The 72,089-nt window shown below is 35.4% G+C and overlaps 1 pseudogene; it reads left to right on the forward strand.

The window, feature by feature from the left end:
• The first annotated feature begins 35,265 nt into the window (after window positions 1–35,265).
• LOC112392599 (non-histone chromosomal protein HMG-14 pseudogene) lies at window positions 35,266–35,567 on the forward strand (annotated as a pseudogene).
• The last annotated feature ends 36,522 nt before the right edge of the window (window positions 35,568–72,089 follow it).

Raw genomic sequence — 72,089 nt, forward strand, 5'->3', positions numbered from 1 at the left:
TCTTGACATTGTCCCAGATGTCTCTTAAACTATCCTCATTTAATTATTTTTTTTTTTTTGATGTTCTCACATAATGATTTCCACTATTCTGTTTTCCAGGTCAGGTATGTATTCTTTATCATCTAATCTGCTGTTAATTCCTTCTAGTGTATTTTTCATTTCAGTTACTATATTCTTCAGCTCTGGTTTTTAAAAAGAACTTTTTTCTCTTTCTTTGCTCAAGTTCCCACTGTGCTCTTCTAGTGTTTTCTCAAGTTCTGTTAACATTTTTATTACTATTGCTTTGAACTCTTTATCAGGTAAATTATTTATCTCTGTTTCACCAGGGGTTTTGCATGTGGCTTTATCTTCTTTTATTTGAAACATACTCCTCTGTCATCTCAAATTATTTGACTGTTTATCTCTATGAAATTAGGGAAAACAATTACCTGTCTCCATCTTGAAGGCATGTCCTTGTGTGGGAGTGTCCCTATGCAGTTGGTGTGTGCCTAGTGGCTTTGGTGGGAGAGCTGGACCTGAAGTGAGCTCAGGCTGTCTTCTCCTGGGGTGTGCTAGCAGATGCTGTCTTGCGGGAAGGTAGAGCTGGAATCAGAAGGGCTAGCACCAGAGCCAAGTGTAAGCTGTGATTTCTCTTAGGCTCAATGGTGGTCACAGCTCTGTGGGAGGCTGTAGGCTGGGCCTGAAGGTCTGGAGTAGGAGCCCTGAGGGAGTTGGGCTTCTCCCAGCATGATGGGAGTCTCCTCCCTGGTTGGGAGCATGGCCCAGGCTGTGGGCTTGGAGCAATACTTCTGAGCTGGCTCCACTCCTTCCCCTGGTGTGCATGCCCCCTTGGTTATAGGTGGGCTTAGAGCTGTTAGAATTGTAGTTGCACTTCTGAGCTGGCTTTGCTTTTCCCAAGTGCATGGGCACCACAGCAATGGTGGTCTCCAACTTAGAGGTTAGCAGTGCAGGAGCAGGAGGGGCTGGAGTAGGAGTCCAGTGAGGGCAGGGGAGTGCACTGGTCCCAGCAAGCCACCCAGAGCACAAGGCACTTTTCAATTTCCTGCCTCTGTGCTGGGACTAGGAGCAAGTAAGTATGTGTACAAGCTCCTCAAAAGTGGAGTCTCAGTTTCCTACAGCCCTCCAGTAAGATGTACTGGTTTTCAAACCAGCTAAAGGGCTCAGCCTTCCCAGTGTCAGGCCCCAGGGCTGCAGTGCCTAACACAGGGCTTGGACCCATTGCTCCTTAGGGAGGATCCCCAAGCCTGTGATAAACCCCTTCTCTTCTCGGTCACCTGTTACGGGTGTGGGTCCTGACTAGAATCGCTTCTCCTCCCTTCCTACCAGACTCTGTGTGGTTCTTTCTTTACAGGCTTGGTTGTAGATGAGACATTTGGCTAGTCCTCTGGTCATTCTCTGCAAGAGTTGATCTATATATGTAGTGTAGTTTTGATGTGTTTCTGGTGGGAAGTGAGCTCAGGGTCTTCCTATTCTGACATCTTGATCCTGCCTCCATTTTTCATTTTTTAAAATAAACGATTTAGTTCTCCTTATACATATTTTTAAATTGGGGAAGATTTTATATTCAGATACGTATGCCATTTTCTACATTGTGCTTTCAAAGGGATAAGATTCTTGTTACTGATCTTTCTTCACTGATTTAAAATTTTCCCTCAGACCCTAAATTGGTTACGAAAATAAAATCATTATTTACTTACCTAAACCAACCAATGGTTTAGGTAATTATGCTATTTTTCTCTTTTTATTTTATGCTGTTAAACCATATGATTTGCAGAGCAAACAATGCTAAAGATTTTCAGGAGAGAAGTATGCTTTGTGCCTAATGAAGAAAAATTCAGTGAGGTGCGCTCGTGAAATGCAAATATTTTGAGAAAAGAAATAGTGGTATTTTGTTCCCTGACTGTACCTAATGGGTTACAGTGAACAAACTCTTCTGTATTAATCTACTCTCTCCAAGTCATTCTTGATCTATTTTGCTAACATACAAGTGCTGCCATTTGAGATTTTATATCCATCACTTTATAATATTTGGAAAACAACATAATTCTTTAAGTATCAATAAATATTTTTTTGAGGAAGAATAATCCTCTCTTATTTATGCTCCAGAGAAAAAGCAGGGGTTAACTGTATTCTAAAACATTTCTATGAGTCATGAAACAACCTGATAACCTTGAAGCCTTAAAAGGGGATAAATAAAACGAACCTAATATCTTTAAAGTATGACCTCTTCATCACCAGCCATTATTTATCAAGAGCAGCAGTGACAGCTGAACAAGTGCATAAAAAACAAAATGTGAAAATGGTTTCTGAGAAATACTCTGCAAACATGTTAGAAATAGACAGGTACAGATGAAAGTATAAATCTAGTCATTAATTGGAAGAAAATAACCTGACAATATTGTAAGAGTAACTAGTTCGCAAATTTATGCTCTTCAGAATCTGAGATAGATCAGAGAAAAGCATTAGGGGCAAGAAATCTCTGTCCACAGATTTTCTAGAGGGTACAAAGAAACATTTGAAATCTGTAAAATGCATGCATTATTGGATTCACTATTTTATTTCCACTCTGGGTTTTCAGAATTTTCCACTTATCATTACATTCTAATCCACTGTTTCTTATACTTCAGAAATATGCTTATCACTTCTAAAGGAAAAAAAATCATGAACCCATAGTATTGACATAAAATATTTATATTACAATGGTACTTACAATAGTACTTAAAATGGTAGAAAAATAAAATCAGATATAAGACCTTTATGCTTATATCTCTTACAAAATTATACAGTCAAACAACTGTACAAGTTAAAGATAAACTATAAAAACAATAAAATTCAAATTAACAGTATCAGTTTTGTTTGACAAATAATGTTTTGCTAAAATTGCCTTTCAAGATGTGAAAGTAGCTTTTAGGCACTGGCTCTTCCAAACTGTCATAAAAACTTCACTTTCAAACTGTACTAAGATTTTTGTAGGTAGAGCAGTGACACCATTTATTGTTCTGGTTTGAATTGTGTTATTGTGTCCACTCTTTTTTTCCCCCTCATTAGCTTTTGACATAGAGGTACTATTGCCAACTCAGTCACATAATAAACACAAATGTAGTCACTCAAATACAGTGATATCTGGTTTTAGGCAGGCAGATGGTCTAATATATACTAAAAATACTTTTTTAGGGTTTTATTATTGAATACTCAAAGATATCTAAAAATATGCTTGGAAAGTCTCAGAGAGCCTCAGAACTCAGTGGAAGAATATCAACTCAGTTATAAACAAAGTAATGAAAAAAAAATACTTTAAGAAACTACAACCTTTTGGACTAAATACACATCAGTAGACAATGTCACAAAAAATAAAACAAATAAAATATAAAAACAAACAGAATTCTCCAAACATAGAGTATCAAAACAAAAGAGAAATTTAGGGGAAAATAGTCTGAAAGAATGAGGAATCAGAATGTATAAAAATAAAACTATGAAACTGTAGATACAATGCAAGTCCTTTTATTTTCTTCCCTTGGAGAAAGGAAAATAAAGGGTAGTGTTCATTTCAGGAATAAGGCTGGAAGGAAGATGGAGTCAAATTGAAGGTGGGCTCTGGTTAGAACCTAATGCAGAATAACTAGAGCTCAAAGAAGAGTATTCTAGTCAATTCAGAATCCAAAACAAATTAAAGTGGGAAGAAAAGGTCAAATATGTTCAAAACTATTTTTTGGAGATTTAGTTTTGTTTGGCAGCCAAGTCTTTGTCTTTGATGTGAATTGACTTCTATCTAAACTTGGGATGATTTTCATTCTCTATTATTTTCTTATTTTTAGCACCACAAAGCAGACTGCTTTCCCCATTTTTGCCAACAGAAAAGGTGCTGCCTTGCAGGAGAGAAGAAAGGACCTTAACTATATGATCTTCCTGCAGAGAAGTATGAGTACAGTGGAAATAGAGCCTTCATGGTGTTCTGCAGGAGGGTTATCTCCGTAGTAGCCCACATTGGTGTTTTTCATCTGTGGCTACTGAAATGCTAATTCAGTTGTGTTTAACACAGAAATTTTGTAGTAACATCAGCATTACTATATTTCAACTGGAATCTTTTTTTATGACTACTCCAAATGTGATTATTAGGTTGAATTTGAATTAATATTACACTTTAAAGCAAATTCAATTGTCAAACATTTCACTGGACAATTCTACTTCCAAATTGCATTTAAATTGAAGTAAAATGTAAAGCAATAATGGAAACTTGTGAGATATATATATATCTGTCTTATATTTGCTAAATGTGCAAACTTCTAAAAATAGATTCTTTCCTTACCTGTGTCAATAAACTTCCTGTTTGTGATAATAAAAACAATAACCATAATAATAGGGTATAACTGTAATACTTGTGTTCCCTCCCTATGTGTTTGCGTAAATATATTTAACATAGATGTTATCTACGTCCTTTGAGTTCTCCTGATTCCCATGAACAATATATCACAAGTAGTTTTCATTTTGCTCTATAGCATTTTAACCATAACTAAAACCAACTTCTATCACTAAGTTTTATTATAAAATATTAGATTATCAGAGAGGACAAAAAATATTGAAAAGCTAAACAGAAACACAAAATCTAACCAGTCAGATATCATTATTGTTAACATTTTTATTTACAATTTTTAGACTTTCCTTTTCCTAAAGATATGTGTATATGAGCATACTTGTAAAAATTTCACTGGTTCCCCTAAAATATTCCCTAGATTCTCACTGATAAATGCCCATGGTATCCTTTTGAAAGCACCCATGATGCTCTGCCTGAGAACTTTCTTTCTTCCCCAAGGAGTAGTCCTTAGCCAATAATGATGGGAATTAAAAGATGAAGAACTCAGCTTTCTTGAAATTCAGGGGTGGGGGGTAACTCTAAGGTATTGTGGTGGCCTACTCCTACGAGACGTGGACTCCTCTAAAGGGGAACAAAGGCTGTGGAGAATTTTCCATTAGCCTGACAAAGCTCACTGAGCCTCTTCTCACCCAATCCTCTATCCTTCCCCTCCTTTTGCATAGACCTGCACTGTGGTCTGAGCACTCTTCCTTCTAATTCCTCCTCCTCCCCTTTATTCCTCACAGCTGTCTCCCTAATCTCTTTTATATCAAATCCTATCTTGGCTGCTTTTCAAAAAATCAAAAACAAAGGTAGTGCCAGGAGAAGTTAGTGGAAATAAGAGGTAAGATGGAGTTTTGAGAGGGGCCAACTGATTATCCTATGAGCAAAGAGGATGCCACTGGCATAGCAAGGAAACCATTAAACTATAATCTACAGATGCCACCAGGGCACTTTGGACTCCAGGCGAAAAAAGGAGTCACCGTCTTGGCCACAGTAATAGATGCTCATAAGCAGGAGGTGGCAGAGCTGCTTTTATAAAACTGGGGCAGGTAGAAATATTTATGAAACCTGGGTGATCCATATGTGCTCCTCAGTAATCTCATGCCTATTTTAAGTATGAATGAACATTTGTAGCAACCATGGCTTGCCAAGGGCTCAGGCCCTCAGGAATGAAGTTTTGGGTCACAGAACAAGGTTAGTCATCCAAATCTGCCAAGATAATAGCTGAGAGTGAGGGGATCTTAGAATGGAGAGTGGAGGAGAGGATGAATATGACTTATGGTCCTAAGACAAACTGCAGTGGCAGGTGCTGTAGCTGGCATCATCAGTCCCTCTCTTCTAAGCTTCCCTTCGAGAAGAGAGGGCCATGACAACTATGGTGAAGCCATTCTTTGAACTTTCACTGAGAATTGGATCTGTGCAGCACAATGAATGGATTGCAGAAAATACTTTTTTCAGATCTTATGCTGCAGGGGTCATAGTTGACCAACAGTTTTGACTGCCACCTTTCTGGACCCAACACTGCATTTATGCTGCAGCCACACTTTCCTAGGGCTGCTGTAAGCGAATGACTGAGGATGGTGGGTTACTAATGCCAGCCCCCTTTGTAGTATCTGGGACATCTCTAATGAGCACTCCCAATTAACTGAAACTCAGAATTGCACTGCTGTTTGAGACTCTTCTGGTCAAATTCTCTTTCCTTTCCCTTTTCCTTTTATAGGTATCATACCTACATTGTATTCCAAATTTTTCCCTGCCTATTCTTTCTTCCTCGCTTTTATCCTTCACAGGAATTCCTCCAATAAATTTACTGCTCATCTTAATCTCAACTTCTCAGAAAAACCACAAGTGTGTTCCACACTCTCTCTCATGGGTTCCCAGGAGGAACTGAGACTAGTTGTCCACAATTATTAACTTTGCACATTAACATGTTTTGAATTCTTTCCATTCCATATTTCATATCCTGTTCTTCTATCAGTCTGTCCTGAGATTAAATTAACGTGATGGTTTTTAGATAAATCCACAGTGTTTGATACGCCTGTCAAGAGGTGGATCCTAAATCCTCTCCCCTTGAGGGTAAGCTTGGAATTAATCACACAGGTTTGATGAAGAGAATGTAACAGAAATGATGGTATGTTCTGCTAACAGCCATCAAGAAAGTAAGGCCTCCTGCTAAGAGCTATGTGTGTGAGACCTTTTGGAAGTGGTCCTCTCAGTTATGTCCTCAGATGATGGGCTGACCTCCTGACTGCAACCTCAGGAGAGACCCTGAATCAAAACTGCCCAACTAAGCTACCTCTGTATTCTTGACTCTCAGCAATCGTGTGAGATAATAAATGTTTGTTGTTTAAGATGCTATGTTTTCAGGTAATCTGTTACACAACGAATAAGTAATACACCCTTAAATTTACATAATACTCAAATCATTTTCTAAGAATTGGTTTCTGGAGGAATACACACATCCACACACACTCACACACAGAAGTATATGTATGTTTCTCATATAAATAAGCCGTTTAGTAACAGGAGTTTATCTTTAACTCTCATATTTTGAGGTATTTCAAAAAACATCTATGTATATAGCATCATTATTAGTCACTCCATAGTATATTATCTGAAAGTGTGTTTAAGCATGCTCTTTTTTATGAGAAACTGAAGATGTTTCCCATTTTTAGCTTCTTATCTACTTATAAAAAATGAATATACTAGTTGATAACCACTGATTGAAAATGTAAAACACTTAGATCACTGTGCCTTATTCTGTGACATAATTCATAATTATAGTCATCTTGCCACTATAATTAGAGCAAAGGACAGATGGTAAAGGTTTAAAATGATGTGTTTATTAAAACTATGTAGGCTGCCAAATAATTTATCACCATCACAAGTGCTCCATTGAGACAGGGTCGATGAACTTTGAAGATGGATAGAATTAACTCTAGTGTCTAAATAGAAAAGTGTACATTAACTGTTAAAGGGGCAACAAACAATGCTATGGCCAACTGTTACTTGAAGTTTTAGCTTTATCTTAAATCTGATAAAACTTTCTAAGTAGTCATAGGGTATTTGTTATATTTTCCACAAGAGTAATAAAAGAAAATTATAGATTAATATAAACAAAACAAAAACAAAAAAATAGTAATAAAAGATAAATTAATAATGTAGATAATATTCTGGATATATGTAAATTTCTCCCATTATGTTTGGCTCCTCTGCTTGAAAGTAGATTACAAATAATCTTAAACTCAAAGGAATTTTATTATGAGATTATTGGAGAAGCTCCTGGAAACTAAGGAGAGGAATTCACTAGACATAGAAGACAACTGAAGACAAGGACTCCAGTGCCATCAGTTTTTTAATTTCTTGACTTATGTTTTCTAAATGTAGGTAGGCTTACTCTACTTGTTCATCTATAATATTTCTAAGCAACAATAAAACAAAAATAACAACAAAACTCATCAACTCAGTAACCAGTTACTGAGTATGTACTAAGTGCCAGGCATTCTATGTTATTCTATGTAATCCTCACAGGAGCCCAAAGAGGGAAGTACTTTTATTATCACCAATTTACACAGTTGAAAGACGAGCCACATAGGTTAATAGCTAACCTGTAGTTACATATCTACTAACTTGACTTTCTGAGTACCAAGTTCAAATTCATGAGGAATGTCCTCCTTGCCTAGGCGTGGATCCTATCCCCACACCTAACCCAGTCAACTGTAGCTGGAGGATTGGACAACATTGTGCTCAAATGGCATTTCCTCTTGAAACAAGAAGGATAGTGGGAGCAGTGGAGGCCTTTGCTAGAAATAAAAAAAGTGCATGGTGGTGTATGGAGGAGCATATAAAACTGAGAAAATATGAACAAATACCAAATTTTTGCTTGATTTGAAAGAGTGAATAATGGCAACATTTTTTAGTTTTCAATGAGAATTAGTACATAAAAAGAGCACTGAGTCATTAACAAAAGAATTATGCCCTTAACGAAGAACTACAATGACAGTAAGTTTAATTTTAGAATGTTTTAAAATGAATGCTTTAAAATCAGGAGGTATTCTTTGCTATAGATCAATTTTAAATTATATTTTACGGTGGGAGGGCACAATTCTCTGTACTATTAAACATCCTTGAGGGTTACATTTGATGCTGGATAGAGCACCTGTACAAGGATTCAATGTGAATTTATAGCTTGGTAGAAAGTTCAGGAAGGATTATAGAGAGAGGTGAGTAAAGCATATTATCCTTTTTATGTCCACTTACATAAATGCCTATCCTCAAGAAGACTTTCTAAAGTGGTGTGAGTTGTGTGTCAATACAGCCATGTGCTCTCCCATTATTTCCCTAGTATCTAAGAGCCTTTAAAATTGTTAGCCCAGGTTAGGATTATATTTTGACCACCAACAGAAAAAAAACTGGTGATCAACAAAGTTTGATATTACATGGGAAACTGAAAATTGTTCCAGATTGTTTATCTGTTTAGTATTTTCCTGATGTCTTTTTTCCCTTGATGATGGCTAAGTATGTAATGGAATTTAGTAATAGTGTAGATAGAGTTCATATATATATTGTACAGATTTAGTTAACCTGGCTATGATTATTATTTTTTAAGATAGGAGAAAAATCCTAACAATCTAGACATAGCCAAGATAATCCAAAATTGAAAAAAAAGAAAATGAATTCAATTTTTTAAAATAAAGGGAATTCAATTTGAAAAACATAATAACAAGATTTAAAAAGTTTATTTTTTTTCTTTTTCAGTCTTTCTTCTTGTTTTGGGGACCAAAAGTTGAAAGCTGTATACTGTAGAACTAGTACTCATATCCAAACCTGTGTAACTGCAATACATTTATTTTATTTACAATAAAAACAGAATATGAATCTAACTCAAATATGACCGAAAAAATTATTTTTTAAGTACCAGAGTGTACATTGTATATAGTAATTTATCTGATGTCTGGTTGAGTCAATTTTAAGCTATGAGTGTGTGTAAAGATTAGAACTTTGTCTTCTCAGTTTCCTCCAGGTACTCCTGAAATTGCACCCAAGGTAACACTACCTTTCTTCCCTGTGATTTTCATCCTTCCACTGTAAATTCTTGTTATTTGGGTCTAGATTGCTACCTCATTCCTTTTTATTATTACAGTATTAATTATCTATTGCTGCATTACAAATTACACCAAAATTTAGCAGCTTCAAACAACAAAATCTCACACTTTCTATGTGTCAGGAATCTGGCATTACCCCCCTGATTCAGGGTCTCAGGAGGCTGCAATCAAAGTTTTGTCTTGGACCAAATTCACCTCAAGGTTCTACTGGATTAGGATCCCCTTTCAAATACAAGCTCATTCAGTATTTGTCATCAGGATTTCATTGTTTGCAGGCTGTTGACTGAAATCCTCAGTTGTTTGCAGGCACTGGCCAGAGGCCACCCTTGGTTCCTTGTTAGTGGCTCTCCATATCAGAGCAAGCATTTGAGAAGAATGAGAGAAAGAATACCAGGAATATGAAAGTCAAAGTATTTTATAACTGAATATTAGAGGTGACATCCCATTACTTTTGCAGTATTCTATTCATCAGAAGCAAATCACTAGGTCCAACACACATTCAAACTATATTACACAGCTATAGTAATCAAAAGAGTGTGGTACTGGATAAAAACAGACACATAGAACAAAGAAACAGAACTGAAAGTCCATAAATAAACCTATGCTTATATGGTCAATTAATTTATGGCAAAGAAACCCAGAACACATAATGGGAAAAAGATAGCTTCTTTTATAAATGGTGTTGGGAAAACTGGATAGCCATATGCAAGGTAGTGAAACTGAATCCCTATCTTACACCATACACAGAAATCAACTCAAAATCGTTTAAAGACTTGAATGTAAGACTTGAAACCAAAGAATTCCTAGAAGGAAACACAGTCAGTATACTCATTGAGATTGATCTTTGACCTCAAAGGCAAAGGCAACAAAATGAAACACAAACAAGCGGGACTGCATCACATTAAAAAGCTCCTGTATGGCAAACGAAACCATGAACAAAGTGAAAAGGCAACCTGTGGAATGAGAGAAAATACTTGCAAATCATATATCTGATAAGGGGTTAATTTCTAAATTATATAAAGAACTCATAAACTCAGTAGATACAAAACAAACAATCCAATTTAAAAAATGGGCAGAGGAACTGAATAGATATTTTTCCCAAGAAGACATATTTTTCCAAAGAAGCCAACAGGTACATGAGAAGGTGCTCAATATCACAAAATATTGGGGAAATGAAAATCAAAACCACAATGAGATGTCACATCACACCTGTAAGAATGGCTATTATCAAAAAGATAAGAAATAGGAATTGGTAAGGTTGTGGAGAAAAGGCAACACTTATGCACAGTGGTACACTGGTGGGAATGTAAATTTGTGCAGCCATTATGGAAAACAGTGTGGAGGTTTCTCAAAAAATTAACAAAGAACTACCATAATACTGAACAATTCCACTTCTGGAACTTCTGAGTATTTATCCAAAATAAGTGAAATCATGATCTTGAAGAGATCTGTACCCCCATGTAAACTGCAGCATTATTTACAATAGCCAAGACATGGAAACAACCTAAGTGTCCACTGACAGATGAATGGATAACGGAAATATGGTTACACATAAAACAGAATATTATTCAGTCACTAAAAAGAAGGAAATCCTTCCATTTGTGACAACATGGATAGACATTAGGGGTATTATGCTTAGTGAAATAAGTAAAAAAAAAAAAAAAAAACCAAACAAATACTATATGACATCATGTGAAATCTAAAAAAACAAAAAAACAAACAAAAAAACCCCAAAATAGAACTCATAGATACAAAGAACAGATTGGTAGCTGCCAGAGGCAGAGGGTGGGAGTGAGCAAAATAGGTGAAGTTGGGATACAAACTTCTACTTATAAGATAAATAAATGATACAAACTTCCACTTATAAGATAAATAAATACTGGGGATGTACATACAGCATGATCTCTATAGTTAACAATACTGTATTGTACATTTGAAAGTTACTAGGAGAGTAAATCTTAAAAGTGCTCATCATACACATGCACAAAAAATTTGTAACTATGTGTGGTGATGAATTTTAACTAACTTTATTGTAGTAATCATTTTGCAGTATACCTATATATCAAATAATTACATTGTACATCTAAAACTAACACAATGTCAATTATATCTCAATTTTAAAAAAAAATTTTTAAATTGCCAGAGTTCATTTATATTCCTTACCATGTTTAATTTTAAGAGCTTACATAACTATAATTATTAAGAACAGGAAACTAATATTCATATATTATTATTAAATAAAGTACAGACCATACTCAAATATCATGAATTTTTCATCTACTCTCCTTATCTGTCCTGAGATCCTATCAAGGATCCTGTATTGAATTTATTTTTTCTCATCCTACAAAAAAGTGAAGCTGTCCTGAGCCACCCAAATGTCCTAAAAGTATAGAAACAATAATATCATGTAATTAATAAGCAACAGAAAAGTTTCAGTAAGATTCCATATACAATTTATGATGAGAAAGAAAAAGAACAAGGAGCAGAATAACATCCCAAAGTGCAATAAAAAATATACCAGAAAAATCTGTTCATAGATCAGATGAAAACAATAATCTAATATTTCAAAATGATAAAAACTAATGTAAAAATAATAGATATTATGAAAGAACATAAATCAATTTAGAAATAAAGTGATTAGAGTAAAAGAAGATTTGATGAGATAACCTCATAAAATAAAAATTCATTTTATAAACTGAAACTAAATTAGAAGGAATGTAGTAGTAAATTAATATTCAAAGATATTCCCATAATTCCTTATTGAAGAATCTATAAACTTCAGGCAAACAAAACCAAAATGGAGACACTGACGTAAAAAGGAATGATGAACATCAAATGTATTTTTACCTGTTTACCTTAGAGTAAATTATTGCTATAAGGAAGACAGTTCAGCATGGAATACTGTATCCTCTGCCAACGGCATATATGCTAAATTTGTTAGAATTGAAGAAAGAAGGGGGAGCATATATATGTATGAAATGGTATAATAAGCCTATTACTTCAATTCAGATCAGAATAATGTTGAAAGAATGTAATAGGGCAGAACAACTCTGACTCCATATTGGATCTGTTTCTTTTACTTTAAAGTTTGCATTCTACTGCATTTGCTACAAGTTAATCACTACAGTGATGTTACCTATAGCTTAAAGTATACATAATGGCCCATCTCTTGGAACCCTGCTTCCCATGCCTGAATGTTAAGCTAAAATACTGTTAAGCTAAAATACCTCTGTTTAGCTCACAGGAAACATCCTGACAAGGCCCACCTATGAATGGCTGCAAGAAAGAAGAAATTAACACATCCCCTCCTGAGCCTGGCCAGGACCAGGAAATATTTGCAATAACTTATAGCCTTTTAAAAATTTTTATTTATTTATTTATCTATTTATTAACTTTACCTCCTCACCTCCCCCTTTGTTCTATAAAAGAAACTACCATCTGCACCCAGGCGGATGGCTCTTTGGGACACGAGTCCACCATCGTATTGGTCTGCTGGCTTTCCAGCAGTTGCCCCAACAACTTGTCTCTCAATTTATTGGCCTGCTAGGCAGCAAGCAGTATAAGCTTGGACTTGGTAACAAGAAGAGTTTACTAGCTCATTTCAATGTATTAATTCATATTAGGGAGCTACAAAAATAGAGAGAAAAGAGGGATTTAAGGATGTTATATTAAATTTTTAGTCTCAAATTAACAAGTGGATCAAAAATAAAACCCTACCTAAAAAACAATATATATACACAACCTTCCTCAAAAGGAGAAAATTAAACAATATTGCATAAGTGACCAAGTATAAAAATGTAAGTTGGCTTAAGTCACCTAATAAAAAAGATCTTCTGATTGGTGATCGTTTAACAAAGCTAATTCAACATTCTGCCATTTATAAGAGGCTCGCTTAAAGACAGAAGTGCTAAAACCTTAGAGGATTACATTAATATTAAAAAGTTATACAGGAGAAATGCAAACTAAGAGAAAGAGGAAGTCATAATACTAATATCTAATATGACAAAAAATCAGACAAAAAGTATTAAAAAACAAAGAGGGAAGGGACATGATATAATCTTAAAGACTACGTTCACAATGACAATATATTTTTTAGTATTTATAAACCCACTAACATACCAATAATATTCTTAAAGCAGAAAACAAATCATGGAAGCAAAAACAGGAACACATTAATGACAGGATATATTCTTTCAAACCAAGATCAAGCAAGTCAAAAATTTTTATAGTAAGCTTGTAGAAGACCTAAAAACAAAGCAGAATTAGATTTATAGATATGTAACTGATCTTGAAAATAGATAATATAGCCTATTTTTTTTTAACATCTTTATTGGGGTACAATTGCTTTACAATGGTGTGTTAGTTTCTGCTCTATAACAAAGTGAATCAGTTATATATACACATATGTTCCCATATGTCCTCCCTCTTGCGTCTCCCTCCCTCCCACTCTCCCCATCCCACCCCTCCAGGCTGTCACAAAGCACCGAGCTAATATCCCTGTGCCATGCAGCTGCTTCTCACTAGCTATCTACCTTACTACGTTTGTTAGTGTGTGTATGTCCATGACTCTCTCTTGCCCTGTCAAAGCTCACCCTTCCCCCTCCAATATAGCCTATTTTTAAGAGTATATGGCACATTCAAGAAAATGGACCATATTTTAAGCTATAATAACAGCTTTGTACTATGTTACTTTACCTAAGCTGGAACCACAGTGCCCTTTCCTGGATGGTTTTGGGTTAGGATTAGGCACAAGAAAAATATTCCAAGAGGTGGAATAAGGACTTGAAACAGCAGCCATGCTTTCACTCAGGTCAGCATAGCTCAAGTACAAGTCTGGGATGTGCTGGCTCACTTTGTTGCATTTGGGTAGCAGCTGGGTTATTAACTCTTCCAATTCACACTGGTTATGCTACTTCTTTTAGTTCTGCTAACTCCTGGACCAGTTTGTGTACAGGACTTTGGCAAAGTGCATCACCATCTCTGCAGTTTACCTTCATCATCAAATTTAGAGGCCTAGAAGCAGTGAGAGACTTACGCAGGTTCTGCACAGAGACTGATGTAAGTTCTAGTTCATTCTTAAGTTTCTGGCTCATCCTCATGAGTTTCACTGTGCACCTACACTCACCTACTCCAATTCCATGTTCCCTTCCAGACTTCAGACCCACCACTGAACTCAGGGATCCAGACTTACAACACCTGCTTAACCAGCCCCCACCATTACTTAAGTTCTAATTTACATAACAAATCCCTTTTATCACTCTTAGTGGTTCTATGCTAGATTTCATTTTCCAAAAATGACCTTAACAATATTTCTCATCCCAGATGCCCTGTCAGGATCTTGTTACTGGAGTCTATCTCCCCCTCTTAATACTGGGAGAGGTCTTTGCTATTGCCTCAACTAATAAAACAGGATGGAAGTGACTCCTGAGACTTCTGAGGTTAGGTCAGAGAAAGTGATAGATCTTCTGCTGACTCTCTGTTAGCATGTTTGATATTGAAATCCAGCCACCATGCTGTGAGGAAGTCTAGGCCACAGAGAGAAACCCACATGAGAAGAATCAAGACCCCCTATCCCTCAGTCCAAGCTGTATTCTCAGCCCTATCCTGCACCAACTTGCCAACCATGTTAGTGACTCACCTTGAAAGTACACCCTTCAGTTCTCAGTTGAGCAACCCCAAATAAGGCTGAATGCAACAGAGATGTACTTTCCCTACCGAGCCCTGCCCGAATTGCAGAATTCATGAGAAAAGTAAATGATTATAGTTGTTTTAAGCCACTAAGTTTTAGGGTAGTTTGTTGCACAGAATAGATGATGAGAACGTCATTTGCTCTTGCTCTAACAAATCAGCCTACAATTCTTTTATCTATTTTATGTCATGGTTGAATAATCATATAATTCCAGTAAGCATTAGATCTTTCTGCTCCTCACCAAAAGATATATTAATAGACAAAACGAAAATGCTCAATAGCAAAGATCCCACGGTTTAGGCAGCAAGGCATATTAGTCAATTTGTACCTTACTTCTCTCCCCACTGCCCTTATTACTGGGTCCTCTTAGTATCCCTAGGAGACTGGGAGGGATTTGATGAACTTAGGTCTTCTCTGGAGTCAGTTTGCAGGGAGGAAATGTCAGCCAGCACTTGGTCCTTCTAATAGATATAGTAGTAGTCTCCTAAGCAGACAAACTGGAGTTGTCAATATTTTCATCTCACCCAATTATCAGTCAAAGGGGTTTCTGTCATGTCTCTTAGTAACAGCTTTGCAGGAGTTAGAAGCCCTCTTATGAGAACCAAATTTATTAATTAGAGGTCTAACGATATATTTCTACTTAGAAGTAATATGGAAAAAAATAAGGAAATATTTCAGAATGTATGTTGACCATTTCCTACAAAATAACAAAGATTGTAATGCTAAATACACAAATGATTCAGTGGTTAAAATTACTGTTTTCTTTGGTAATGTTATTATATCTATTTTTAGCAGGCAGCACTTTAGATAATATGAGCTATGAGAATCAAGAAAGATTCAAAATATAGTCACATACGATTTATTTCCAGTAAAACTTGAGACACTGCCATAATTAATTGTTCGGTTAGATCATCTCAATTTTGAAGGTAGCAAAAAGAAAGGTTGGGACCTTTTTATGTTTTAATTCTCTTTCCATAGTTTATTTTCCACTATCCATTTGAACTTCCCCCAAACAAGTCCCTACTGGTATATTAGATATATTAGTCTTTAAATAGTATCAAATGAATAATATTGTTTTCTAAATCAAAACACATTATTTATGCTGTTATCATTTTTTTATGTTAAGTCACTAGAAAAATTTAGCTTTTCCTAAACAGGGTTTGGGATTCACAGAAATTTTGCTGGAAGAATCAGAAGGTTAGTCAATACTTTATTCATCTCAACTCATGAGACTTTAATTTAGTTAAAATTTTTTTCTCCTTATTTTTTCCCCTTAGTCAGGAATTAGAATTTCTGAGAAGTCTTTCTACTCAGATCCTGAAAAAACTTCCCTAATGGTACAGTACTGAGTTGTCTCACTGTTAATTCAAAGCAGGTCCTGGGCATGTTGCTTGAGTTGAAGGTTGTGGTTGGAAATCATTCCATGGATGTTTCTAAATGCTTCCACTGTATATTGCATAACACAGGCAGAATTTTTGTGGAGGCTGAGGCCAAGAGGCAAGGGACACCCTGTTACCAACTTCAGACTCTAGATACTCATATGTCTCTCTTTGTATTTATACATGATACATAATTATGATTAAAAAAATTCTATAGGTTGTCTTTCTGGAAGGTAAAGTTTCACAATTTTCTTCCCTTATAGAGAGAACAGAACTGTTATTGGAAGATTTTTTATGTCACACTGTAATAAGTGGTAGAGGACAGAATGGAATGTAAATATAAATAGGACATAGATTGGCTTTTGAGAAATTCACAGCCAAATGAGGGAGAAAGACACACAGCCTGGTATATTATGAGAGGAGTTCAAATAGAGAACAGAACTTGCTCTATGGAAGAAGGAAAAATCAGGAATTAAGTAAAAGGACCTTTAGGGAAGGCTCTCAGAGAAGAAAGAGGAGAGGAATTATTCCATTATAAAAGAAAAAAACCCGCTGAACTATAAAAAAAACCTATAAAGTATATTTAAAGGGTAAGTGGCTGAAGTTAGGTTGTAGCATATGGATATATAAGACAAACTGATCTTATACCCACTTTGAAATTTAAGTGAGTCCAGTGATTTTCTTGATTTGTGTCTTATGCATTAAAATCTCAACATCTTATTTTAGGAAACAGGTCTTTAGTTTTCTCTCAACAGCTTCACAGGCCTCTCTATTTTTCTAGTGTTCAGTTCTGTGATTCCCTGTATTTCAAACTTAGTTCTGTCAAGTGTTATTTCCTCCACTTATGCTGCACCATATATCTTTAATTGACATATTTTATAGGCACAAGAATAAATCAGTGGCTGTGTTCCCCTTGCAGACTCCAAAAGGTATTGTTTACCACAATGAATACACTGTTATCCTGTCAACAACTCCCACGTCTGCATTGTCTGGAGGAAGAGTATAGAGGGGAGTGAACATAACCTCAGTGGCAGTAAATCAGGATTCAGTGTACAGAAAACACCCCTTAAAGGGACCAAACATTTATATTCTGACACAGAATTAGAAATTAAACTGAAACAGAAAAAGTGATTTGGGTAAAACATTTCACCAAAGAGCAATTTCACTAATGGCAGAAGGTAAGGTGACAAAAGTTCATCAATTAGTAATAATAGTGCATTATTGTGAATTAGCTTCCCCAACAGCTCCATGAATCTTTATGCAGAATCTTTATTCACTTTGTTTATACACACTACAAAATCCTAATGGTAGGAATCTATTTTAGGATTGGGATCAAAGTTAAAATAGTGGCACAACTGATTTGACATATTCACATGATTGGTTTTGTCAGAAATGTGTCTGGTAACTTACTAGACCAATTGTCTCATTGTCATTTTCAGTAAACCGGATGACAGAGCCTGTCAGTGAAATATTTTTCCCAGCATGCAGAAGTATCACCAGCTGCTCCAATGTGAACTATTTTTATTGTAGGGAGCAGAAATGTTTACCCTACTTTTTATATACTGAAAGGTGAACTGTATGATCATAATATATTTCCAGTAATCAAGAATTTTGAGACCATGAGAAAATACAATGGAATATAAGGTTATAATATGGATATTTATTAAAAAAATAGAGGTGATAAGTCAGATCAGGATCACCCAGTTATGCAAATGAGCAAGAGAAGCGTGGATAATAACATCAGACTGACAAGATATAGTATAAAGAACACTGGGTCCCATGTTTTGAAAGAACTGGTCTACTATATAAGTTACAATTACTGAATACAATCAACTTTTCCACATTCTGGGTTTAGTAATCCCAATCATGTAAATATTTATCATTGTCCTTTTATATTTGAAAATAACTTTAAACATTCATTATTATCTTCATGAACTTCTTGTCATCTTACTTCTCCAGTAGAGGAACTAATTTGCTTGTTAAACTTTTTGTGATCCAGAGAAGTTTACTGACTTCCTCAAGATTGCATGGGAAAGAAGGTATACAGATGCAAATGAGCATGTGAAAAGATAGTCCACTTCATATGTTATTATTAAATTCCAAATTAAAACAACAGGATACCACTACATACCTATTAAAGTAGCTAAAATTTAAAACACTGACAGTACTAAATGCAGGTCAGGTAAATTTTTTTTCTAGGTAATTTTTCCACATACTTATCATATATTCAAGTAGACTTTTATACTGAAAAAGATTCTCAATTACTGCTACTGGAGAATGAGAAGTGTTTAATCTATCACTTCAATTCCCTCTATCATGTTTTTACATACCTTTATTTCTGTAAACACTAAACTTCACTCTCGATTTCACTGGATCCATTCTTACTTTTCATGTGTAGTTACTTAGAGTAGGTAAGATCAATGTCACTGAGATTTTAGTTAACTTGAATTAACCTCAAATGTTGCTCAAAACGTTTGAAGTGTATCAATTTTTTTCCTGTATTTAATAAATCAGCAGGTAAGTAGGATACTGCTAGATGAGACTGGCTGATGAATAATAGTTGTTAACATGTTGATGTGTAATGGGGGAAAATATTCCTGTTAAGTATACATGTACGCCAAACATGGATAACAATCACCTTGATTTTCCACTAGCATATTCTGAGACTGTAAAGCCAAAGGTCCTGAAACTTGGATTTCATTTTATTCTCAGGCTACTTTTAATCTTACTATTGTACATTAACCTCTGAAATGCACCACACATGCAATTAATGAACATATTGCAAGTTCCTTATGTCATCCTATGCAATAGGAAGAGACAATCAACAATAGCTTGCTCCTAAGGATGTAAATCTGGCCTTTTACACGAACGAGTTCACATGGTGTCCTAAAGGTGCCTAGTCTGATTTGCTTATTCTCTAACTGCTGATTCCAGTTAGATACAATCATGAACTAAACCATAGCTATTTTGCTGCTCAGCAGTCTAGCTTTACAAAATCAAGCTGTCTTCTTTCTACATCCTTGAACAAATGGAACTATCATGGCTTGTGAACTGAATTTCAGTAATCTATGTGGTGGTGATGACATTTCAAACAAAATCTTACAATTTTTGAAACATAAGTCACATCCTTAAAGGAAAAGCCACAAATAAATTTACAAGGTACATTTAGCATAAGGGAATAAGAAATGAAAACCCGTTCCAAACATTTCATATTTCAGCTTTATTTTCTAATGCATTAAATTTCAAATTTGTTATTATTCAAATATGAGATAATCTATATTTTCATATATTTCTATTAAAGACATTGTGTGATTTATTAAGACAAAAACTCAAGTTACCATAAAGCATATAGCTAAGGAAAAGAACTTTCAATATTTTTTGCACAAAAAGTTGAATGTCTCAGAAACTTCTTTTGAATAGTATTAAGAGTAAGAAAAAGCCTCATGTTCTGCTTAAAATTCTAACTTGGAAATAGAGTTGCTGTTGTCTTGATGTTCTTTGCTCTTGATTTGGACAACCTTTTGTTATTTTCTTGAGTCAACTAATTGTAGCTAAAATTCTATACTGATTGTGGATATATGTTCCAGGCCAAAGGAACACATCAGATCCTTGAGGGCTAATGATCAGTAGAGGAAGCTTGTAGCAGGGTCAACAGTCTATAATACGCCCACATCCTGGTTGCTGTGTCTACTGCGTCTATCACCTGCTGATCTGCCATAATGAAATCTATCATACTTGGTAATTTGCTTTCTCCTGGAAGCATTTCATGTTCTGTTACACTCATAATTTTCCCATAAGGGGACTGATACAAACTTAGTTGTCAATATGATGGGCATATGCTTTTATCTATCCTTTCTGCCTCCAAAAATGTATATTACAAATCTTTTCTAGACATGTCTTTGCTATTGAATATCTTTGATAATGAGAGGCTTGGTATTGTTGGGGCCTAGCCGTGATTCCCAAGAAGGCTGCAAATAATTTTCACTTTAATAAAATATTCATTATTTAGTTGATTTTATTACATAGCATAGTATAATGTTTCTTGCATGAAAAATCTTGTGACTAAGTGTAATTCTAAGACATATCAAACAATAAGATCAAAAGTCCCTTCCAAAACACACACAAACACACACACACACACACACACACACACACACACACACACACTTCTTGGTCTAGACCGGCTCAAGCACTTGGAAAATAACATGTAGGAGAGAAATTACATGTAGGAGAGAAACTTCTGAGTAGAGAAACACATGAAATGCTTGGGGAGTTAAGTATGTCTTAAGTGACCAACACAGCAAAAAATCCCAGTCAAAGACCTAGGTCTCAAGTTGTATCTTTCCTAGGGAATAACTGCTTCTTATTTTTCACATCTATTTTTTGAGGAAAAAACACACTCTTCTTAAAATTTCCTCATAAAGCAGAATCTTTACTGATAAAAAACTAAAGCCAGACCTCAGCTTTGCCACAATCAAACAGATAATTATAACTAAACTAGTCCATGATTTACCACAAAATACTTAATTCTACTTCCAGAGTTTAATGGTACATTTTTTTTCTAACTCAGCTACTAAAATAGAAACCTCATAAACTTGAAGTCCAACTGCATTTCAAAGTACATATTTTATTTTTAATAAACACATGAATATATGTCTTGTAAAAGTCTTAATTACTATCAATACAGCTGAAGTTTCCTATGACAACCTACCCCTAAATCCAGTTCCCCTCTCCATATTAAATTTAGATTAAAAAATTTAACAATAAACCAGAAGGTATGGTAGTAATTTTGAGAAAAAAAATACACTCTGTGGAACTATGCAAGTGTGAATTCAAAGCCTGTTTTTATATTCCTAAGCTATGTTTTCTAGGGCAAATCTCTTAGGTTCTCTGGGTTTCAGTGTCCTTAAATGTAAAATGCAGGGTAGTTATGAATTTTTAGAGATAATGTGTTATGTGCCTGTTATGTACTAGCTGCTAAATAAATAGTTGTTAAATTATTAAAGAAACCACAAACACAAAAGTATTAAAAATACCAAGACATAGTGAAAAATCAGATTCTAACCTGAAGGCAAAGATACACAAGGTTAGTAAGTTTATTTAGACATTCTCAACACCAAGAAACTAGAGATGAGTTTTCCTGATGCCATATCTACAGAATAAGTTCCGGAGGTGGTAGATCAAATTCCTCCAAGATACATGTGTACTCACTCCAACAAAGAACCTCTGGAGCGAAAGCCAGGAACAATGTGAAAAAAAACAAAAACACTTTGTACTAAAACCAAAACAAAAGTCAAAAAAAACCAAAATCTTACTTAAATTTTGAGTCAGTAACAAAATAGGACTTCTAGTCTTAAACTATCATTTCAGAAAAAAAGGGAATCAAAATTCTAAACTTTATGTATTTAGTAAACTTAAGTTAATCCTATACAGTAAGTCCCCTACATACGAACCTTCAAGTTGCGAACTTTCAAAGATGCGAACGTTCATTCACATGTCCAATCATGTAAGTTAGTTCACGTGTATGGCATTCATTGTCACGTGTGTGCCTCCCCTACAAGTGGTTGTACTTTTGTGTACTCTACCGAACAGTACTGTGTAGAGTACAGTAGCACAGTTTCTTTATTTCAAGCCCAGGATGTCCGGAGGCAAGCATAAAAGCAGCGGTGATGTAGCTGGTATGCTAAGAAGTGCCATCTGTTGTACTGTACTACTGTACTTTTCAAGGTACTGCAGTGTGAGATTAAAAATTTTTTTTTATTTTTTATGTTTTTTTTTTAATGTATTATTAATACATAAAAGTATTATAAACCTATTACAGTACAGTACTATATAGTCGATTGTGTTAGTTGGGTATCTAGGTTAACTTTGTTGGACTTATGAATGTGCTCTTGGAATGGAACTCATCCGTGTGTAAGGGCCTTACTAAACTGAATGCTTTATTTTAAAAATATTTTTGCTAGGGGAAATTTGATAATAAAACACATCCCAAAAGATGTTTAAAGAAGGTCACATAAACCTCCCTGAATGTAGGATGCTAACCTTGTGGCTCAAGTGTCAAAACAATGAATGTGTCTATGGGCCAGGTTTGTATGATATCCTATGAGAGCACCATCTGAGAGCTGGCATTTCTTTTTTTTTTGTGGTACACAGGCCTCTCACTGTTATGGCCTCTCCCGTTGCGGAGCACAGGCTCCGGACGTGCAGGCTCAGCGGCCATGGCTCACGGGCCCAGCCTCTCCGCGGCATGTGGGATCCTCCCGGACAGGGGCACGAACCCATGTCCCCTGCATCGGCAGGCTCACTCTCAACACTGCGCCACCAGGGAAGCCCAAGCTGGCATTTCTGATAGTACCAAATACGTGAATAGTCATTCTACATTTGTAATATTAAGGACATTGTAAAACAACTGCTTCAACTTTGTAGCTTGTATGTTTGCAAATGGAAAGAATATAACGTTAGTTGTTTTGAGAGGAGGCTGGATTGGGGGGACATGAAAGAGAGGAGGAATGATTTCAATGTCTATATAAAAATCATTGATGGGAATAAAAGGACTTACGTGGAGAATCCTTTGTCTTTCAAATGTAACATGATAGATTTTATAAAATCAAATTGAGAAACAGGCAAGCTTTCAATTCTGAAGGGAAAGAAGAAGAGCCTATGTATGAAATGAATAAATGTTTTAAAGAGTAGAAAGAATAAATTGGGTGTTGGATGAATAAATGTTTGACTCCTTTGAAAGAACTGGTTAATTTCTATGAAAAAGTAAACAACATGAAAGAGTAACAGCCTGGTAGAAAGTAGCTGGAATGAGAAGCACATATTTGTCATGACTCAGATATTATGTAGATTTTTAAATGTACAGTGTAATTTTAATCCCATGTGCACAAGAATTATAATATATTCTCCTACTTTCCTGAATCCACCTTAAATTAGCATGAAGTTTAAAACATATTAAATGAGTAGCACAATCATATCTTAAGGGGCTGTTCATATTACTGGGCCATTGGCTCATCAGTTGAAATCTCTTTATTTTACATATTCCTTTAATATAACCAAAAATTAGAAGAAATGAATAACAATTATGTTCTCATTTTCCTCTCAATTTAAGACCGACACTTAACCTATAATGATAGGCATTGTACCAAAATCTTATATAATCAGAGATGGGAAAGCTTCAGAATGCTTATCAGTTTGAATGTTGATTTGAACAAATATTGCAATGTTTTTTATGAAATGTTATCAAAATAATTAAAAACACATGCACTTCCAATGTAGAACTTAAAACCAACAGGAAAGTTTAACTTAATTTTTTCTTCTTTTACTGACAGACTGTAAGAGTTCGGTAAAAATAGATTTTTTTCAATGTTATGCTAATGTATTTATGAGTCTATTTTAAATAAAAAAGATAAAAAGTATGAAAAAATATTTATAAAAGGGGAACTAGAAAGCTTATTAAGTATTTATGGAGGTCTTATAATAATAGATAAGTATTTTAAGGTTTAATTAAACATGATGCCATCCTCTATTTTTTATCAGTGCTATGTTTATGTGGAATAAGAATGAACCTATATATAAACAGGTTTCTTTATCTAGGTCTTTCCCACATGCTCCAAATATTTTAAGAAGTCTTTTTCCCCATTAATTAGATTTTATTATATAATCACCATAGTATTTTTAAAACTTTTATGAAACCAACAAGGTTTGGATAGGAACCACTGCACTGACTACTGAGATTTATAGGATATTGATATTTTCTGGCACTCTTTAGGGAGCATACTGAAATTCCTCCAAGCCCTCAAATAACACATCATCCAGGCTATTAGCAGATTTTTTTTTTTTCAGTTTTGTTTGTATTTTCAGGAAAGATTAGGAGTGGCATGATGTTTTGGAAAAAGCATGAGCCAAAGTATTGATGTGCTAGTTGGAAGTGCAAATAGAAATTTGGGATTGGTTATCCCCTATCTCAGCTTAGATTTTACTTAACTGTTGCTGTTATTTATTTATTTTGGAGGCAGAAGCAATTCTATGCACCACCTCGGAGGCCAGAAGGAACAGCTGGCATTTGCTATTCTTGAAAGAGGTGCCAAGGATAGAAATACGCTGCTAACTGGCAGCGTAAATGACTTTGAAATCTGTCTCAGCAGCTGTCACTGCGATGGGCACAGTACAAATACGCAAAACGTTGCTCTTCGCTGCCAAGGCCTTCTGCACTTTTGGCAGTGTATCCTCAACAGTTCTGAGTGTGGTGTGGCTGCCTTCAAGGTAGCAGGGCTGTGTGGGTCAATGTGTAGAAAGATACTGGATCTTTCATTTCATGGCATGCTTGCCCAAGGCAAACAAAGGGAAGGCATGGCTATCTTTGTCTCACTGACTTCATGTTTGCCCTTTAATTTGATTTTGTTTTCTGGTCAAGTAAATTTTAAGAAATCTGCTGGTGGTTTTGAGAATTTTGTGGTCCTTAAGAAAACATGATGTGAAGGAGGAAAGCCAAGTTCTTAGGTACAAGATCCACCAGGTGGCTCAGTTGTCTAAAGGTAATTTCACATTTATTGCTTCCTCTCTATCTGCAATATAACTTTAACAATATATTTTGTGAGCTTTAAAGACCATCAAGTGGGAGAATGTAAATGACTTAATTTTTAGATCCTATTTTTTAAGAACATTTGCAATATATCTATAGATGATTAGTATATAATTTGGCAAATATGGTAAGGAAAAGGTAGATAATAACAATCCCACTATATAAACAAAAGATTAAATTTCAATAGATTAGGGGGCATTTAGTTTGCCCAAGTGGTAACTGCTGTAAACAAACATTTTACACCACCTACCACTTTAAATGGAAGATAACAATGGTTTGTCAAATACAAGCTGCAACTTTTTAACATGTACCTGGGCATGAAGCTGAGCACTTAGTAGAAGCCTTATTGCAAGCTTGACTCTCTGATATGATGGCCTTCCCTCCACCTCTCAATCTATTCTTGCCCCAATTTCCCTTTCCAGTTGCATCCTTCTCCAGAAAAACTGTCTTCGTTTCTACTGTCTCATAGTCATTGCACCTTCCTACCTCCTGGCCTTTGCTGTCCGTCACTTGTATCACCTTTCCCTTTTCCATCTAGACCTATCAAACTGGATACCCTTTTTCTAAGTCCTACTTAAATACCAGTAGCTGGTGGAAGCCTGAGTAAGATAATGTAATATACATTTACTGTGGCTTTACACTTGAATAGGACACATTTTTAAGTGCATTATATGAGGTGTTGAGACATTTATATTAAACAGAAATGATTTGGCCTTGACTTTAAACAGCACACTGTTTAGGGAAATATCATCTGGAGGCAGACAATGAGAGAAAATGAGAAAGACTTTGGGAGACAAGCTATTTACAACTGTGACGAGAGATCAACAACTGTGACCAGGAGAAAGAAGAAAAAAAAGGAGGACTGGACAAAAGCAGAAACTGAAAGGTGATACAAGCCCTCAAGGTCTTGGCCACCCCAGTGGGGGCTCTGGAGAGGGTGTGGCATTGTAATCTCATGTTGGCTGTGCCTTCATACCACTGCCTCACCCATTCATCTGGGGAGGGCACAGCATTCATCCTGCTGAACTTCTGCAACTGAGGCAGATTCTGAGGAGCTGACAGAAATCCTTTACAATTAATTTTTCTTGTGTATTCTTTGATAGCAAGGCAGTAGAGTGATATATCACAAGATCTTCTGATTTAAAAAAAAATTATATAAGTAATAAAACTAAGTGCTATCAAGCACTTATATCTTAGTTCATTGGCAACATTGTTTTTTCTTCTAATTGGTATAACATTATTTGTCACACTTTACAATATTTTTAAATAGAATTTATTTTTAGAGCAGTTTTAGCTTTATATCAAAATTGAGTGGAAAGTACAGAGTTCTCTCTCTCTCTCTCTCTCTCTCACACACACACACACACACACACACACACACACACAGCCTCTCTCACTATTAACATCCAGAACCAAAGTGGTACATTTGTTACAATCCATGAATTTACATTGACACATCACCACCCAGAGTCCATAGGCTACATTAAGGTTCACTTGGTATTGTAATTTCTATGGGTTTGAATACATTTATAATGATATGTGCCTACCTCTACAGTATCACACAGAACTGTTTCACTACTCTAAAATTCCTGTGCTTTACCTATCCATCCCTTCCTCTCCTCTAATCCCCTTGGCAACCACTGTTCTCTTTGCTGTATCTATAGTTTAGCCTTTTCTAGAATGTCATCTAGTTGGAATCACATAATACATAGGTTTTTCAGGTTGGCTTCTTTCACTTAATATGTAATTAAAATTCTTCTCTGTCTTTTTATGGCTTGATAATTCATTTCCTTTTAGCACTGAATAATATCCCATTGTCTGGATGTGCCACACTTTATTTAATCACTCACCTGCTGAAGGACATCTTGGCTGCTCCTAAGTTTTGGCAATAATAAATAAATTGCCGAAACCCACACAGGTTTAGGTTTCTGTGAGGACATAAGTTTTCAACTTACTTGGGTAAATACCAAGGAGCATGGCTTCTGGACTGTATGGTAAGAGTTTGTTTGCTGTAAAAAAACTGCCAAACTGTCTTCCAAAGTGTCTGTACCATTTTGCACTTCCAGTGTGAAAAATAAACACAGCTGGATGCTAGCTAAATTGGTAGAAACAAATTTTATTTAGTAAGCACTGATAGTAGGGTAGGGAGCTGAGCTCCCTTCCCATTTGTGCAGAGGTGATAGGGTATTTTAAAGGGACGATGGCAGGTGCTAAGTGGGAGCTTAATAGAGTCAGAGAAGTTACAGTAAGTCCCCTACATGCTAACGAGTTCTGTTCCGAGAGCACGTTCATAAGACCACTTTATTTGTAAATCTAACAAAGTTAGCCTAGGTACCCAGCTAACACAATCGGCTACACAGTACTGTACTGTAAAAGCTTCATAATACTTTTCACACAAATAATACATTAAAAAAACAAAAAATAAAGAAAGCATTTTTAATCTTACAGTACAGTACCTCGAAAAGTCCAGTCGTACAGGACAGCAGCTGGCATACAGGGGCTGGCATTGAGTGAACAGGCAAGAAGAGTTACTGACTGGAAGAGGGAGAGGAGGTGGGAGATGGCAGAGCTGAAGGATGGTCAGCAATAGGAGATGGAGGGCAAGCTGCAATTTCACTCACGCATGACACTAATGGCACAGGTTCTGGTTCCTTGCTGGATTCAATTCTATCTACCCTTTTGAAAAAATGATCCAGTGATGTCTGGGTAGTACTGTACCAGTTACATCACCGCTGCTTTTACACTTGTTTCTGGACATCCTGGGCTTGAAATAAAGATACTGTACTACTGTACTCTATAGAGTACTATACACTAAAGTACACAAAAGCACAACTACTTGTAGAGGATGCATGCACGTGACAATGTACGCCAGACATGTGAACTAACTTACATGATTGGACATGCGAATGCACTCTCACATCTTTGAAAGTTCACAACTTGAAGGTTCGTATGTAGGGGACTTACTGTACAGAGGGTTGGTCAGTGTAAATGAGATGAGGACAGTTGTGTTTGCCAGCTGTCAGTTATTGAAGTTAGGATTCTACCCCTCCCAGGGACACTGGGAAAAAGAGGCCCCATCCTTCCTGATGATTACATTTCAAAGGAATGGTTCTCAGGTCCTTAAGAAAGATACTTCTGAGTTGTTAAAGATACTCGTTCACAATTGTAAGGCATTTTAAATAAATGCTGTAGGAAAGGGAAGTCAGGGACCTATCCTCAGATGTGGGTTAGAAGGAACAGCACATTTTCCTGGCAGTGTTGAGCTTTCTCAGGCAGCCACTTAACAGAGGGGTCAGGTCGTCCTAGGGACACAGCCTTATGCTGCTAGAAGCAATGATAGATTTGGTCATTTCTTAGTGCAAAGTTCTGCATAAAGTTATGCGCCAAAAGATCTGAGGTTCTCATCAGCAGTGAATGAGAGTTCCTGTGGCACTTCATCCTCACTAACACTTGGTGTTGTCAGTGTTCTGGATTTTGGTCATTTTAATAGGTGTGTATTGGTATATTGTTGTAATGTACATTTGCTTGACCACATATGATGTTGAGCATCTTTTCATAGACTTACTTGCCATCTATGTAGATTCTTTGGTGAGGTGTCTGTTAAGGTCTTTGGCCCATTTTTTATTTGGGCTACTTGTTTTCTTATTATTGAGTTTGAAGGGTTCTCTGCATATTTTGGATAATAGTCCTTTATCAGATATGTCCTTTGCATATATTTTCTCCCAGTCTTTGGGTTCTTTTTTTATTCTTTTGATTGTGAATTTCGCAGACTAGAAGTTTTGAAATTTATTGAAGTCTGGCTTATCAGTTATTTGTTTCATGGATCGTGCCTTTGTTGTTGTATCTAGAAAATCTTTGCCATACCCAAGGTCATCTAGATTTTTCTCCTCTGTTATCTCTAAAAGTTTTCCAGTTTGCAAAAGACCCAGGAGAGCCAGCACAACATTGAAGAAGAACAAAGTCAGAAGACTGACACTTGCTGACTTAAAGAATTACTCTAAAGCTACAGTAATCAAGAAATTGTGGTATGGGCAAAAGAACAGACAAATAGATCAGTGAAACAAAATACAGAGCCTGGAAATAGATACAAATACAGTCCACTGATTGACAAAGACATTACAACGAGGAAAAAATAATCTTTTCAACAAATAGTGCTGGAACAACTGGATATTCACAAGAAACAAACAAAAAAAGGAATCTAGACATAGAATTTACACCCTTCACAAAAATTAACTTAAAATATATATTAGACCTAAATTTAAAATACAGTTATCATCAAAATAATAGTAATCTTGTTGAGTATGCCTGGCATTTTTTTCTGCCCATTGGTCCCCCACTTTCAACCTTTGGACTATTTCTTCTAACACTGGGATTATCTTGTTCCTGAATATTTGACAGGACTCTCAGTAAAATTATTTGGGTTTTTCTTCCATTTTGGCATAGATTTAAAAAATTGTTTGATATCTTGACTACTTACAGCTAATCAGGCCTTCCCTCCGCCTTCCTTGAGCCAGTTTTAGTGATATTTCTCTGAACTTTGTGATTTTTACCTAGAATTTTATTTGTATAAATTTGTCCACAATTCTGTTATCTTTTAGAAATGTGTTGTGCCTACAATTATGTCATATCTTAATTTCTAATATTTACTTGTGCTTTCTTTTCTCTCATTAATTTCTGAATAGCTACTTTATTTTTATGTATCAGCCTGGGTTCTACTAGGAGTGGGTACCAAGATGGAATTAAATGTGCAAAGGTTTCATCAAGGGAAATGCTGATGTAAGAGAAAATAGAGAGGGAGATGGTGAAGATCTAAGAGAGCCACCAGACCACAGGCAAGCCTGATTGAAATAGAAGAAGAGATGGAGGAAAGGCTGGGTAAAGTGCCTTATACAGCTATCCAATCAAAACAGACATGGCAAGGCCTTTGAAAAGTCCCTGAGCTGAAGTCTGCCACAAGAGGAGTCCCATGTCTCCCAGGATCAGGCTTACATTATGATCCCATTTCTAACTGGGAAAAGCCCGTGGTCTTGGTGTAAACAAGACAATGATTTCAGAGCACAGCAGCTGTTACTGTTGATAGATTACATGCTCATAGGTCGAGGTATGTGAGGTGCATCCTCTTTGTTGCTGCAATTTATTTTTGTAAAGAATTAGCTTTCTAGTTTGTTAATTCTATTTTATCTTTATTTTTAATTTCATTAATTTCTCCTCTAAACTCTATTTTTTTCCCCTAATATAGCACCTAAATTAGCATTGTCTTCTGCAGTACCATTTTGGCTGCATCTCTTGAGTTCTTATATATGAAGCTTTCATTATTTAATTTTGAGAATTTTCTAATTTTTATTATGATTTCTATTATGACCATACCTATTTAGAGATTTATTTTTAACTTTTATTACTTTTTTCTTTAAAGTTATCATTTGGTTTAGAAGTTGACATATATCTTGAAGAAAAACTGCACATAAATTATCAGGGGTTTTGATTCCTCAAATACTGAATGCTTGATAACTTTGAAGTGTAATTTTTAGTCACCTCAAGCTAGTGATACCATTGTGATCCTTTCATTTTAGATTTTATGTCCTCAGTTCAAATAGGTTTCAAGGGGAAAAACTCAAGGAGAATTTGAGGCTCACATCAATGTGTTTTTCTCCCTGTTCTTGCCTCTTAGGTCTGGTTGTCACGGTTGTTTCCTAATAATTCTTAAACCTTTCCTTATATGTATATATGTACATATATGTGTATATGTATGCATGTATATATGATATATAATACTTATAAGTTATACATATATTGAATAAAGTATACATAGTTTAAATTTATGCATTTAAACATATACTATATATACAAATATACTATTCCATATATTTTATATATGTATAAATCTATCATCTATTCTTTTATCTAATATTCACCTTGTGTTATCTTCTGTGGGGAGGTTACCTTGATATCAGCTATTCTATCATAGATATAACCCAAAATGTCATTTTTATCACATTGTCAAGTTTTCTTTGGCCTTTTTGAAAATATTCTTTTTTTTAAAAAACTGCTTGATTAAGTTATGATTGACTAAAACACTTTTTAAAAAATATAATATTACTCCCAAATTTATTTGTAAGGTACACATTCTGTTTCTATTCTTTCAAAGGTTATCTTTGGTATTTTAATTCCATACATTATTTAACACAGGATAAATTTATTAAAGTTTTCATATTTGTAACTAATTCAAGGACTATAGAAAGCACTGTCTCAGATCGTGTTCCTTTTCTTGACTCACATATCCTTTAAATCAAATACCATAGTTCTATCTTTTTTTTACCTTTTTATTTTAAGATATTAGTCATTCTTATTGCTATATTTTGTAGTCAATATATGGTTAGATTTACCCAAGTACTTACCACTTTCTTTACTTGACATATTTTTCTTGTATGTCAGAATTTCCTTTTATATTATTTTCCTACTCCTTGAAAAGCACAGTTTTGAAGATTTTTTAAATGAGATTCATTGCTGTTAAACTTTTCTACATTCTGGTATTACTAAAATTGTCTACTTCACTCAAAATTTTAAAGATTTTTTAAAAGTTTTTTTTCCAGTGGACACTTTCTCCTGGCCTTTTGAAAAATTATTCTACTGTCTTCTCATTTCTGTTTTTGTTAACTCTTAATAGGTAATTTATCATTTGCCTCTAGCCACTTTTAACATCTTTTCTTTGTCTTTGGTGGTTAGTATAAAAATTATATATTGATGTGTACATTTATTTTTTATTGATTCTTTTTGCATTCATTGTGTTTGCTGATTTTGAGTGCATGTCTCTCAACAGAAAATGTTTAGCCGTTACCTCTAAAATATCTCCTTTCCCTCATCTGTTAGATCTCATCTATCTTCCAAGTTTTGTAAACCCTCCATCTTCTGACACTGGTTTTGGAGGTGTATTCTAGATAATTTCTTCAGTTCTTACAGTTCACTAATTTTCTCATGAACTTTTTAAAATATCTTACTTCAGAACTTCTAGTTTAAATAATTATATAAATTTTCAAATCTGTGATTTATTTCATAATTTTAAAAACTTTTATTTTCATCACCTTTTATATTATTTTAAACTACTGGCAGATTTATTTTGCATTGTGTATCCCAGACTTTCAATTCTTACTAATACTTGCCAAAATGTTGGTCCTACTACAAAGTACAAAGTAGAAAAATTATTTATTAAAGTAATACTACTACAAAGTAGAAAAGTTACATCCTACTACAAAGTAGAAAAATCCTACTACAAAGTAGAAAAATTATTTATTAAAACCAAATAGAATGAATTGACTCTGCTTGATTACTATTCAGAAAGGTACAAACTGAAACTGTATTCCAATAGGTACCATTAAATACTTTCCTCGTTAGTATGTTGCTATAATAATACCTGGTTAGAATGATTATAAATTATTAGGTGAACAACTAAAACGGTAGGTTGCATACCTAGGAATAAACCTACCTAGGGAGACAAAAGACCTGTATGCAGAAAATTATAAGACACTGATGAAAGAAATTAAGGATGATACAAATAGATGGAGAGATATACCATGTTCTTGGATTGGAAGAATCAACACTGTGAAAATGACTCTACTACCCAAAGCAATCTACAGATTCAATGCAATCCCTATCAAACTACCCCTGGCATTTTTTCACAGAACTAGAACAAAAAATTTCACAATTTGTATGGAAACACAAAAGACCCCGAACAGCCAAAGCAATCTTGAGAAAGAAAAATGGAGCTGGAGGAATCAGGCTCCCTGACTTCAAACTATACTACAAAGCTACAGTAATCAAGAGAGTATGGTACTGGCACAAAAACAGAAAGATAGATCAATGGAACAGGATAGAAAGCCCAGAGATAAACCCACGCACATACAGTCACTTTACCTTTCATAAAGGAGGCAAGAATATACAGTGAAGAAAAGACAGCCCCTTCAATAAGTAGTGCTGGGGAAACTGGACAGGTATATGTAAAAGTATGAAATTAGAACACTCCCTAACACCATACACAAAATAAAAAAATGGATTAAAGACTGAAATGTAAGGCCAGACACTATCAAACTCTTAGAGGAAAACACAGGCAGAACACTGTATGACATAAATCACAGCAAGATCCTTTTTGACCCATCTCCTAGAGAAATGGAAATAAAAACAAAAATAAACAAATGGGACCTAATGAAACTTCAAAGACAAAAAAACAAAAAACCCAACCCAACCCAACAATGGGCAGAAGGCCTAAATAGAAATTTCTCCAAAGAAGATATACAGACTGCCAACAAACACATGAAAAAATGCTGAACATCACTAATCATTAGAGAAATGCAAATCAAAACTACAATGAGGTATCACCTCACAGCACTCAGAATGGCCATCAGCAAAAAATCTAGAAAAAATAAATGCTGGAAAAGGTGTGGAGAAAAGGGAACTTTCTTGCACTGGTGGTGGGAATGTAGATTGATACAGCCACTATGGAGAACAGTATGGAGGTTCCTTAAAAAACTACAAATAGAATTACCATATGACCCAGCAATCCCACTACTGGGCATATACCCTGAGAAAACCAAAATTCAAAAAGAGTCATGAAATACTCCAATAAAGATATTAACCCCTCCCCCCCAAAAAAAGGTAGGTTGCAAAATGATATACAGATTGTGATTCAAATTTAATGTAGAGGTATATGTTTTACATAGAGACAAAATGACTACCCTATGTGTACCAAAAACATAACTTGGTGTAAAGGTGATTTTCTATTTATATTGTATAGATTTATACACATAACTTTACATGTTTTTACTTGTGAAAAAACAAAAATAATTACACAATCCTTTTAAATAAATCCTTGTGATATTTTTGACATAATGTCAGGAGATGGATACTAGATTTCTGTATTGGCTGCCAAAGAAGCACTTATCTTCCCTAGTCAATTGAATATAATATGGGAGAAATATATATGCTTAATATATTTATTATGCTTAATATAATAAATTAATGAATTATCCAACGTGCATAGCACTTTGGGAAAGATAAAAATGATAAGCGCTCTTAAGGAGATTATATTCTAGTGACCAGACAATATATAAAAAAGAAAATAGAGCAAAAGACTGAGCAGATGCCATAATTGTTGTTAAAATGCAAGGCAGTATTTTCTCTTAACCTTGCTACTACTAATGAACAGAGGTAAATCAGTTAAACTCTTTTTGTGATCTTCCCCATTTGTCAATGTCATTGCTCTCCTACCTAATTCATGGTGTTTTGAGATAAAATTCGGTCACGCACAAAGTAGTGCCTTACAAAAATTAAAAAAAAAAACACATTTGTGTTAGTGGATGCATTACTGACTATTCTAGCAGAGAAGTGATTTAAGTGTTGTTTTATGTCTCAGATGGTGAACATGAGTTGAAATTATTCTTTTTAAATAACCTTATGAATACATGTGGGAAGGATAACAGAGGACAGGTAGGTAGTCTCAGTGTTCTCTGTTCATAGACTAGAAGTCTAATTGCCAATGGCTGTTTTGATTTTTTTTTTTCGTTTTTACAAAGGAAACTGGAAAAGATGAAAAGATCGTCATAATTACTGGGAAAACAATGTGTCTACAATCTAAAACCACACGTACCTAGGTAGGGCTTTTTGGCTTGGTGAAAGTCGCACCATACCACAACTCATGGTCGTTAGGGACCCTATGGGCAAATGTGCATGGTGGTCAAAAAGCCTCTTGAGAGAAAAGGGTTGATAGTTTCCCACTTTCTTTTTTCAGTTTTACAGTCACTGATATATTTCTAGTCATTGGCAAGGAAGGGCTTTACTGACACAGACGAGCAGAAAAGGGTACAAAAGTTCCACTATGTGAAAGGCTGTCAGTGGACTTTGTTGGGGACCAGAACTCAATATGTTGCTTTGATTGTCACGGGAAAAGGCATTATGGAAAGCATGACATTTGGCTAAATCCTGAAATATTTCCTGAAAGCTATAGGTAATGAACATATGTTTGATCACTTAATAAGAACAACATGGCGGGTCCCAGCAGCTCTGGCGGCGCGAGGAGCGGCAGCGGCCAGGCAGCCCAGCTTCGCGAAGGTTCTCGGAGCACCGACGCCAGCAGGCACTCGCCTAGCGCCCGCCCAGCCACCAGGATGCTCAAGAGCAAGGTCAGCTCTGCCGAGGGCGCAGTGAAAGAGAGCCCAAGAGGAGATCCGCGAGGTTGCCAGCTAAACAGGCTCCCGCAGAAGTGGAAAAGCAGCCAAAAAAGGCGGCAGGAAAGCATAAATCTTCAGACAAAAACGTGCAAACAAAAGGGAAAAGGGGAGCAAAAGGAAAACAGGCCGAAGTGGTCTACCAACAGACTTAAGACCTACTTGAAGAAAACGGAGAAACTAAAAAGGAGGAGAGCCCAGCCTCTGATGAAGCAGGAGAGAAAGAAGCCAAGTCTGATTAATACCACACACCCGGTCCTATCAGTGGTCCCTGTCTCCCTTGTATAATCCAGAGGAATATTTTTATAAACTATTTCGTAAATCCAAGTTTTATAGTAGCTCTAGAAACATTTTTAAAATGGAGGGTATCCCACCTCATCCCATTTGTTAAGTGTAAATGTTTTTTTTAAGAGGTGAAATCATTTGCTAGTTGTTTATTTGTTGGTACAAACAGAAAATAGTGGGATATTGAATATGGGAGGCGTTGATTGTCTTCAGTGTCAGTTTAAGATTCCATAGATGGGGGGGTAGCTTTTATATCCTATAAAACAAAGCATACTAAATGGTAGTTTGGAGTCAGTTGTGCATTTAATGTCTTAAACACTTTAAATTACTTCTCTTCCCATGTTGTTTTTGGTAGGATTGTTTCCTAAAGCAAACCACTCACCCCTTGATCTTGGTTCTCCTTGTCAGAATTTCGTGCACTCTGTAACATCTTTGGTCATGGTAGTCCAGTTCTTCTAGTAACTTTGTTAATGTGTTCTGAACGATTGACGATTTGAGTATGTAGTGTATATGATATTAAATTGTGAATTAGTGGGACTTATGATGTAACAGCATATCAATATTTGAAGATATTGGTACTTGATATCCTGTTAAGGAAAATTTGCCTCCAAATTTTAAGCTGGAAAGTCACTGGAATAACTTCAGAAAAGAATCACAACTACATGATTTTTTAGATTTTTGGTATGTATGTTAAGAATTGTGTACAAATTGAAATGTCTGTGTACTGATCCTCAAAGCAACCAATAAAATCTCATTATGAAAGAAAAAAAATACAACAGACTGTACTATGCATTGTGGGTGATATGTAAGTCCAGCTGTCCCTCAGCATCTGCAGGGGATTGGTTCCAGGACTCACAATGGAGAGCAAACTCCGTGGATGCTCAAGTCCTTATATAAAATGGTGTAGTACAGTTGGCCCTCAGCATCCCTGGGTTCCACACTTTCCACTAGGGAGGGTAAATTGTATATATCCATACAAAAACCATCCTCTAAGAGCTCACATGCTAGAAAATAAAGGTAACTTACATATATTAACAATTACATTATGAAGTAGACACTGATAAGCACTAAACTTATAGACAATTTTTTTTTTTTTGCGGTATGCGGGCCTCTCACTGTTGTGGCCTCTCCCGTTGCAGAGCACAGGCTCCGGATGTGCAGGCTCAGCGGCCATGGTTCACGGGCCCAGCTGCTCCGTGGCATGTGGGATCCTCCCGGACTGGGGCACGAACCCATGTCCCCTGCATTGGCAGACAGACTCTCAACCACTGCGCCACCAGGGAAGCTCATAGATGAATTTTTATATAAAAGCAAAAGGGAGGTTTTACTTCTATTACTTGAAATTGAGAAAGATTCTACAGATGAGGTGGCAATGGAATTGAACTTTAAACTTTAAAATGTAAAAGATGGATAGATTCTCTTGATACAGAGACACAGGACAAGGCATTCATGATTGAGGACAGTAGATAGCTAATAAGAGAAAATAGAAAAACATAGAATGGGTCTGGGTAACAATGTTCAGTATTTTAGAAAAGGACGGAGGTGGGAGAAACAAAAGGATTTAAGGAGGGCATGTGCCAGATCATCATAGGCCTTGAATATTTAGATAAAAATAAGACATTCATTCCTTTTGTAATCAAGGCTTGTGAAATATATAAAATAGTATAATCCAGCATCATGTAAAATTTGCAATGGATTGAAGAGAATTTATAAACAGTGTGATCCATTGGAAGCATTTGTGCCACTGTCCAGATAACAGATAATAAGGTTAGAAAGCAGGATAGGGGAAGTGGAAATGGTGACAACCCATAAAGATCAAACAAATTACAGAGAAGGAACTTGGCAACTGTATGGTTTATATTGTACAGGGCCTTTTGCTATATACTTTGCATACTAACTCTGTCTTCGATTAACTAGCTTTTCCCATACTTCCATTCCCTTTTTTTATTCTTTGATACTGTTGTCTTACATATATATACATATGTATATGTGTGTGTGTATATATATATATATATATATATATACACATACATATATACTTATATATATATATCTTTTTAGCTTTTGGAAAATTATATTAAAAAATAGAAAGATATACAATACATTAGAACTGATCTTTTATTTCTTATCTTCCTAAAGCATAACATAAAACTAAAGTTTGCATTGCACTCCCCTCCTAGTAGTAATTATCATGAGTTTGATGTAAGTAATTCATGTATCTATATCTGTAATATTTGATATCTCTAATGTACATTTAAATAAACATGCATAGAATTGTCTATATCTTTTTTCACTCAACATTCAACAACAAACTAAATTATGAAAATGATGCCTATGATCCAGCAGTTGGTCTTCCTGGTATTTAAACAAAGGAAGTGAAAATCTGCACACATGTTTATAGTAGCTTTATTCATAATTGTCAAAACTTGGGAGCAACCTTCAGTAGGTAAAAGGATAAACTGTGGTACATCTAGATCATGGAATATTATTCAACGCTAAAACAAAATGAGCTATCAAGCCATTAAAAGTTACAGAGAAAACTTAAATGCATATTACTAAGTGAAAGAAGCCAATTTGTAAAGGCTACATATTGAAGGATTACAACTATATAACATACATGAAAGGGAAAAACTGTGAAGACAGTAGGAAAAAAAAAATCAGCAGTTGCCAAGGCGTGGAGGGATGAATAGACATAACACAGAGGATTTTAGAGCAATGAAACTACTCTGTATGATACTATGATGGTGGACACACATCATTATAAATTTGTTCAAATCCCTACTATATACAACCAAGAGTGAACCATAATATAAACTATAGACATCGCATGATAATCATCTGTCAATGCAGGTTCATCAGTTATAACAAATGTACCTCTCTTGTGGGAGATGTTGATAATGGGTTTGGCTATGCATGTGTGGTGACAGAAGGAAAATGGGAAACCTTTGTACCTTCTGATCAATATTGCTGTTTAAAAAATAAAGTTTATTCATTTTGTTTATGGTTTCCTTTGCTATACAAAAGCTTTTAACTTTAATTAGGTCCCATTTGTTTATTTTTGTCTTTATTTTCATTACTGTAGGAGGTGGATCAAGAAAGATCTTGCTGCAATTTATGTCAGAGAGTGTTCTGCCTATGTTTTCCTCTAAGAGTTTAATAGTATCCAGTTGTACATTTAGGTCTTTAATCCATTTTAAGTTTATTTTTGTGTATGGTGTTAGAGAATGTTCTAATTTCATTTTTATATGTAGCTGTCCAGTTTTCCCAGCACCACTTATTGAAGAGGCTGTTTTTTTTCCATTGTACATTCTTGCCTCCTTTGTCATAGATCAGGTGACCACAGGTGTTTGAGTTTATCTCTGGATTTTCTCTCCTGTTCCATTGATCTATATTTCTGCCTTTGTGCCAGTACCACACTGTTTTGATTACTGTAGGCTTGTAGTGTAGTATGAAGTCAGGGAGCCCAATTCCGCCAGCTCTATTTTTCTTTCTCAAGATTGCTTTGGTTATTCATGATCTTTTGTGCTTCCATACAAATTGTAAATTTTTTTGTTCTAATTCTGTGAAAAAATGCTATTGGTAATTTGGTAGGGATTGTTTTCAATCTGTAGGTTACTTTGGGTAGTATAGTCATTTTTATAATATTGATTCTTCCAATCCAACAACATGATATATCTCTCTATCTGTTTATGTCATCTTTGATTTCTTTCATCCGTATCTTATAGGTTTCTGAGTACAGATCTTTTGCCTCCTTAGGTAGGTTTATTCCTAGGTATTTTATTCTTTTAGATGTGATGGTAAATGGGAGTTTTCCTTAATTTCTCTTTCTGATCTTTTGTTGTTAGTGTATAGGAATGCAAGAGATTTCTGTGTATTAATTTTGTATCCTGCAACTTTACCAAATGAGCTCTAGTAATTTTCTGGTAGCGTCTTTAGGATTATATATATATAGAATCATGTCATCTGCAAACAGTGACAGCTGTACTTCTGCTTTTCCAAGTTGGATTCCTTTTATTTCTTTTTTCTTCTCTGATTGCTGTGGCTAGGACTTCCAAAACTATGTTGAATAAAAGTGGTGAGAGTGGACATCCTTCCTTGTCTTGTTCCTGATCTTAGAGGAAATGCTTTCAGTTTTTCACCATTGAGAATGATGTTTGCTGTGGGTTTGTTGTATATGGCCTTTATTATGTTGAGGTAGGTTCCCTCTATGCCCACCTTCTGGAGAGGTTTTTACCATAAATGGCTATTGAATTTTGTCAAAAGCTTTTTCTGCATCTATTGAGATGATCATATGGTTTTTATTCTCAGTTTGTAAAAAGAAAAGACAACCCATAGAATGGGAGAAAATATTTATGTCCTAACAAAGTGACCGACAAGGGATTAATCTCCAAAATATACAAATAGCTCATGCAGCTCAATATCAAAAAAAAAACAAACACCACAATCAAAAAAATGGGCAGAAGATCTAAATAGACATTTCTTCAAAGATGACATACAGATGGTCAAGAGGCACACGAAAAAATGCTCAACATCACTAATTATTAGAGAAATGCAACTCAAAAGTATAATGAGGTATCACCTCACACTGGTCAGAATGGCCATCGTCAAAAAAATCTACAAACAATAAATGCTGGAAAGGGTGTGGAGAAAAGGGGACCCTCCTACACTATTGGTGGGAATGTAAACTGCCACTATGGAGAACAGTATGGAGGTTCTTTAAAAGACTAAAAATAGAGCTACCAGATGATCCAGCAATCCCACTCCTTGGCATATATCCAAAGAAAACCATAATTTGAAAAGATACATGAACCCCAGTGTTCATTGCAGCACTATTCACAATAGTCAAGACATGGAAGCATGTCTTGACTAAATGTCCATTGACAGAGGAATGGATAAAGAAGATGTGGTACATGTATACAATGGAATATTACTCAGCCATAAAAAAAGAATGAAATAATGCCATTTGTAGCAACACAGATGAACCTAGAGATTGTCATCCTGAGTGAAGTAAGTCAGACACAGAAACACAAATATTATATGATATCGCTAATATGTGGAATCTTAAAAAAATGGTACAAATGAACGTACTTACACAACAGAAATAGAGTCACAGGTGTGGAAAACAAACTTATGGTTACCAAGGTGGTGAGGAGGGATAAATTGGGAGATTGGGATTGACATATACACACTACTATATATATATATATATATATATATATATATATAATAGGTAACTAATAAGAACCTACTGTATAGCACAGGGAACTCTACTCAATACTCTGTAATGACCTACATGGGAAAAGAATCTAAAAAGGAGTGGATATATGTATAATTGATTAACTTCGCTATACAGCAGAAACTAACATAACATTGTAAATCAACTATACTCCAATAAAAATTAATTTTTAAAAAAGTCTGTTAAAAATGAAACAAACATACATTCACACAAATGATGCCAACGTTTTGAGTCTCAATTCCTAGGAGGTGGTACAATTAGCAGAAATACAGTAAAAAAACAAAAAAAAATGAGAGTAGAAGGCCAGGTTTGGATGAGGAGCTGTGTTAAAAGTTCATTTTGGGACGTGTTAAAATCGATGTGCTGGCAAGACATCCTAGTGGAAAGGCATATAAGGCTGGTTGAAATGTGAATCTTGATTGTCAGAAATATATCAGAACTTTATGGAAGTTATTCTCAGTAGAAGTGACTGTTGAAGCCATTTAGGATTTTGTATTTTAAAACTACTTCCCTAACCTTCAAAGTTCTCAAGGACTTTCATTTCCTAGACTTATGACTGAAGGGGAAAAAAAAAAGCAAAGTATGTAAAATCCTGCAGGCCATTTTTATGTGTTTCAACAGAAATTAAGGTCTCTCTAAGACAAGAATGTTTAAGTTCTTCTGTTCAGTTTTAAACTTTAGAGACATCATCTTTATATATGCTACTGATATAACAATAAATAGTTGCTCTAAAGTATATATTAAAAACAAATTATGTCCTCAAATTAGGAATAGACACTGTTTTCTTTTGAGAATATAATTTGTTTTTAACAGAGAAATTTTTCTTTTTTGCATACATGTAATTTTTTTCACTTTTGTCCTAGACTTCAATTAAAATTTTATTCACAATCAGGCACATCATTTTATTTAAGTTACCTATTGAATCCAAATTGAAGTGTGTGCCCAAGAAGCCCTTTCCAAATAATTAGAAAGTTTCTTTAGTTTAACCTAGATCAAGTGCTTATATTTTAAAACTCACGTGAATAGGCTTCCTAGCAATTACCTGAAATCTGTCCCTGAGCTTTTGACATTAAACAATTAAGCTCTATTTCTTGACTTTCAATTAGTATATTCATATCCCACTCCATATTTGATAAGTTGATTAATGAATCACCGAGCAATTTCAATCCTGTCAAAATAACGAAGAATTCATGCTATTTGTTCTACTAACTAAATTTAAAATCTTAATTCAGGCTCTGAGGCAGAGTTTAGCACTGGGAATCTTAAAGAAAGATGTGGAGTGGGAGAGAGAAGGGTAGGTGTTTCCAGAGAAGTTCTAGAGATCATGTTGGTAGGAGGGATAGTGTAGGCAGATCCAGAGAGCTCACAATTCTGTATGCAATTGTTTTGGCTTCATGGTAAGAGTATATAATATTTTTGACTATTGAAATGTTATAAAAATATTTGGTTCAGAAATATCTCCTTCAATTTTTCCAAATGCAAAGAACTGTTTTAATGATTCTGTTTGGAAATCAGATACTATATTCCTCTAGGAACCAATTATTCCTGCTGAAACATTTGTTTGCTGTCATGTACACATGGGTTAGGTGACAGAAATCACAGAATTTCAAAAGATTAGCAGAGGCAAAGGAGAGAAAAAAAGAGAAACCTTTAAAGAGCCTTAGGGGCAAACATAGAAACAACCCACATGGAAAAATTGAAGCAATGATGAAAAATTCCTCCTTTGATGTTTTACAGAGGCAAATAAAATGTGGAAATAATGTTGCTCAAAATACATTTTCTTTTGTGCTTGTATCAAACTACTTCTATATAGGATTACATACTGTGTGAGGTGAAAAGTAAAAAAGAACGTATAACAATCGTTTTATCATGCAGTCAGATTTACTGATGTCACATATGATAGGATATAGTACCAACTGACTATTTTGGGGACAAAGGACATTTTTAGATTATAAGCATCAGAAGGTCACCTAAACCTAAAATATTTAAAACACTAATGAATATGAAAGATGATTTTAAAGAATTCTAAAGTTACTATTGGCTAGTTCTTTCTCTGGTGACTTGGAATTACAGGAAGGTCAAACTTCTACAGCTCATTGTAATGTCACTATAGTCATTAGCCAATCTTTTTCTCCCTCTTCAAATATTTTGAGGTAACCTTCCATGTCCAAGGCTATCGTACTTTAGCCTTACCAAGTGATACCATCACTCTTGCTGCCTCTCCAACATTTTGGCACCCAAATATTTCAGTTAAATGGAAACCACTCATTCTTCAATTTTCACCATGAACACATTTTGGCCAGACCATTTTTCTCCTATCTATTCTCCAGCCAACTCCCAACTTCTGGTTGTGCTTGTTCACTACTGGCTATACTTGCCCTTTGGCACAATTCTAGTCCTTTGCTCTTTTCCCTGAACTGTCATTTCTTCTGTGATGAGTCTCTTTACCCCTTTTCTCTGCTGTAAACCAGGGAACCTCTTATCATAAATGAGCAAACTCTCCCCACTTCACCTCCTACCCTTGGAGAATGACATTTCTTTTCTAGAAATAGTCTTCCCATCAACTATTTCATCACATTCCCTTGTCTGAAATCCACAATCTCTTCCAAAATAGCATTTCCCCACAGAACTGTCCCAAGAGAGGATTAATCTCTTATAGACTGAGTTTCCAGCTCACTGCTCTGTTTTCTTAGTTACTCAAAGGATTCACTGTTTGTGAGGTCCCAGGTTCTACCACGGAGTAAGACTCTAAATTTTAGAGCATGAACATCGCAGCTTTCTCCACATGTGCATCATCAGTTTTCTTAACGTCCGCAGAGCTCCTCTACCTACCTCACTGTAAGCACTTGGGTTTCCCTTTTCCCTTTCTTCCTTATTGTCTTAGTATTTGTGTATCGTTCACACTGATGGCAAATGGTGCACTTTGACGGATCAAGTTCTTTGACTAAAATTCCCCATCATTCTTTCAAAAAGACTCAGATTCCAAGATCTCATTTTATGTCCCCCATTATCACATATTAATAAAATCTATTTTGACTATTAAAATCATTGATTTGAACAAATTTTTAGAACACTCCTAATCTATCAAATATCTGCCTTTTTAAGGGTTGGTCACCCCCAGCACTTTAGTGCTGGGAAGTCACATGTATTTCCTTACTTCCCTTTTACTATTACATCTTGCTAACCAGCTCCAAGTAAGTCCTCACTACCTCCTAGCTATTCTTTTATTTATTTCTTGTTTTCTCCCAATTGTATTCTCCATAACGGCTCTTTCAAATCTTTTCTGACAGTACGTGTGGAATCTCCATCTTTCTTATTCTTTTTTCAAACAGAAAATAATTTTCTCATAGATAATTGAGGTCATGCTTTCATCAATCCCAACAATCAGAAACCCCTCCACAGTGTCTGTGTATCATCACTTAATCATTTCTTATCTCTTCTCCAAAGAGAAGTAGACCACTCTTCTGCCTATTACAGTCTCATCCGTGGGCCTCGTGCCCCCCCTTTTTTTTTCCTTGTATGCTTTTACGTGACCTTTTTCAGGATGAATGTGGTGTAGAGGTTAAGAACATGGGCTTTGGCACCAGGTTGCCTGAATTCAAATACTCATGCTGCAATGTGTTAACCATGAGAACTGTTACATAACCTGTATTAGTACCAGGATCCTCATGTGTAAAAGGGAAAGGATAATAACAGTACTTCTCTTATAGGGCTGTTGTAATAAATGAGACAATATATTTAAAATGTTTATATCAGTGGTGAGTATAGTGTTTTCTACTGTTATAAAAATATTTTTCCTAATTCCAGCACCTCCAATTTTTGTATTGTCAGCTTCTTTATTACAACCTATTAAAATGGTCAGACCACTAATATTTGAAAATAAAATTCTCCATAACTGGTAAATTTAATTAAAATAAAATGACATCATAAAATATTTAACAAGATTTGTTTGTTTCCTTTTTTTGGATTTAGCATCACACATGTAATACACAATGTTTTTAGATCAATATACAGAAATTACAGTGTTTTAAAATTTTTTTCAATTAATGGGATGACTGCTTTATTTAATCTAGGTATTAATAGTTATAATGGGTGGAAATTTTGTAGTCTTCCTCTTGATACTTTGATATTAAAATACTATCAAAGAGCATTCACATGTATTTACTATATCTATAAACGTTTCTATGCAACTTTTAAAATGCCTTTCATTTTTGGTTATTGGAAAGAGGAAAAAGTGTTCCTTTTAGCTGTTCAAATTTTATATTCTGTTCTGCCTATGATAAGACACATTATTTCTTGAATTCTAATTGAAGCATATGAGTTTGTCTATTAATTACAACTGGGCAGATGTTAACTAGGCTCTCTGTTTCCCAGTTGCTACTGTGACGTACGTATCTGGCTGTGATGTTCTCAGGAGACCTCATGGGGTGATTTTCAGAGTTAGAGGATTCTGCTGGGCATCCAAGTTACTGAAGAATACTTTGTAGTTTGTTTCCATGTTTACCTTCTTAAAAGGTAATGAACATGTGCATATGTGAATATTAGATATACAAAGTAATACATGAATATAAATGTAAAGAACATTGGAAAGCAAAGTTTCCCTATTGTGAAACTTTGCAATGGCTTAAGACATATAAGCAATAGTTTAAAGCCTTAAAAGGTCATTTGCAATTCATACTGAAGACTGTAGCTCTATTGCAGGCATTTTAAAAGGTTGTGTGCATCAGAGTAGAAAAAGAAATTGCCTTAATCTAAATATGGTCTTGCTACAACTGTCTGGGACAAAAATATGAAATTGGATTCTCTTACATTCAGTATGTTCTGCCTTTGACTATTATTTACAACCCTAGTGGCACTGTTTCAAAAGTACATAGGGATTGTATGTTTAAATAATCAAGAATCACAAAAATAATATGTTATGACAAGAAAAAGTCACGGTGAATAGTTTTAATGTCTAATGAGATTTATCTTTAAACTATTCAATAAATTCTTTATTTAAATCTAAGCTAATTTAAAAAAACTCCTTTAAGCAAAGTTTTCGTCTAGATGTACATGAAAGAAGGTTCTCAGGAAGTAAACAATAAAACTCAAAGGCTGAGCATGCATATTTTTCTCCTTTAAAATTTAATTTTAATGAAATTTCTACAGTGAGCTGCATTCAAATGTAATGAAAGCTTGCAACCAATTGTAGTAGAATAAAATGCATGTCAAATTTACTTGTCTTCAGTAATTCAGTTTTATTAATTTATAATTGTGGAAAAATTCTAAAATGATCTGTTCTCATGTAATTTCCCAATTGGAGACCTTTTTTAAATGTCAGAAAATAAACAGTAAAAATACTTAAGAAGAAATGTCGTTTTCTATGGCTTGGATAGTGGTACCTTAACCAACATTATAAGCTTATCAATATAATGGCCATAAATTTATTCCTTAACAAAGGAAGTGACTGTTTTATTTATCTAGTTACTTATTCTGCAATCTAAAGAACACTGGCATTTTATCAGGTGCAATATATAGTAGCTGCTTATTTTGAGCTTGTTTATTGAGATTATGCTTTTTCAACTTGTCTAATTTCTTTTCTTTCCATAGTTTAAAATATTGATGGTATGCTTTAGTTTTTGGTATACAATAAAAATCTTTCTGGTTCACTTATTTTCTTAGAGGTTTTCACAGTGTGTCACAGAGACTAAAATATTTAGATAATGATGATGATAGTCCATGGTATTCTATAGACATTATAGCACTGAACACTTAATCACTGCCCAGTAGTACAGAGCTGAGTGTGATTCCTGCAGTTCCCACGTGGGGAGAAAATATAATGTAAGTAATCAGGTTATCTAAGCATTCTAGTATTTAATAACTCTTTTATAAACAGACTTTTTCAGTAGAGACAAACCTATTCTATGAATTTAGCAACATATTCTGTGAATTTATAGAAATAGAATAATGTACAGATTATATTAGTTTCTGAATTTTAATATGAACATTTCTGAAGCAGATAAGGCAAATACTACTCCCTTGTCATTTTTTTCTTTGCAAATTTTTTTTTTTTTTTGGTGATACTGAAGTTATCATTTATTTTAACAGCAAGACTACTGTTCCTGCCACTTGGGGCACAGGTGAGGAAGACGCACATAAAATAATTTCGGGAGGTATACCCTTGATGTTAGCTGCATAAGACCTCCTTTCATCTGTTTACAACTTTCTTAGTGAGAAAAGCTGGCTCACTCTTTCCCATCCTTTTACTTTTCTGCATTATAACACAGCACTGTTCTAACAAATATCCCACCTCATATTCCTTGGGGTTCTAATGCCCATCTCCATACAACACTACTGAGCCTTTGTGGATATTGGGTTAGTGATGATTTTTCTCCTGCATGAAGAATAAACCCTGATATAGAGAATACTTCTATGATTACTGCTGATGAGTGAGTGAACTTCCATTGGAAAGTGGTTGCCTTTATGATAGGAATTCAGGAATCACAGGAAAGACATGTGACTACCTAAAATACATCCATTTCTCCCGCCTAAATTTTGACATTGTGGAACAAGGCAACTCCTATTACTCAGGTAATTTTAAAAAGCTTTAAAATTGAAACATCTCTGGGAACACATTCTTCCTCAATTTATACTAAATGTAAATATGTGAAATCATGGAAAGAGAGGCAAGGAAAGCCAAATGGCATTGATTTTGTAATATTAAAGAAGGGATGGTAAAGAAGGAATAAAAAGATTGAAATCAATCCACATCCTTAAAAATTAAAAAAATACAGTAAGCACAGTCTTGAGAGATCTGTTATTTCTTTTTCTAGTTTTGAGTTTAGGGCAACTGGTTGATTTTCTGCAGTTGTTAAATAAGTTGTCTATTTAATGATAAATCCCTCTAGGCTTCCCTTTCCTTGATCAGACCTTCAGCACAACTTAACAGCCAGTTGAGAACATTGGTTTGAAATCATACTGCTCTATAGACAATAACCCAGTTACTACACTGATATGTATAAATGTATAGATTGGAAACTATAAAATTTTGTCATTGCCCTGATGGCCAGTGACTGATCAAAGTCAATGAAGGAGGAAAATAAAATAAGTCTTTGAATGACAGGAGAGCATTAAAAGAAAAATAGAAGACATATCTTGCAACTATTTATGACATAGCATTGTAATAATAGCCTTTTTTTCCCTCTTTTTTTCTCTTCCTTCCTCTTCTCTCCCTCACTCCCCTTTTCACTCACTTTCTGTCCCCTTCTCCTTCATTTTTCTTCAAAAAACAGTCACAGTCTACTGTAATTTCCTTTCTCTGAAGCTATAGGGAACTATTAAATGGCAACTCAAAACACCTGAAAAGTTGTTTCCTTTGAGGTTTGTTGATGTTTTTTTTTCGTCCTGATGTGAACATGCCAAGAGAAAGTATCAAAATAATCCAGGCAGCAGACATTGATCTGCAATTCTGATGGTTATTAGTGGATCAGGTATCAACAGAAAGTGTGTAATTATTATGATCTGTGAAAATTAAGTCTCTTGCTATGTTCCTTACCTATCATTTAAGGTACAGCACGTGGCTATAATGAGTACAATGTGTAGAGAGCTACATTTATAAGCATAATAAATAGGAATCGGATGCAATTATTCTTGATGTTTCACAGAGCTGTGCTGAGAACATGTGTTTAGCTAGTGATGCTTTGCTGAGTGCTTTTTGCTTGGGGCACTATAGCTTCCATTATTAGATTTTAGATTATGGCTCGTTTTGTATTTAAGCTGTTGACAATAATAATGGTTATTGCTATCAAGATAATCTGCAAGTGACAGTAATTTTAATGCTCCTCTTCTTGGTTAAAGCATTAGAGTTCCACCCATGTACTTAAGAGTGTAACTCTCTGGTTTTCTTTTTATATATGTTCTTTGGAAAATGTTAAATACTTACAGGAATAATATGGTATTCTTTGTTATGTAGTGAATTTATTTCTATAATTTATGGCTGAAGAGAAGGACATTTTAGCCTTTCCTTTTCCTTTCTCCACCCAGAGTTTTCTTCTTCATGTTCAAAAATAAGTAATAGAAAGCTTGAGCCACCCCATGATATTATAATAGTAAATGTTTATATCTTAAAACAAAAAAGAATTTCCTCTCTAAAAGAAATTGTCTACAATTTCTAGGAAGCAATTTCTTTTGATATGAAATTTAGGAACCTCATGGTTAGTCCCAATGAGTAAATTAAATGTGTTTGGAGGATGAAAATCACTGCTTCCTCCCACATCTCCTAACCATAATTAGTGGTGTTAGAACTGGGGAAATATCTGATCTCAGTATTTTTTGTCTGCTAAAACAACACTGGTTTGCTAGAATATGTTTTACACGTAATAAATTTGCAAGTTAAATAGACATGAAAAAAATGGCTAAAATAAAAAGACTACAAATAAAGGAAAGTGTTTTTTTTTAAAGTTTCAATTTTAACAAAAACAAAATATCCTGTTATTGACTTTTTTTTACCTTTTCCTACTAACTATCATTTGGGTCACTGGTGAAGTCACTAGTGTAATAATCTGGAAATATGTAAATAGTGATTTAGAATCTTCATAAGGTGAGTGTTCATAGTAAGTACAATTGAGCTTTGGCCTGTAGCTGGAAGAAGAAAGATTAGTTCCCAGAAGGGAAATAAAAGTAAGAGATGATAGAAATGACAGGCCTGGTTTGACCAAAAGTATTAAGGATGAAAGATGGAAGATGAAAAAGCAATCTTAGGAGATGTCTAATACTAAAGTATTCTAAATAGGCTATTTGCATATTGAAGTCAGTATGTCACAGAGTTTTCTGTTAGCTTTTTCCTTCTTTTTTATTTTTTTTTAGTTTTGCTTCATTTTTTAAAATACCAAATCAGACATGGTCATTTGGTAGGGGCGTAGGTGTGAAGAGATAGGCCTACATTTACTGGAGCTGAAACTTAAGAAGAGTTTTGAGATACAGCCAGCCTAAATATGCACTGCTAATAATTTTTAGCATTTTCTTAATTTTTAGACACTCTCCTCTCATCATAATACATATATAACCACATGTGGTTATATATAATTATATATAGTCATATATATGCATTACACATATAATGTATATACGGTATGTTATATCCATGTATATGTATTATATATTAATGTAATATGTATACACTTACATATAGTTATATATATATTACATATGTTATATTAGGATTAACGTAGCTTCAAATTCTCAGCTCCTCATACATGGAGTATTTCAGCTTGTTTTTGTTTTAGAATATTCTCAATGTTAATAGTGCTAAATTTCTATGTAAAATGGTTTGATGCTGCTGACATTTAACAGACTATGTTTTCTAATATGAAAATTAGAATATTGGATTCCAAGTCAAATTTATGTCTTAATGTGATTTTGTAAGTATACATACATTCTATTAAATGTATTTAAAATATATTACAATTTTATAAGGTAAAAGACTAAAACAAAGATAATTCTAAAATTTAAACCTAATAATGTGCATGTGCATGCATGTGTGCATTAAGAGATAGAAGGATGAAATACAGAAAAAGGAAAAAAGAAAATGCAAGTGGGTGAGGAGGGAAAAACAATTCAGCTTATAAATCCTATAATTGGAAAAAGAGAATCATAATCACTTATTGAACTTAAAAACAGTTTGCATTCAAAGGATAGCAAATGTTTATGTACTTACTGCCTCTAACGTAGAAGATGATTTTTGACTTGTATGAGTAATTTGAATGATCTGCTTGAGGGACAGGTTGATTAATATAAAAAAAAAGTGTTCTGAAAGTTAATTTTAAAAAATTCAGTGAGCTCTCTCAAGTTGTTAATGGGGCATGACAATATAAGGTTGAGGATCTGAATATATATACTCGTCTTGCTCACTGATTCCTAGTAAAGAGAAGTTTTAGAATATTTTAGAGGATTTTATAATGGAAAGTTTTAATTAAAATCTGAAAATAAATCACTTTTGGTGAAGTTGAGTACATTTAAAGTAAATGAATATAAAATGTCCCCAAATACTTTAAACTATAAATAACAAATGAGTTCCCGTAACTAAACAGTTTCTGTGGATATAAGTTTACATGATTTAAAAATGTTTTTCTGCTTACTTCTACCTGAGTTAAAATGTCTAGGCAAATACGTGATGTTAGGGCAATTAGTAAAGTACAATTGATCTAGCTATTTTGAGACAGACATAATAAATATGTGTTACTTAAGAGTAGACCTACAGTTTTTATCTTGAGCCTATTAAGCTATCATGAGTAATCTTTCATGAAAAAAAGATACAGATATTTGATCTCTTTCAATGGAAAGCATAAAGATACATCAATACAGTAATATACATTAAATGTTCAGATTTAGTGTTTTAGTAGTTTTTTGTGTTATCTAAAGTTCACAGGATTTACTAAGTCTTAGACCAAGACATCTGAATAGGATTTTGGCCAGAAATCTATGCTATGGAAACGTATATTTAGTTTGACAGTGAAAAAAAACATAATAAAATAAGGTCAGATGTGTGGATTCTATGTCAAATAGACTTAACCTAATTAATGTCCCCCACGAGCATGGACTGACCAAGGTCATAATCATCCTTTAAAATTAACCTTAAATATCACATTTCTGCAAGCATTATTTAATGTCCTAGAGTTTACTAACCCCTTTTCTGGGTTTACTTGGCACTCTGTCCACATCTTGCATAACACTTGCACAATATTGCACTTTGTTTGACTTAAATATCTGCCTCCTCACTAGACAGTTAAGCCCATAGATAGGAAAAGTATCTAGTACACAAATTTGGCAAATGTATAAATGGGTGATCAAATGAAATATATATGTCATGATATTAGGAGAACCACTCATTCTGTCTTTTGAAGATTGTCTCCTTCAGAATTGTGAGTCACATAAGAAGGTCTCTGACTTTGTTATAGCACCAGGGTCAATGATTATGATGCTGGTCCGAAGAACCCAAAGCATGCTCCTCTTGAACCACCACTAACTTTAAATCCATATAGGCTGGTTCTGATCACCTAATGTCTTGTGGCAGTATTCTGATATACATCTTCTGATGTACGTTGGTAGGTATTATTTATATGTATGGAAATATGTGTTCTCATGATTCTATGTGTTGCTTGGCAGTTTTTCTTTTGGTTTTGTCTAGATTCACTCATGTGAAAATGCCTGACAGTTAACACTCCCTGCTGGCTAGGGTGCCTCGTGTCTCCTCCACATGGTCTCTTATCTTCCTGTAGGCTAGACTGTCTTCCTTACATAGAGGCCTCAGGGCAGCACTCCTGAAACTCAGCAGTGCCCCTTATACCACATGCAGTTGGTCAAAGCAAGTCACAACACAAGCCTGGATTTAGAGTGTGGAGATACAGATATCATCTCTTCATGAGAGAAGCCATAAAATAATGCAGTTATGTTTTCAATCTAGTACAGGATTCTATTACACACTTAGTGGTTTCCAGTACCTAACATCACATTCATTCTCTTAAGGTTGGCTGCTATTCATGCAGAGGGTAAAATCATATCATTTGCTGTCATGGTGCTTATTCTTTTTCCCTAGGATTTCCCTTATTGACTTCCATGAATCATCTGTCATGACCAAGTCACCTTTCTATTTTCATAATTCTGGTTATTCTACTTTACATAGAAAAATGGGGCTATGGCAAAACATTTACTTATTTTTTTAATGAACATTTTAGATGAATAAAACAATGTATTTTTCAACACCGTCTCATATGATTATGAGACAATGATAGAGAAAAAATCCTAAATAATAGTATAAAGCACTTGGAACAGGATGCCAAAAGGGTATTTTTTTTCCCCCGTTTTCTCATGATTTCGCTAAAGAACTAAAAGTAAGGAAAGCAGGACATATTATTCTTGGAATAATTACTCTAAAGACAGCTCCAAGGGATTGCCAGATGATTCTTTTAAGTTTACTAGGACATCGCCAATCCTGTTATCCTTATACTCAATAACCAAGCCAGTCTATAAAATGAACCTGAGAAGACACTTCACTAAAGTAGGGGGCACTTAGGAGGACTGTTTTGTAGGCATGGTAGCTAGTGTTGTGTTTCAGGAAAACACATCTAGCAGAGGGTGGAGGGCAGTGAGAGGGATGCTCCAAAAGAATCAATGAGTAAGGCTGCCAGTGCCAGTCAGAAGAGATTGGCTTTGTGCTTTCCATAAAGCTGACATGCAAAGGCATATCTCTGGGATCCCACTGGACTGGAGCACAGTGGAAGAATTACTGAGAACTTGGAGGCTGGGGGATATATGAGAGTGTTGAGACTGACACATTTTGCCTGAAAAATTCTGGAAGTCCAAGGCTGCCTGGAGTAGTTCTTAACAAGAAGGAAAAGAGATAAAGTAGCAAAAATGGAGCAGCCTGCACTTCCACTATGTGATTTTCCATTGGGCTAGGTGGATGGTTTGAAAGGAAACCAGGTTTGAGCCAACTAAAATTACCCCACTCAAAAGAGTAACGAACAGAATTTCTGTAGGAGGCGGCTCTGGGTACACTGCTGGGAGCAGGAGGGGAAGGAGGTTGGAAGAGGTTTTAGGAAATTTCATAAAACAAGACCCACAGGACTTTGATGGACCCACAGATGTAGCTTACATGAGGAACTGCTTTGGAGCACCTACTATAAAGGGGGCATCCATGGCCATATTACAGCAGAATGAGTGTTATAAACATCTTGCTTGAAACTGATCTTAGTTTCTCTATTTAAATAGAATCTCAATTTCCTGACTTTTCAACTTTTATGCTGCTTAACATCTGCTGTATTTTAAGAAATGACCAACAACACACTTTACTAAGACATAACTTAAGCAGGTCTGTCTCCTAGCTAAAGACAATAACTTGACACTATTGAGCTGAATAAACTGAACAATATGGCCATTCCCATATGAGGTTCAAACGTTATCATTTTAGATTCTTCTCTTTTATGTTGAGAGTCAATACATTTACAAAGAGTTATCAGACACAACAGCATAAATCTAAACACTGGGCCATAGCCTGGTGATAAAAATAGATTACAGATTAAAATTTCTCCAGCTTTTCACTCAAAAGTGTATTCCATCTTTAGATGGATTATATAAGTACAGTTCCAATGCTTATATACCTCTCTTCCAGGAGTCATTTCAGAAAGTGTGAAGGATATTATCTCTTGTTGTTAGAGTGATCCAGGACAAAAGAATAGAAACATGCGTTTGGAATTACTTGGACCTTTTGTATAGTTTCCCCCATTTTCTTCCTCTTTTTGCCTTGTCTCCCATGGCCACACTGTCCCATGTGTTATTCCATTCCTCAGCTGTCCCCTTCCTTTATGCTGCTTTTCAGCTGCCCAGATCAGCACTATGAGACACCTTATTCCCTTCTCTTCATCCAAGGACCAAATTCTCTTTTATACCTCTCAATGTTGCCCAACCTGCCATGAATCTCAGACCCTCTGCTCCTTGCATGGGCTTAGGCATTTTAATGCTCATGACAATACACTGTGCTTGATAAGCTCACAAAGACACCAAAAAAGGTTCTATTCACAGATCAACACATAACATATTTCAACACCCCCAGGGACCATTTACTACACTTTAACAACATATAATGACTTCCATGATTTTTTTTTTTTTTTGCTGTTCCAGGATTTTTTTAACATATTTATTGAGATGTAATAGACATACAATAATTACTAAAATTTCTAATTTTATCACCAAGTAAATAAATGCACAGCCACTGGGTTTATCATTCTGTGAAAGCCAGATTCACAAGTGGTAGTCAGGGTGGCCCCCATGGCAAAGGAGCTATGACACTGGACTCCAACTCTCAAGAGCTGAGGGTTCATCTCCTGACTTGATTCAGAAGAGGTAATGACAGTCTGTCTGGAGGGAGCTTGCATCTCTGATTTAATGGGTGATAAAAGAGAGGAGAGCCAGAAATACTGAATTTTTTTATAGAACAGTTGGTTACTATGTGTATTTAATTTACAGAATCTTTTAATTCAAATGGATCATGGAGATCATTGAGTCCAACCCTCTTAAGTGCATGACTCCCTTCAACAAAATCACCAGAAAGTGGTAATTTGATCCTGCTTGACTAACTCTGCTAATAAAATCTCACTAAATTTGTGAGGAAGGCTATTCAATAATTAGAGTTTTGTAATTATTCAGAATCTTTTCTTTATATATGACTAGTCTACTTCAGTACACTCAGTTCTCGCTCTCTCACACACACTCACCTTTTATCTACAGACCTTCAAAAGGTACAGTTATATTCTCTGTAATTCTTTTAACCAGGCCACTATCTGAATTAGTAAAATGACTATCTTTCCCCAAACAATGGCAGCAAAGGCTACATAAAATATGTTCAGCAATTGGTGCTCTGCATGGCTTGTTACATATAATTCCTAAAATCTCATTTTACCAGATAAAGAAAGTGAAGTACAGAGAGGCCAACAACCTGCTCAGGATCACACATCACACAACTAAATGTTGGTGTGAAGATTTAATTCCAGGTATTCTATCTACATGGCCAGTACTCGGAGCCACTTAATTTTGCTGACAAAACAAAGAATGCTTTCCTTATTAAAAATTTTATGTAAGACTTTTCATTTTCTGGGAAATTAACTCAAAGTTCAAAAAAAAAGGAAGACAAAATTAAAATAGGAATGAAAAATAAGAGTCTGTAATAAAGAAATGATTAGGGAAATATAATTAGTGTACATAAAATAATCAATAGATATACCTGTTACTCCTCAATGGATCAGTATTTTATAAATGAATTCCCCCAAATATAGTTGAACTCCAAAGGAACAGAATGAAATTTGGGGAACTATCAATCTAGGCAAAGGGTAAGGAAGTGAGTAAGTAAATACATGAAATCACCACAGATCTATCTATGCTATAGTTTCTCCATGTTAAAAACAGGGAGCAATAGCACCTATCTCACAGTGTTATTGTAAGGATTAAATGAGTTAATATATGTAAACCATTAAAACAGTGCATGGCACAGATCCTTTCTCAGGATAATATAGAAATAGGATAATATTAAAAATTATTGCTCAGGGTCTGTGTGTGTCATTTACTTGAGTCTTAGCTGGCACTTACTTTCTGCCCATCACTTCACAATTGGTCCTCTAATCTTCAGTCTGAGTCATTTCCAAATGATTCTTTGTGATCGCATTGTAATTTGCAAGCTGATTTACAAGTCCTAAGTCTGTGGGAAATACCATGATATTTTCAATCAGTTCCACTTAACAAATTTGCTGCACAGTAGGAAACCTAAGCCAACCATTCTTTCATGATATAAATTTGCATAGAAAGGAGATGTCCACGTCAGTCTTTTGAAGGCTGTGGGCTTCACCCTGTTAATTAATGGAAAAATGTCAAGAAGCAAATTTTAAAGCAGTATTATCTCTGTCCTTTGTCCCTTGTTATTGTTTGTAGAATTTTAAATGCATACTGTGTAAGCACAAACAAAAAGTACATCACAGGGAAATGAGGTTTTTCAACAAATATATACACCACTTTTAGAATTCACCAAGATTAAGTATCTTGTTCATATCAGCAGGAAATACTTATTTGTTATCTTCCCTACCTTTAGGGATGTGTATTAGAAATATAAACTGGTTAGGAGAACAGAGGTATTCTGAATTCCTAAACTTACTAGACACCATGATGTCAGCTTCTACAACCATTTTATTGCATTTCATAACACAACTCAGAGTTGATATTTCTATTGCCATTTTTAATGAAGAGGAATGTGGTGGTTGGAGAAATTTTATGACCCTCCTGAGGCAGCACTTTCGGCATCTGAGATTGACTCTTATGCCTACAGCTTCAAGTTCCTTCCAAAACACTTAAACAATGGGATCTATTGAAGACTTCCAAATAAGGAACATTATGATCAAAGAACAGTTTCCTCATAACCCTTCCTTGCTACATGTACTTGCCCATTCATATCCTTTGTCTAATTATCATAACAAAGTTTTAGATTTTTTTCTATACTGACATGCCTTTTACTAGGAAACAGCTATTAAAATAACATCTGCATCAGAAATTCACAGTGCAAGTGAAAATCCTAAAGGCTAATATAATAAGATTTATAAATTTTAGAGGTAAACTAAGGTCATCTGATATTTCATAATGAAAATTTAACCTTACACTTTCATCAACATCAAAATGAAACCAAATCGGAAATGAAGAAGTAAAGCTGCCACTGTTTGCAGATGACATCATACTATACATAGACAATCCTAAAGATGTTACCAGAAATCTACTAGAGATAATCAATGAATTTGGTAAAGTAGCAGGATACAAAATTAATGACTAAGAATAGAGATTTTCCAGAGAGCTGCAAGTTCAAAAAAAAAAAAAACAAAAAAAAGAAACTCTCCCTGTACTTGGAGAATATTTAAAGGATTCTCCTTTAGTTTCTACATTAATATAAATGTGGAATAGAGTCTGATAAGAGGTTGAAAGGTAAAAGCCTAAAGAAACAGGTCATTTGAAGACTAAGAAGGTTAAGGCTGTGCCATGGATGGAGAAGTTAACCAAACTGGCTACTTGAGAAACCAAGATGAATGCAACTTAAGACAGCCTCGTTGAGGACAGAATGGAAATTAAGTGATGACTAGATGATAAATGCCACATTTCTATGACTCTAAGACACCATCCACTTAAAAACAATCTTTCAGAAGTGATGTGTCACAATTTGGGATATGTTAAAATATGCAACTCAGTGGTGGGGAGAGAAACCCTGTTCTTAAAATACCTACCTGTCTTAAAAGGGGGTTGAGGTAGTTAGTGTGAAACTCATGGTAGAACTCATTTTTTCCAGCCCTTCTAATACATTTTTAAATACCCAACTCTTACATTAAATCTGTCTCCCCTTTAAAATACACAAAGTGTTTCCTATTTTCTTTACTAAACCTGACTGATTTAGTGCTTGGTACTAAACATTTTCTAGCAACAAATAGTGTTGAGCTGCTTTTCGTGGGAAAATGGTACACTATACCAGAAGTCCACAGCATAAGAAGGCTGATGAGTTTCTTAGATTATCTTACCCAGAATGAAGTAGTGACCCGGAATGAAGTGCCTATTAAAGACAAAGCATTGGTGAGCCAAGTGGCTGCTGCAACAGATCATTAGAGTAGGAATGGTGTTTACAAGTGCTGTGGGATGGGCAGGCAACTTTTGATGGCACTGGAAACCTACAGATAGAAAATGTCCTGGTTGGGGTTTAAATTCTTGGCTTGAGAAATACACAGACGTCCAAGGAGCTACTGTGATGATGCTAATTAGTATAATACTAATTATACTAATAATTATTATAATTATACTAATTATTATACTAATCATACTAATACTAATACTACTCTTATCTCTATCGTCACAGAAACTGATGTAGCTGGAAATCAGACACAAATTTAATTCATATTCTTCCAAGGTTTCCTATGTAAAACTTAATGTATTAACTGGGAAATGACTGAAGCTCTCAGAAATGAAATGAATGAAACATTGGGTAAATTAAGATGAATATATACAGTCTGATATTTCAAAACCAGTGAATTATCTGGCAGGCAGAAGCAGCCTCTCACTCTCTATCCCTCAGGCCTCCAATCTTTTGAGGCTGGCCTGACTTGTCTTAAGGTCCCCAAATGATTATACCTGACATAACTGTGTTGTAAACAAATTCCATTTTCCTAAATGCTCTTTCTGTACTATATCCCATTTTTTCCATATTTTAAACTAAACTCAGATACTAGCATGATTAAAGAACCAAAGGCTTAAACATCCAAAGAGTTGTTGTAAGACTGTAATATATTAGTAGAATGCTGGAGAACATGTGTGGGAATAGATCCTAAGAATGAGGCGCTAGGGAAAAAGGAACATAATGTTGGGTTTAATCTAATGTATCTACATGGATAACATTACCAGAAAATCTAGATTTCAAGATGTGGCTAGAGCAGTCTGTAGTAGTTGGAACTTTGGTTCATAGGTTAACTGAAATTTAAACCTAACTATGGCTTGTCAGAATGGCTATCATCAAAAAGAAGACAAATAACAAATGTTGGCAAGGATGTGGAGAAACCGGAACCCTTGTACACTGTTGGTGGGAATGTAAATTGGTGTACCCACTGTGGAAAACAGTATGGAGGTTGCTGAAAAAACTAAAAATAGAACTACCATATGACCCAGCAATTCCACTCCCAGGTATATATCCGAAAGAAAACAGAAACACAAATTTGAAAAGGTATATGCACCCCAATGCTCATTGCAGCATTACTTACGATTGCCAAGGTATGGAAGCAACCTAATGTCCACCAACAGATGAATGCATAAAGAAGATGTGATTATAACACACACACATACACACACACACACAATGGAACACTACTAAGCCAAAAAAGGAATGAAAGTTTGCCATTTTCAGCAAGATGGACTTGGATGCCATCACGCTAAGTGAAATAAGTCAGACAGAGAAAGACAAGTACTATATGATATCATTTACATATGGAATCAAAAAAATACAACCAACCAGTGCATGTAACAAAAAAGAAGCAGTCTCACAGATATAGAGAACATACTAGTGGTTACCAGTGGGGAGAGGGAAGGAGGAAGGTACAAGACAGGGGTAGGGAATTAAGAGGTAAAAACTATTAGGTATAAAACGAGGTATAAGGATATATTATACAAAATGGGCAATATAGCCAATATTTTAAAATAACTATAAATGGAGTATAATCTTTAAAAACTGTGAACCACTATATCGTACACCTGAAACTCATAATATTGTACAGCAACTATGCTTCTATAACAGAAAAATAAAAATGAAAAAAACACTAACTATGGTTATAATAAATGGATTTGAGAACCTAAAAATCATATGTTTAGTGTGAATGAAGGGGTTCAAAGGTTTAGGTAGTAAGAATGCAACCCATCGCCTATTTATTTCCTGAAAAGGTAAAAAGGACAATTATTTTACCAATGCACTAAAAAAATACACTGGTGAGGGGTGCACTAGCATCCTTGAATAGCACCATAGTGTCTGTCCTCTATCTTCCAGGGATGAGGGTAAACAATGCTACCACTGAAATAGGCATGTCTGTTTCAATGTGCATGGGAGACTCTAGAATGTCAGAAGACAAATAGCAACTTAACCAGCAGGGGAATTGTGCATGCAGTTTTTGTAGTAGGTATTCAACAGGAAACAAAATCGGAATGATTATATCCATAAGGATAGCTGAGGTAGATAAGTAATCTGCAATTCTTAGGGGAATGTGACTATATCCTGTCATACTATTACATCTAACAATTTATTCACAAAATTGTTACTTTCTGTCTCTGTGATTTAGAGGTTTTCTGCATTAGGGGTGTTAGTATTCAAGGTCAGAGTGAGTCCAAAGAGGTAACAATTGTTCTATCTGGTCTTTTCACTTCCCTATGCTTCTGAATCCACACATTGATATTTTAAAAGTAGTAATGTCAGGGTGGGGTGATTGCTTCTAACTAGCAGAGGAAAATACCATTACTGCTACATATGGGAGCAGGGAGGAGTATCATGTATATTTCTTGAGCAGTTAGTTCTCTAGGAAATCTCTCATGAGTCCACAGTCAGTGACAAATTTAATGCGACTATCACAATGTAGTGATACTAAGTGCTCATATTTCTAGAGAATTAACAAATTGGAAAGATACCAAGCACTCATACTTCTTCAGAATAAACAAGTTGGTAGACTATCATGTAGAGAACCTTGATCAGTTGAGGTTCTAGATGCAGGTGAAGGGACCAACAAAGGGGTAAAAGATAAATGTTATATATGGTGATTCTGGCTGTGCCCTCAAGACCATTTTCAAACATGAGGACTTTTACTTATAACGATGTTTTGTTTCTTGCTGTCTTCACCTTTGCTTTGTATTTTTCCTTCCTTGCTTCTTCCAATATTTATATGTTTAACAACTTTTCCCCTCCCCCTCCAATGGCTTTATATGCTGTATGTGTAGAGTCATTAAATTAATTATTTACTCTAAGTAATATGATATAAAGGCATTATTGTGAACAGAAGAGGGATTGACATCACTCAGACATGAATAAATTTACTATTGGTACTTTGTGTAGCCCATTTGGGGGAAATGGTGAATGCTTTTATTTGATGATACATAATTTCTTACTTTAGGTAAGAATATGTTGTTATTGTTATGGTTGTAGTTTGGAAGCTTAAGTCAATGTAGTTTCCCTGGTGTACTAGTGCTGTAGAGTTCTCAGTCATTTCTAAGGCTCAGTCTACGGCCCATTTCTCCATTCTTTCCAAAGATTGTGTAAGTACCTGATTTCCTACATTAAATCCCTCTCTGCCTAGCACACCTAGGGTAGGTTTCTTATGTTGAAACTTAGTTAAGGCAAGGGTGGACTTTGTTTAATGGAAATCCCCATTCTTCTACAGAGATTCACAATGGATTTAAATATGCAAAAGTGTGTTTTGAAAATAGTTTGGCAGTAGGAACTAGAGAAAGATTAATTACTCTGCAAAATGCAAAGAAAATAATTTGAATTCCTGAGTAATTTACAGAATAGAAATGACAGAAGAAATGAGTTAGTGAAATGGCATGAAGATGGAGCAACAATTTAGAGTGAAATGAACTAAAGAATAAATATTTATAATGGAGGGATGGTTGAAGTAACTCATATAAGAGGCTTGTTTACAATCTGCATTGATATGTTTTTTTAAAAAATAAAAAACTTTCTTATGATCCCTCTTCTCCACCACCTCCACTGAAAATAAAAATAACTTCACTTAAGTCTGTTCTATTCATAAATGCCCTGTGAATCTAAACTTTTTAAGAAATTGAGACAAAGCTTAAAATTTACACAAAGAATGAAACAAAGACAGAACTCTCAAGACAGAGATGTAATACACAACCTTTTTGAGGCAGGAGACATTTGAACTTGAAGTGATTAAGAGAATATAGGCCCCTCTAGCAATTTATAGAAATCTTGGACAAGGTTTAAACTTCCATATGGATGTTCATGGAAAGATGAATTCAGAATGATATACAAACATATTAGGAAGCATCATAAAATTAGGGAAATTTTACCTACTCTGTATTCTTCTGCTGTCTTTTCTTCAAATAGAGATCTTCATAGAAATCTTCCAGTGAGAAATAATATTTAAACGGGTTAAAACAAATGTTCTATCATCTTAGCATTGATAAATTAAAAGACAACAAAAAAATTGTTTAAAAAGTATTCATTCTTTAACTCATGAATTCATGCATAAGCATTTTTGAATATCTACTTCTCTGCTATATGGGGAATAGGACAAGACTCTAGTGGTCTAAAGGTTCTACTGCTTATATAGAGGAGTAAATAGGTAATTACAATATTGGTGGAAGAACTAAGACAGAGGCCAATGCAGAATACTGGGGAAGGACCAAGGAGGAGGTCTGATACACCTCCTCAATGAGGATGATGCTGAACTGTCTTGAAGATTGAGAAAGTCAGCCAAGTATAGATGAAGGATGAGCCTGAGTCAACCAGACAAAACAGTGTTTGTAAAGACACAGGAGTGTGACAACTGCACATAGTTGGTAGGTTGGAGAACAAGGTCAAAGTTGGGGACGATAGGATTGCTACAGATAATTAAAGAGTTTAGATTTTATTCATAAGGCAACAGTAAGCAATTAAAGGATTTATATGAGAGTAATATCAGGTTGTTGTATGAAAAATGCCTTGAAATGTATAAGATCAGAAACAAGGAGGCCAGTTAACAGTATATCATAATAATTCAGGTGTCATTAATAAGGGCATGAAATTAAGTAGACCAGTGATGATGAAGGTGGTTACCAATTCTAGAGACATTAATGAAATAAAACAGACTGAACATAATGATAGACAAGGGTGGAAAGGAAAGCAAAGAGCCATGGATAAATCCTAGGTTTCTGTCTTGTAGTTAATAGTTGATGCAATGATGGTAATAATAAATATGAGGTTACTGAAGTAAAAAAAATAAAATAAAAAACAACTTCTTTTGAAATTATCTGTTACACTGGACTAAACCATTAAACATAAAGCTCTTGTGTCCTTAGGGCTGGGAAAATATTTCATGGTAAATTAGCATGCAAACAATTACAGCTGCCTCATCTTTTTAAATACTTAATCCCAGCAGGCAAGTGTGTGTCTGCATGTGTAATAACTGTCCCCTCCCATTAAATCATTTTCTATAAGGAGCCAAATCCAGTTTTATTAGAGACAGAGTACTTACAGCTAAATGAGTTATAGGTGTGTCAATATTACATGCAACCACTAAAAGAACAGTGGATGTAGGTATATAATAATTATTTAATGTGATTAGATGCATCTCATATAAAAAAGATCCATTCATTCATTCATTCTCAGGGGTCATATTTGTCAAACTGTCTCCACATTATTGCAAGATCCTGAATCAAAATAATTTAATTGGAATAGATTTTGATGAGAAAATGGCCAATAAATAGCATAGGCATTAAATGTTAAAGTGCTAGGTAGAGTAGACAAGAAGCCATTCACACTCCTTTTTCTATAATGACCTGTCCAGAGTTTTGTTAATGTGAAAAATATCCTTAGAAAATGAAATTAGATTGTGATGTCTCAGAAGAAAATAATTCAGTGTTTTGGAGAGTGTAAATTATTTACCAGGTAACAAAAGTCAGTGACTCATGACACTCATTGGTGGAAAAACTGAACAAGAATCTGAGATCCTACTTTCTGCTTGTTCACAGCTTAAAATCTCCCTGGAATGTGAGAGATGATTTGAGGGATATACAACTTACCATCCTGATGAATTCCAGATGGTATAGCCTAGGATGCAGATTCAGGAGAAACCCAAGATATTATTTCTGTGAATAACATAGACATGTGTTCTACTGGACAAAGAAATTTGAAGAGATAGGTGCATCCGTAGAGTCATGGAGACCTGAGGAATTGAGAATCCATAAGGTCCATTCTTCTTGTGAAGGTCTTGTCTTAAATTGTCTAACTTTATTAGAACTAATAAATGAATTCAGCAAGGTAGCAGGATAAAAAATTAATATACAGAAATCTTTATACTAACAATGAAATATAAGAAAGAGAAAATAAAACAAAAAACAAAAAAATTCCTTTTAAAATCACATCAAAAAATATAATACCTAGGAAAAAACCTAACCAAGGAGGTGAAAGACCTATATGCCATAAAACATTAATAGAGAAAAGTGAAGATGATTCAAAAAAAATGGAAAGGTACCCCATGTTCTTGGACTGGAAGAATTAATATTGTTAAAATGGCCACACTACTCAAAGTAATCTATGGATTTAATGTGATACCTATCAAATTACCCATGACATTTTTCACAGAACTAGAATAATCCTAAAATTTATATGGAACCACAGAAGACCCAGAATTGCCAAATGCAATCCTGAGGAAAAAGAACAAAACAGGAGGCATAACTCTCCCAGACTTCAGACAATACTATAAAGCTGCAGAAAACAAAACAGTGTGGTACCGGCACAAAAACAGACATGTAGATAAATGAAACAGAATAGAGAGCCCAGAAATAAACCCACACACCCATGGTCAATTTATCTTTGATAAAGGAGGCAAGAATATACAATGGAGAAAAGATAGTCTCTTCAGCAAGTGGTTTTGGGAAAGCTGGACAGCCTCATGTAAATCAATGAAATTAGAACACTCATACCATACACAAAAATACACAAAGATACCATACCAAAAATAAACTCAAAATGGCTTAAAACCTTAAACATAAGACATGACACCATACAACTCTTAGAAGAAAATATAGACAAAACATTTTGATATAAATCATATCAATGTTTTCTTAGGTCACTCTCCCAAGGCAATAGAAATAAAAGCAAAAATAAACAAATGGGACCTAATCAAATGTATAAGCCTTTGCACAGCAAAGGAAACCATAAACAAAATGAAAAGACAACCTACGGACGGGGAGAAAATATTTGCAAACAATGCAACTGACAAGGGCTTAATCTCCTAACAAACAGCTCATATAACTCAATAACAAAAAACCCCAAACAACCTAATCAGAAATGGGCAGAAGACCTAAACAGCCATTTTTCCAAAGAGGACATATATAGATGGCCAAGAGGTACATGAAAAGATGCTCAACATTACTAATTATTAGAGAAATACAAATCAAAAGTACAATGAGGTATCACCTCACACTGGTCAGAATAGCCATTGTCAAAAATTCCACAAATAATAAATGCTGGAGAGGGTGTGGAGAAAAGGGAACCCTCCTACACCATTGGTAGGAATGTAAATTGGTACAGCCACTATGGAGAACAGTATGGAGGTTCTTTAAAAAACTAAAAATAAAGTTACATATGATCCAGCAATGCCACTCCTGGGTACATATCTGGAGAAAACGTTAATTCGAAAAGATATATGCACCCCAATGTTCATAGCAGCACTATTTACAATAGCCAAGACATGGAAGCAACCTAAATGTCCATCAACAGATGAATGGATAAAGACGATGTGGTAAACATATACAATAGAATATTACTCAGCCATAAAAATGACTGGAATATTCTATTTGCAGCAATATGGATGGACCTAGAGATCATCACACTAAGTAAATCAAAGACATATATTACATGATATTACTTATATGAATCTAAAAAATAATACAAATGAACTTATTTACAAACCAAAACAGACTCACAGACATAGAAAACAAACTTATGGTTAACAAAGTGGAAAGGGCGGGGAGGGATAAATTAGGAGTACCGGATTAACAGATAAATACCAGTATATTTAAAATAGATAAACAACTAGGATTTACTGTATAACACAGGGAACAATATTCAATATCTTGTAATAACCTATAATGGAAAAGAATATGAAAAACAATATAAATGTTTAACTGAATCACTTTTCCGTACATCTGAAACACAATATTGTAAGTCAACTATAGATCAATAAAAGAAAATTTTTCTACCTTTATGCAGTACTAGGAAAAGTTTAAGTTAACTAGAATTTCTACCTAGTTCCTCTTATATTGTAGTTCTATGTATTATTAATAATAATACATTTGAATTGCAGTTCAATCACTGGTCTTGTGAAATTTGACATGATAAAATGGCTTGCTTCTGCTCCATCCAGTTTTCTTCAGGGCTCAATGGAAGAAAGAGTGTTGAGCTATTCAGTGGTCTACAACATGAAGACTAGTGGCCGTTATAAGTGGTGGGAACGACTTATGACATGGAACGCATCAGAGAGCTAATATGTCAGAAATAGGAAAATTTAGCCTTCTAACTGACTGGTAGGTTAATGGACACCACACTTAGAAAAGGAATGGTAGATATTAGGGTGACACATTCAATAAGCATTCTTCTGAGCTAGGCCAGGAGCATAGGGCCATGAGTGGATGGAGAAAGAAAAGAAATCGTATCCTCAATGACTTCGCGATTTGTTAGAAATGTAAAATAATATAGCCAATGATTAAAATCAAGAGCTTAAGTGTGAAGAAGGTATGCACAGAGGGTTATAAGAACCCAGGTAAAGGGACATTTAACATCCAGTGGGCAGGAGAGCAAGCAGGGGCTTTCACGAGGATTGAAAACTTGAGTGATATCTTAGAGAAATGTGATATAAAATCTCACAGTTTATAGAAGTACAGACCTTTCTCATCGAAAGGCAGATTTAATTAAAATTTTAAAGAATTTTATGCAAACAGTGAGTAAATTGTACTTGAGAATGGTATCGTTACCCTAAGGATGACCTGAATTATTAGTTAATGCTTGTTTCCTTAAATTTTTCCCAATTTAAATCTTACTGAGGATCTAGATAGACAGTGACCAACCAGCCACTACCTCATACTTGATACTCTCCCTTGCTTGGGGGGCATCCAGATCCTTTGGTTTCACCTTCTACTTTTATGTCCTTTTATTCTTAAGTGTTCTCAGAGCCGGGCTGTTTCTAGGGCTTCAGCCTTAGAGTTCATCATTTTGTCATCTTCTAACACCTCTTAGGCTTTTTTATTCATGTCAGGGGTTTTACTACCTATTTGTTAACAAATCAACTCTAAATTCTCTTGGTTTCAGGTCTTAAGACCATCCTGCTCAAAACTGAAATTTGCTTCCAACCTACTCATTTTTTGCTGTGTCTCTTAATTGAATTGTTACTTTTCTCTCAGTTATTCTAGTAAAAACCTTTATACTGAATTTTCTTCTCCCCCTTAGCCCTCAAATACATTTAACAGTGTAAGATTCTCTCTCTTAAATCTCATTCCAACCTTATCCTCATCTTAATTCTCACTGCCATTACCTTAATTTAGGTCTTCATTATCTTTTGCTTAAAGAATTGGAATAATTGATTAGTAACTCTGACATCATTCACTTCCACCTATAATCCATTGTCTCTTCTTCCACAAGAGTGATCTTAATAAAAGTCAAAATGCTATTTTGTCTCTGGCTTGAAATCCTTGATCGACTCCCATTTATTTACCGAAGTGATAAACGATAAGTTCCTTAGCAACTCACACCAGGTCTGGGTCATATATCAACTGGCCACTGAATTTCCTTGCCAACCTTAGATCAAAACTTATCTTTGCCCCAGGCCCCACTATGGTTTACACTCTATCAAATTTCAACTATACAATATTCCCTTCTTCACCCTCTGACAGGGTACTTTTATTTATCACCTTGGCTTTGATTACCATTTCTCTGCTGATGACTCCCAAATCTCTATCTCCCTCCAGTACTTATTTCCTGGGCTGCAAACAAGGATACCCAAGTCACAGACATCTCAAACCCAACATTACTAACAAACTGGATTTATAATCTTCATCCACAAATCTACTGCATATAGCACTTTTAAGGATGTATAGTTATTTTAGGGAAATCCACATATTATGGCAATACTTCATCTTATACATGTAGAAGCAGGCTCAGGAAGGTTAATTTGTCATGATGCTTGGCATTTCAAACACCTTAACTCAAACTAGGTTTAATAAAAAGGACATGAATTGTGTCCTATAATTGAAAGCACAAAGTCAAATCATGCAGGGCTCACTCAATCACTTTAGTCTACCTATTACTCATATATTCTCCATCTCTTGGTTTCTACCATTCAGTTTAGAGTTTTTCTGTGTTGCCTCCTTTCTCAGATAGATGTTCCCTTTTGGGGGTAATATGGCAGCGAAACGCTTCAGATTTGCCTCATATTCTTTCAGCAGCCATAGGTTAAAGTAGAGCTTTTCTTTCCTCATGGTTAAAAAAAATCTCCCATGGAAAATGTTGCATATGTATCCCTTTCTGAAACAATCACTGTGACCACAGGGATGGGTTATAAGGTTATGAGTTATCCCAGAAGCTGGGAGGTGCAACTCCAGCGGAATCACAGAGACTGAATAAGTGCTTGGGGTCATCCAAGAGCTGGGGGTGGGGAATTATGACACTGTTAACAGAAGGAGAGATGGATGCTAAGTAGGCAAAAGCAATAGCTACTCGTTCATAGTTACTCAGCAAGTAAGTAGTCAGGCAAGGACAGAAACTTAGGCTACTTAGTTCCTGCAGTATTTTTTTTACCCTCTACGATGAATATTGTCAGCTGTAACTTAGCAAATGGAGACACAGAGAGATGTAAGACACAGCCCCTGTTTCTAGGGAACACTAAATCTTATACTGTAGGTCAGGAGTTTCCAACCATTTTATCATCAACAATTTATAGTGTTACTTCTCAAGAAAGGTCCGGTTTAAAAAGCCTTATAAATGGCATTTATTATGTATTGATTACATACAGGTATCTTATTGAAATAGTGCATTACATTTTATTATTCAGAAAATTTACCTAGGTTGAGGATTACCATATTTAGTGAAGAACACCAAAGGTTGGTGAGCTGGAACATTGCTTCTGCATATGAGATAGGTGCCAGCCCCATGTTTCTGCTGTGCCTCCTAGGTTTGCTTTTTATGCTCCAAAGGCATTCAGATTTCCAGTTCTCACCCCACTAGCCATCAGCCAGAATGTGGTTATGAGGAACAATTTGCAACAGTGTACTGTTGATTATTGGGGCTGTTTACAAATGTGCTTTTCCTTCTCCTTCTGGGTAGGAAGATACCTTTCCACCTTTTTAAAGTTATACATGGTCATGGGACTCACTTTGGCTGGCCAACTGTGAGTAGTGGCATGTGCCACTCCTTGGAGGAATTTTGAAAGGCAGCGTTCAATATCTTTCTTTTACCTGCTCCATCAGTCATGGAAAAATACACGAGGAGATGGAGTTTCCTTCAGCTTCCATCCCTAAATGAATTATGATGGCTAAAGCCATCTGCCAACCCACATCAGACTTGTAGCAAGAGACAGAAACACATGTTTGTGGGTGTTTAGGCAGTGAGATTTTAGGGGATATCTACTATTACAGCATAACATAGCCTATTCTGACTGAATAAAGATTCACGAAATCACCCAGATATGTATCTGCTTCCAAAGATATTTATAGTGCTAGAAAATGCCTGGAGAGACAAACCAAAAGAAAGAACATCTAATGGTGGACTTTTAGAATTTGAGAGAATTAAAGAATATTCATACTTGAAGGGTTTCACATTAGGCAAATATTCTTCTCCTTGCTAGCAAACAAAAACAAAAGAAAACTAAAGAAAACAGTCACAGAACTTGAATCCGGAAAGACAGTCCTGATAATTTCATTTATTTTTTCTCTCTGAAGCAAACAACACACAAAGATATACCATTTTTCTAAAATAAAATATGGAAACTACTAAGTATAAGGAGTTGTCATTTACAGTAACTTCTAATTTAGTGACATCCAGAATATTAAAATATAAAGTTCTGATTCCCTCTGCTTCTGTTCAAAATTCTGTCTGGAGGAAAAGAACATGCTAAACTGCCCTTGAGATGCTGTGAAGGGGAAATAAAACTTTATTATCTCTTTCTAAAGTTAGTTAGAGAAGGTTCTTCAGCTTGTCATAGGAAACTGGGAGGAAGGCTGAAGTTAATGAGCTGCTTGCATTGTGATGGGCTTCTTTGAAAGAAACTGTGCTTTCCACAGTGAAGCCATCAGAAAAAATGAATCAGCATGGCAGCAGGAAGCATCATAATTAATAAGGAACCCACAACACAATGCTGTATAATCTAACATGACTACACAAACTGTAGACAATAACAGGATGAGTCTTCATTTACAAAGCAATCTGTATCACTTTTCCTCCCCAGAAGATGAGACAGTATCAATCTTTTCAGAAGCTTCAAATGCTGCAGAACAAAATAAACTTTGTAGAACAAAAAATAGTTTAAGAGATGTGGAGACAAATTTCAGACAGAGATTTAATCTCTGTATCTAAGATGCAGTAGACAGTGGACTTTCCATTTACCATCTGTGACTGAATATTCTGATGCCAAACTTCTACTCTCAGTAGTACCTTTAAGTGGCCTGTGGCTTATTATCTAAAGGCCTGGGAATTATAAATTCCCTTTAATGACTTGGTAACGGAGGTAAAGGACTGCTTTAAACATCTCTTGAGGGAATAACTAATTAATCAGGAGGAAAATTTTGCATTCCTTAAATTGGCATTCTGAGAATACAGGAAAGACAGAGCTCTAGGAGGTGAGAGTTCTTTTGCAACCTTTATTCAGGTGCCCTGGCTTATTTCCTTTTTACAATACCGATTTCTTTCCCTACACAACTTTATAAGTAACAGAGTCCTGAGGATAAACTTTACTCTAAAAGTAAGAAATCAAGGGGGACCTTCAAGTAAGATGCGGAGATCACCTTCCTCCCCACAAATACATCAAAAATACATCTACATGTGGAATAACTCCTACAGAACACCTACTGAACACTGGCAGAAGACCTCAGACTTCCCAAAAGGAAAGAAACTCCCTATGTATCTGGGTAGGGCAAAAGAAAAAAGAAAAAACAGAGACAAAAGAATAGAGATGGGACCTGCACCTCTGGGAGGGAACTGTGAAGGAGGAAAATTTTCTACACACTAGGAAGCCCCTTCACTGGTGGAGATGGTGGGTGGCACAGGGGGAGCTTCAGAGCCATGGAGGAGAGCACAGCAACAGGGGTGCAGAGGGCAAAGCAGAGAGATTCCCACACAGAGTATCGGTGCCGACCAGCACTCACCAGCCCGAGAGGCTTGTCTGTCCACCTGCTGGGGCGGGCGGGGGCTGGGAGCTGAGGCTCGGGCTTCAGAGGTCAGATCCCAGGGAGAGGACTGGGGTTGGCTGCATGAACACAGCCTGAAGGGGACTAGTGTGCCACAACAAGCTGGAAGGGAGTCAGGAAAACGTCTGGCACTGCCTAAGAGGCAAGAGACAATTGTTTCAGGGTGTGCGAGGAGAGGGGATTCACAGCACCACCTAAATGAACTCCAGAGACGCGCAAGCCACGGCTATCAGCGTGGACACCAGAGATGGGCATGAGATGCTAAGGCTGCTGCAGCCACCAAGAAGCCTGTGTGCAAGCACAGATCACTATCCACACCTCCCCTTCTGAGAGCCTGTGCAGCCCACCACTTCCAGGGTCCCGTGATCGAGGGACAACTTCCCCGGGAGAACACACAGCGTGCCTCAGGCTATTGCAACATCACACCAACCTCTGCCGATGCAGGCTCACCCTGCATTCTGTACCCCTCTCTCCCCACGGCCTGAGCGAGCTACAGCCCCCTAATCAGCTTCTCCTTTAATCCCGTCCTGTCTGAGTGAAGGAAAGATGCCCTCAGGCAACCTACATGCAGAGGCAGTTCCAAATCCAAAGTTGAACCCCATGAGCTGTGCGAACAAAGAAGAGAAAGGGAAATTTCTTCCAGCAGCATCAGGAGCAGCAGATTAAATTTCCACAAACAACTTGATGTAGCCTGTATCTCTGGAATACCTGAATAGACAACGGATCATCCCAAAATTGAGGCGGTGGACTTTGGGAGCAACTGTAGACTTAGGGTTTGCTTTCTGCATCTAATTTGTTTCTGGTTTTATGTATATCCCAGTTTAGTATTTAGAGCTTATTATCATTGGTAGATTTGTTTATTGATATGGTTGCTCTCTTCCATTTTTACTTTATATATATATATTTTACTTTTTCTTTTTTTGTGAGTGTGTATATGTATGCTTCTTTGTGTGACATTGTCTGTATAGGTTTGCTTTTACCATTTGTCCTAGGGTTCTGTCCGTTTTTTTTTTCCTTTTCCTTTTTCTTTTTTAGTGCAGTTTTT

This window comes from Neophocaena asiaeorientalis, unplaced genomic scaffold (assembly GCF_003031525.2).
Source record: "Neophocaena asiaeorientalis asiaeorientalis breed wild unplaced genomic scaffold, Neophocaena_asiaeorientalis_V1.1 scaffold184, whole genome shotgun sequence".
NCBI lineage: Eukaryota > Metazoa > Chordata > Mammalia > Artiodactyla > Phocoenidae > Neophocaena > Neophocaena asiaeorientalis.